Here is a 60,948-nt window from a genome sequence, read left to right on the forward strand (position 1 = left end):
TTGCATTTTATTTGTCGGGCATTTGTATGATTTGTTTTATTTTTTTGAATGCGCCTTGAGCATGCAGTCTTGAGTGGTATGTGCGCTATAAAAATCCTGTTATTATTATTATTATTATTATGTTTTATTATGTTGGGAGGTTCATTCTTGTTTGATAAACTTACACGATAGCAATGAATGATGCTATAACAGCATGAGCAAAACCTCTGTTAACTGTCACCAGCACAAACGTAATTAGCTGAAAGAAAATAAATTATGGATATTTCGTCATTTCTTTAATTCGGATAGTACCGTACTGTACATCCATATAACAAAACTGGATATACTGTAGTTTTAATTTCGGAATGCCTTTGTATAGACCTACCACGTGCTCGAAAATTGCGTGTAAAATTTAAAAAATCATATTTTTGATTATTTCATAATGCATGAAGAAAAGTAAGGAATTTGTTATGTTTTTACTTTAAAATATATAGATGCAATGGACGTTGAAGGAGAGTGCTTAATTGCTAGAGAATGTTGCGTGATCTGACTGATTACATCACACATGACGTCAGAATATAAAAAACAAATTACCACTGTATATCTAGTTTAACATACTGAAACCATTAAATATGGATGCTTGTTCCGTGGAATAGCCTCAATGATGCCTAGAACAGAGTAATTATCATTGAACGAACAGAAAGATCAAAATAATATTATAATAAATGCTCCATTACGAATGAGTATGTAATTCTGAAACACGCTGCTGACGTCAATCAGCATCACCTGATAGCATCACCCGATAGGCCTCATAATAAAGCAATAACAAGAACACACTATCGGAGTTTGTAAATTGATTTCATAGTAATATGTACTTAAAGCCGGTAGATATACACGCACAATTCTCAATAGCCAAGTTGAAACATTCAGCTCTTTTATAAAGCTGATTTTCTGATAAATATTTCAGATAAACAGTTCATTCCTCCTTCGTCGAGATCATCCATTTAGGCTAATTTATTTTGGCAAACGCCTTTCTGCGCGAACCTTTTTACTACTAAAAGCACGTTTGGACATTAGTATACATATATCCTTATAACAATTACTTGACTGTTTTTAAGGCTAATTAAACATTCAATAATTTAACTAAATACATACTCAGGCCAGCAACGAGGGTTTGTTATATATATAGGCCTACTCTGAGATCCTTGTTCCTCCTAAAATGTAATTATAATTCTGACATTTTCGTATCATGAGTTCCGTGACCAAGGTGTCCCTTATAATCTAATCCTCATATCCGAGGATCCATTTTCAACAATCTTTAATGTTCTTAATATGATAAGGTCTTACCTGTGCATTAAGTATTGGTATGAGAACTGTAATGGAGTATAACACACATGATGATGTCGTAATCATAAGAGCAATGATGGATCTGAACAAGGGCGATCCGGTTCCGCCATCTAGTACCACTCCAACGAGCGGCGAAACAAGCACAATCCCGAATGAAATGTAACCAAATAATGTCGTGTAATAATTCACTGAAATTAAAGAGATTTATTAATTTGACGACCGTAGCCTATACTAGTGTTGATCAACATTTGTTCACGTCACAACATGTAGATGAAAATATGAATACACATGCGCATTAGTCAACGCTTTCGATTTTGTGTAGAATCTTTCATTGAAAAAAAACTGTTCTTTATTTCCCCTATTAAAATTCCTATATAAAATATGCGTATTACAAAACCACATGCTGTGGTCAAAGACTGATTTTAGGTGGTTATCTCAATACTTACCTGTTTCTTCGTTTCTGTCAGTTAGAAATCCAAGAAAAGGGTTCAGAGTTCCTAGGAAATAGTATTCGCGGAAGACCACGACAGTGGCCCAGATAAGAGTGAACAAAAACATAAGCGATCTAAAATGTGTCCAAAAGCTTTCATCCTTTTGATTCAAATCAGATTGGGATAATTTCTTGTAGTCATCTAGACAATCAATAACAGCTGAAAATATGAAAAGATAATAATTATAAGTCCGCCTAGATACATTAAGAAATTGAATGAGATAGGTATTATTCAATCCACATTCTTGTCTGATTTTCAATAGCCGTAATAATTGTACATGTGCAAAGCTTATGACATTATACACACGTTGTTTTCACGTCTTGGAAGCATGCACTCAAATGCATTCCATTATAAATGCATTGTAAATTAATAAAATACAGTATAAGAGCCTGATTTCGCTTCTTGGAAGCACGCACTGTATTCACAGGCATTCGATTATAAATTTAAATTGTAAATTAATAATATCGATTACATCACATATTACCAATCTAAACACAGTAAAACTGTATTCCCTATTGCATTATCTGGATTGTTTATAAAACGTGCAGAAGTGATGTACTTCTGTGGTGTACTACAAACTACATTAGGATGAATTATGTTTGCGCAATAATGTATGTGACTACTGATACCTAATACGTGTACAAATATTATAGTATTTAATATTTACAGTTAAGAAATCCACACACACAAAACACGCAATCAGTAAGTATTAATGCTTGACGGATTCAAGACTCGTTGATTGAATATTCAAAACTATAGCATTAAATGAGGATAATAGTGGTATTTTTAAATTGATTTTGAAAACAATGTTTAGACCACCAATTAGTTTAGAGGAAAACGCAACCTGAAGACTTACATTCTCTGCTAAGGTAATGTTCGTGTAACCGATAACCAATTCGTGGACTAACGGCTGCCGCTGGGTAAAGGACACTCTTATGTTCTTCAGATGAATCATCCTCTTCTTCGATTTCGATTCTTTCCGATGGTACAATAAAGAAAGTGTTTCCCAGTGTAAGAACTGTATAAATACCGAGTAACGCGAACATCTGGTGTTGGAATAATATTCCTGCTTCGGCAAGTTTCTGAAAGAAAGGTTAAAGTGGGGTTTTTTTTCGGTTACATTCTGTCGGTAATTTCACAACATTATTCGTATGTAGCCTAAAGTCTTTTGCAACAGGGTTTCCAAACCGAGAAATGCAAATCGTAACATGAAAGTTGGTAAGCCTATGTTCTGTGTTACATGGAGCAACACCTCCTACAAGCTGGAACTGTTATTTGTTTATGATACAAACAGTATACAGTATGTACCTACAGAGCATAAAATGAGGACCAACTAGAAGTAAACTTGTCTCAGTTGGCCCTTTAACATGGTTACAAACAAATAATAAGTACAAGTGAGATATATGATGCATCAGTAATAAGGATATAATACAAATAGTTGATGTCTTCTATATCAATAGGAATTGGTTGTTCCATGATGGGTGGGGCCTTGTGATTATGATACTCATTGGGCCTTTATACCCAACATTATGCCATCATAATTTTTTCATCACCATATCATCAGCAACAATCCATAATAATGTTTGCTAAAGCTTGGTCCCCACTAGGACGCAACGCAAGGACGTAAACGCAACGCAAGTGTGTTGACCAATGACAAGCGACAGTTCGAATAATTCATCCCTTGTGATTGGTCCTTACGTCCTTACGTTGCGTCGCTAGTGGGAACCACGCTTTACGTTGCGTTACGTCCTTGTGTAGCGTCTCTAGTGGGAACAATCAAGCTTTATTCTAATGCGCAAAACTAATACCATTTCACCAAACAAACCTACGAGATATTGTGCCAGTTATAGCATCGTACCATAATTCTGAATTATGGAACGCCGATTGTTTCAATGAATAACGTGCAATTCTAAATAACACGAACATGTTTCGTTTTATTTAATTCCTTATTGTTTTTTTAATGTAGATTCAGCCGAAAGTTAGGGGAACTAAAGTACGTCAACAGGTAGTACTAATAACAATATCATTTCCGTTATTGATAAAGGACATCTGACAATAACAGGAAAGGTATTTTAAATCGATATACCAGAGCCAAACATATGAGCCAAATGTACGCATTTTGTGTGTAAGGTGTAGGCCTAAATATGTCGTCTCGAGAGAATGACAAGAAGCTTATTATCTGTTCCTGGTGATGCTCTCGACATTAACGCTTCGAAGTCTTTCTTTAATGCTGTACCGGTAACTCAATCAAATGCTATTGTTTGAAATTGAAACAATTTCAGAAAAGTACAACGGTCGTTGACTTTCAGCTTTAGGGATTTATCATAGCCATCAGTTTAGCAGTAATTACATTTTGATCTTGAACGAACAGGTTTTTTGGGTTACTTCCTCTAGTCTCAAAGGCTTAGCTTTTGTTTTGCATATTTGTTGACATGTTGGAAATGTGAGTGCAAACGGATACTACGTTAAAACAATGTAAAGCAACAAAATAACCAACGCCATAATTAATTGTATACGTGTTTTTTTTTCATCAAGAACTTTGAGGCATAATTCCTATAATAAGCGAATTAATAATTGTTTACAGTATTTCTCTTCCATTTGATTAACAGATTATGAAATCGTACCAATGCTCCAGAGTCGAATGTTATTCATTTTGCTTAAACAGAACAAGTTTAACCCTCGATTTTTTCTCGAAAATACACGGTTATCCCGCGTGTTCATAGAAAAAACAAGAAGACTATTAGTAGGCCTAGTTAATTGTATTCTCACCTGAACTATAAGATACACAACTGTAGACATCATACAGGCACCGTTCAATAAAGATATGATTGTATGACGTAAGTTAGGGAATAAATTAGCTACCTGTGAAAAAAGAAATCAACAGGGAATTAATAGCAGATACTAATTAACATAAATATTGTGTGCTGAATAATAACGCACAATTTGTACTACAGTGGGGTTCGCGTCATTTCACAATTCCCAAATTAATTGCTTTCTTTCTCTTTCAATAAACATGTCATTAGGCCTACTAAATATTGATATTCGTTTTCATTGAATAAACAATATGCCTACCTCAAATAAACTAACTAGAACAGGAGCTCCTATGAAACCTTGAATAGCGGTGGCGGGAAATATCCAAAACGGTGTCTCTGAAAAAAAAAAGAATAAATTAATATGAACCCCAAAGTTATAAGTAATTTAAATCTTGTTCATCTGTCTGGTATCTATATAAATATGTTTTTTAAATATCTAGTTGCATATCTTTAAATCTAAGTACATTGTGTATACTGGATGGAGTGTGGGTCTATTGCTCATAACCTATTGTTAATCTTGACAATGTGCTTTTTTTCGTTTTTCTTTGGTGAACCTGACATTTAAGAAAAGGGAAACAAGTTTGCCTTTTGATATTTTGTGATTTGCCTCCATTTGTTGAAAAGTAAGGTGTATCTCATTCTTAACACATTACATCAAGACAATTAGGCTAGAATTCAAGAATTTGATCCTACCTTTACTAGAAAAGCCATACATTAAAAACGTGGTCGCAAACAAAACACTGAAAAAGAAAAATACCATTTTAGGAAAAACCATCGAAGAGCAGTGCAAGCTCTGTGTGTTCAAACGTTAGATGTATGCACAGCATTTAACATTTCAAATTAAGGCCTTTAACAGCTTTATAATAAATAATTAGGATTTGCTAAGTTAAAATTGAAAAGGATTGCATCAACCTTCTGTAAAGTTACTGCTGATAATTTCACAGTAAGGACGTACGCGGAACGCAAGTGATTTGACCAATCACACGCGCGATGGATAATGCGAACTCACTTGTGATTGGTCAACTTCCTTACGTTGCCACTATATGTCGTGTACGTCTTTGCGCTGCGTTTCTATAGTTGTTGGAGAACCACGCTTATGACATTTTGTAGGAGGTACCATAATACGTCCGATGGCTTTTGTTAAACTTCAATTTTGTAAATCGCAATGCATTTTTGTCTTACCTCGTATCGTATAGTTCATCTTATCATTTTCTAAAACAATTCATGTCACGGCGACTGCAGTTAATTGTATTTAATTAACAGTATTTAGATAATTGCATATGCCAATTAAACACTCTACGAATTGTGACAATCTTAATTAAAAACATCCCTTTTAAGAGAAACAATAATAACACCGGTCATTCACCTTTTTAAATTGAGAGTGAAATGTCACTGTGAATGTCGAAAACCGTGTTAATTGGTGGTTGTTCGACAATGAATGACCATTACTGAACAGGCCTATAAATTTACAAGTTAGGCCTTTAATGATAATACAAACATTTGAATCTCACCACGAAATAAGCCTGATTTTTCTAGGTCCGAGCAAATCATACATGACCCCTGTTGGCAGACATCCTATAAGTAGCACACACGAAGCCAGTGTAAACACCAGATTGAGTCTTTGATCTTGTGCAGGACAAGATACGTAAGTCCTTTCAAAACTACCACTAACACCGCTACTTTTGGCAAGAATAGATGCATCACCAATAGGTACACCCACAGTTACGTTAGAATATGAATCGTCACATAATTCGTTGTAATAACCCTCTTTCTTTAGAACCGTCACCAACCATGGCCATCCGTAAACAAGAGTCGTAAAAAATCCTTCGAAAATTGCTGGTATAATAATCAGTGGACTTCGCTTTCTTCCCCCTCGAGACCTCATCTGTATTTTCGGTGGGGTTTTTTCTAACATCGGTGTTAATTTAAACCACCTAACAATCGATCAGTGCAGCTTTATTGAAATGCCTCAATCGTTGTTTTACAAATATTTTGAGTTGATTAGCTTCGCCATATTCCGTCTCTGTTACTTTTAGACATCTACAAAAAAATTACAACTTTAGGTTTAGGTTAAGCCAAGAAACGGTCGTGTACTAAATGTCTCAATACCCATTGACCCTACTTAAACCGTGTTTTCCTTTTGAAATCAATACAACCATTATGTCACTTATACACAATAGGAAGCAGTGACAATGGAACGTTTGACAACCACAAGGCCGTGGCAACAAAAGGTGGACAAACATACTGTGTAGGTCTATGAATAAACATAATATTGTAAAAGCTAGTTTATGAGGCCCATTATTCTATGACGGTGTTCTAAAATGTTAGGTACATCCACCCCCCCCCCCCCCCCACCCTACGTATAACTGAGTGCACCCCTATTGAATTACAACAGTAATACTATAAATATATAATACGTTGCATGCTCCGCCTAGACATTAACATTCTCCGATGCGATTGTTTGCTTTCTTAACGTTAACAAAATAATACTTCTTTCAGTAAATATACAAATAATTTAAAAAGTGAATGGACACAATTTGAAAGGGTGCCTCAAAGTACACCTTAGAGTTTAATATAAATTCAGGCCTAATCGATTTTAGGCCCTACTCAATGAAAAATGTAATTTAAAGATGTATTGTCTCCCAAAAACATGAAAAATGAAGATTAATTAAATCAGACTTTGAATAGGTTATTTTGTAGTTTTAATAAAGTTAATCACTTCCATAGAAAAAAAAATACGAACACAAAAAAATGTTTTCACTTATAAAATGACAAAATAAATGGTTAAATTTAACCAAAAATCCATTGGCTGGCAGCCAATTTGACTATTTTTTGCTTTAAATTACAGTTTTTTCAGGTAAATACATTTGTTTTCGATCTAATTTTTGGTCAAAGTGGATAACTATTATGTGACATTAAAATGGTATATTTTAAAAAAAAATTTTTAATAATTATTTTTCAGGGGGACAATACATCTTTAAAGCAAAAAAAAATTGGCTGCCAGCCAATGGATTTTTGGTTGAATTTAACCCTTTATTTTGTCATTTTACAAGTGAAAACATTTTTTTGTGTTCGTATTTTTTTTCTATGGAAGTGATTAACTTTATTAAAACTACAAAATAAAGTATTCAAAGTCTGATTTAATTAATCTTCATTTTTCATGTTTTTGGGGGACAATGCATCTTTAATCATTTTGTAACATCGACAAATCAATGCCAATTATAACCACAGTTCGAAAGTGATTATGGATTATAGCATACAGAAACCGTGTCGTACCAGCAGTAATTTATATTGACCAGCGATTAATGATAATAACAATACCTACTAAACAAGGTCTTGATGGCGAAGTTAATATTCAGAGAGCCAGTTACAGGACTCAATTAAACAGGACTCGGCTAAATGTCACAGCGTAGAGAGCCAGTTACAGGACTCAATTAAAAATGACTCGACGGCTAAATGTCACAGCTTAGGCCTTCAAAACAATTTCAAATAAACCTTTGGTGTACATTTTAAGCCTACCGACCATTCTCTGCTAATCACAATTTTTATGAAAAGATGTTGCAGTGTGTAGGCTAGTATTTTATTGCTTATTGATGAGGAATTGATAAACTTTTTTACTGTTTTACAATAGATTTCTGTCAATACACTTTACGAGGCTGCCCTAAAAATGTAATTTGTTGTTAGGCCGCTATGATTTTATTTTATGAGTTATTGTTTAGAGGTCAGATGGACTTATTCATATGAGTGGATTTAACTCTTTCATTCAAGTGTAACAGTTGATATACAAGTGTCCTAGTTAGGACCTGAGACAATAATATTAATAATAATAATATGAAAGTGAACTTGAAGATCCGTAACTTGCACCTACATCACAGTGGGCATGTGCGCATATTTGAAATTGATAGGTCTCATCAGTCACTGACTCTCTACCGTAGGTTACCTTTTGTAATCACATCATCATGGATCATATTTATTCGGAATGACAGACGGTCTTAATTAAAGCACGACCGTCATGCATGACAATTTTGGGGGGAAAATATCACTGAAAGTCATTAATTTAAACTATTTAGGTCTATTTGGACACGAAATAGCGGAATTAAATAATTAGCCAGCTGAATAATGTAGCAACTATTAATATTATTGCGTAGTTACCATCGATCGCGTTTTTTTCAGTCGAGTTAAATCGGTGCAATATGAATTCATGAAACCCATTATTATTGAACCCGGGTTAAAATACACGGACATCGTACCTACCTTATGTCAAATTCTTGGATTATTGGTATACGATTTCTTGCATGCTGAACCACTGTCCTCGGTCCTGTACAACACAGTATGTTATGATTAGATACAGTTATGATAATACCGTAAAATAGATGTTGATGACGTCACATCACGTCATACAGATATTGTCTGTTACGAGGGCGCAGTTTGACCAAGGCCTTGGTTTGACGTACAGTAGGCCTACAGTATTTGATTTTTACTACACGACCAATAGGCCTATTATAATTAGAGGTTATATTTTGCGTAACTTTATCGATTTATAAAGTGAAGGTCGCCTTACATTGTTTCCGGTGGGCTACTGATCGACACATTGGATTGCTTGGACATGGATTAATTTCCTAGTAGCCGCTACTGTCGAAATAGACGATAATAAAGTTGTTTTACAGAATATTTATACCTTTATTCTGCATAACGTAACGTAACGTTCAAAGACGTCGCTACTGGTACTTTCTACTCTACAGCCCTTTCTAGAATGTAGGCCTACATATCGAAACATTTTGGCTTTTCGGGCAACAATTATTAACAATAAAAAACACATTTTTCATGTCTTTTTTCTTTATTTTTTAACTTTTATTTTTAACTCGAAAGCTAAATCATTGTAAAAATGAATTACATAATAATTTCTATAATTAATTTTTTTAATTATTTTAATTGATTTTAAATTACAGTTCCTTGTTTAAAAAATACTACTTTATCAATTATCTCTAGACATAGTGAAATAGTGTAAAAAGAAACTTAGATATAACTAACCCCTCCCTGCCAGATCCCAAAATTATAAACTGGCCAGATGTACCACGTTGATAGCTTTCCTCTGGCCACAACCACCCTCTCTACAAGTTCAACATAACCAGCTAGCAGTTTAAAAGTTAAAATTAAGTTAAAATTTAAATAAAATTTGTTCAAATTAAAGTTTTCGAAATGAAATTCCATAAAATCATGGTCCCTGAGGTGCTTCTTTATTTAGAGACAAATCTGTATATAAATTATAAAAAGTTATTACATCACATACTAAACATTCCCCTATTACACACAATTATAATTTTATTACATTACTGGTGTACATTATTTTAATAAATAATATATATTATTCCAGACCTGTATACCTATCCATATTTTATTGCCCTCTTTACAGTACTTGAAGAACATCAGTTTAATAGTACTAATTACTTTAAGACCATATTATTATTATTATTTTTTTTTTTACCATATTTAATGAGGGTGAATCGATCCAACAATTGCTGATCATTAGGGACCCTCAGAGGTTCACAAGACAAACATATACACAAGATGCTCTACATAAACAAAGTCTGTAATTGTGATTGTGTTTTTTCATTTTGTAGAGAGTTTAAACTTACATAAACCTAATGAGATGCAATTATAATCTATGGCTTCAGCTTCTATGCAGAATGCAATGTAATGAGCGTAACTTCTGGTGTTGAAAACATTCGCATTGGTATGCCCCAATAAAACGTGCCGGAAGAAACATAAACGTAACTCGTTGCACTGTATTGATATAAACCGATAAAATATGGATTTAAAAAGTATACCCATACAATTGCTGGAAACAACTGACCACCATGTGTGTGTCCTAGAAAGGTACAATATAAAATAGATAGATAATATCAGCGTGATAAGAAACATTACATAATCAGGGGAAGAATTGTCAGCTAAAATGCATTATGTTGTATAAGTATAAACTACTTTTGATATCTATTTTTATATTTTATGTTAGGGCTTCCCCGTTAAAAAAAACTGGATCAAATATGGTAGTGGTATGCCCAAATATGGTAGTGATATGACATCATCATGTCCATTTGGGGACATCACATAAAGTTTGATAGAGTAGACAAGGCTTTAGAATATCAAGACAACATATTATCATCTTGTGAATTGACAAACCATAAAAGAACTCATGACTCAGATATCACATACCTGAAAGCACTAACTTGATGCCTTTGTCTGCAGAGAGTGCAGAGTATGCAGCACTTGGTCTGTGAGCCAGAAGAATGATGGCATGTTTTTGGTCTGTGCCTTCAAGAGCCTTATCCAACTTGAAACCATGATCACCGTACCTGCATCAACAAAATGCAAGTAGTAGTGATATTAATGTTATTATTGTGACTGTTGTAAAGAAACAACTTCAACTAGACTGGAAGACACATTTGAACAATTATATGGAATATTTTAAATCTTGAATTTAATTTATAAAAGGGCATAATCAGACATATTCTAATGTTTGATATTTTTTATTGTACCTTTATCTTTTTTATCACAATGTATATACAGTATAGGACTTTAACTGTATATTTTTATATTTGTATGTTCAGAATTACAGACTCTACCTTGGCCTTTTTCATGTTTGTTAATATGCAGGTCAAATTTGGGGGTGGGGGTGGTACAATGGTGCACATAAAATATATAATGGTTTATCCCATTGCAACAACTTATTACTTAAATGTTTCTCCTTGTACATCATCTGTGCCAACTAAATAGAAGAAATCTTTATCTTGAACTTGATGGCGAATTTTAATGTTTTCGTTATGCAGGCATTTCACACCAAGAGTTTTCAAGTAGACAATCCATGCATCTACATCTCCAGTGTAATATTCATGGTTGCCTACAAATACAATAAGATTAATCTCACAATTCTTGCACCTCATTTTCACTGGCATAGATCCTGGGTTAAGGTAATTCAAGATCCCGGGAGAGGAGATGTAGACCCTGTGAGAGAGAATAAAACACTGGGAGAGGGGATATAGACCCTGGGAGAGGGGATATAGACCGTGGGAGAAGGGATATATACCATATGGGAGAGGGGATATAGACCCTGGGAGAGGGGATATAGACCCTGGGAGAGGGGATATAGACCCTGGGAGAGGGGATATAGACCCTGGGAGAGGAAATATAGACCATGGGAGAGGGGATATAGACCGTGGGAGAAGGGATATATACCATATGGGAGAGGGGATAAAGACCCTTGGAGAGGGGATAAACACCCTTGGAGAGGGGATAAACACCCTGGGAGAGGGGATAGAGACCCAGGGGAGGGGATCCGATATAGACCGTGGGGAGGGGATATATTTTATATGTCCCATTTGCATTTTCTTGTTTGCTTCTAAATGCCCAGTGTCCTAAATACCCAGTGTCCTCCATCTCCACTACTTAAAATGAATCAGGACCTGGCTCACTTTGTTACTACGAAGACAACCTGTTTTTTTTAATCTTACCCGTGACAAAATAAGTGCCATATTGTGGATTAAGTTGATTCAAAGGCAATACAGCTTCAGATAAGTATGAAACAGGAGCGTCTACTAAATCCCCAGTGATGGACACAAGATCTGTATAAACAAAACAAATACAGTCAGATACTTTTGTTTTTAAACTGTTATCTTATGTTAAATTAGGAATTATTGTTGGTGATGATTTATAAATTGAAATACTGTATATATTATTATTTACCTGGATTTAAACTGTTTGTTAGTTCTACTGCCCTTTGAAGCTGTGATTTACCTACAGTTGGTCCAAGATGTATATCAGATATTTGCACGATTCTCATACTATCAAAAACTTTTGGGAGATTAGAGATCGGAATGTTTACTTTTTTAATAATTGGCCCATGGAATGCCCTAGAAACAGCAGTAAATGCAAATATCCCAGACACAAAAACTACCACACACACTTTAAATAAAGTCATCCATTCGCGATCAGAATTCTTTTTTGGACAGAATATTTTTCGACAAATTGCACTGATTAAAAACCATAGTGCGATGTTTGTGGAAAGTAAAAGATGGATTCCCATACAAATATAGGAAAACAAAACTATTTTATATGGTTCGGCAGAAATTAATGTAGCACCTAAAGGGTAACATAACTGAGCGCTTAGTAGGACTGTAAATAATACACATTTCCATATAACCTGGAAACGACCTTTATATAAGCTAGGCCGTCTGATTGGCAATATTCCTCTCCTCGCGGCAGATTGCTTCCCTGTCGCATCGTGATGGCCTGCCTGCTGGGCTGGGTATAATTGCGACAGATTACGCCAAATAAAAAGTGATCCTAACGATAGAAGGGATTCAATAAATATGACGATTTGGAATCGTAAAACCAAGGATCGAGTTTTTCGGTCAGAATTTCGAACAGCAAAAGAACTTAGCAAAAGAAAGAGCACTAAAGAACAGAACAACACCGACAACTTTTTAACGCCAGGCATGATAATGATGATAAAAATAACAACTGTTGGTAACTTAGTTAAGTTCAGATAGATTACAAAACGCGATCGTTCCCTACCGCAATAACCCCATGTTTTATCAGAATCAATAATGAAGCATATTGCCGACGTATTTTTTCTTTTTCCCGCGCGAAGTCTCAATGTATAATTTATCAAGTAATGCTAATATAACCATATCCTCCATGTGCTAACTTTATAAGAAAAGCAAAAAATCTCAGCCAGGTCTACTCATATGAGTTACGTAGGGTCCAAAACTTGAAACCATTTATTAATGTATTAATTACCTCTGTAGTGTATGTTCTAACTAATAAAAATATGAACAACTAGAATTTGCAGTTACATTTTTTTTTAATAACAATTTTTCAGAAACTTTCTATTATTAATATTACAGTTTCACAGATTTTTTTTTACAATTTTTGTTCAAAGGAATCAATATTTGTGAATGGGCATTATAACCAAAAACAAATTATTTTAAAACAAGAAATAACGCCGTAAAATAAGCTTACAATTTATTTTAAGTAAGATTTTGCTGTGTATTGACGATTTTTAATGATTTTGCAATATATTTTAATTTATTTTGTTATAGTATTATATGCATTTTTATATGTTTATACTGAGACAACAATCAAAGAGATTGGAAACGCTAGCGATTTCCCTTTGTGTGGCACTTGCCGCCAGGTTCAGTGTAGTATACCTCTTTGTTATGCAAATTAGCTAAGTCACCGGCCAATCAGCGAATTCGCGCAAGCGCAGATTAACTGTTTATCAAAATCAGTGATCCATGAAAAAAGTTTTTGGAGGGGTTTTTAAATCTCACGAGCAGGAGATAAACAACGAAATATACGGTAAGACTATAGGTGTTTATAAACATTATTTATGTTGTTTAAAAATGTTAAATTAGGTATTAATTTTTTTCTGTAAAAATGATTATTAACACCAGAGTACAACACTACAAGAATTAATTGGAAAAAAAAAAAGATTTCTTTGGGATAATTATCAAATATTAGCCTACATATAATAGGCCTACAGCAGTAGCCTAGTAGGCCTATTCATTTAGCCAGCCCAGCATATTTATTATTAATTATTTTATTAGGCCCCTATTATAGGCCTAGGCTAATTATTAATAAATACTAGGCCAAGGCCCTAGCCTATAGGTGTAGTAGTATAGTAGGCCTAGAGGTTAGGTTCAATAAGGCATTCATTCATTCTTAAGTGTATGCCTATAATTATTAGGCTATGTCACATAATGTTAATAATTTTAAATCAGGGTAAATTAAAGAGCAATATACGATATAAATAAATGAGAAAGCTCGTCAATTAGGTTTTTTTTTTTTCAGTTATGGCAACAAAATCAACAGCCTGTAGGCCTAGTCCTTTACCACTTACCACTGCCAAGGAAATTAATGAAGATTTGCCACACATGGTGACAGATGCACTGAACATATTAGTAACCGATGACATTCACCATGCATCATGGTCCAAGTGTGGTTCAGGTGTGATCTCAATTGCAAAATCAATATTAGAGAATCAATCTGAAATAAATATGTTTTTATCGGAAGAGATTATGGATAGTCTGCTGCAGCCCACAGCTGCAGATATCCTAAAAGCTGTTTTCCAGCTGAGGATAAACAGAAAGTTTATTCATGATTTTTTGAATAAGATAATTACTAATATTAATAATACAGAAACTGAAAAGGAGGCTTTTGTTCAAAGATTTTTGACCTGCATAACTACATCATTTTTTAAACGACAAAATGAAAAAATTGAAGTAAGATATAATATGGAAATAGAGTTAGTAACTACAGCAGACAAGCAAATCATCCATCATATTACAGGTTCTATTATAAGAAAATTGAAAAAAAGGTACATGAACAAGCCAGTTGAAAGAGAGATGCTTAGCAATCTGACCACTGATAATGGTGTAGACAGTAGATGTTCATGGACACAAAGTTTGGACAGAGGCGGTTTGATTTACCCCTCAACAAAATTTCTTAATTTAATTATTTTAATTGAGCGTTGGATTAGGGAGTTAATAAACAGTGAAAGTTTACAACATGATTCTTTAATTAACATAAAGTCTACAATACTAAAGTATAAACTGGTAACACATATATGGAGTAACCTTATAACCTCACCAAATACACAGAAATGGATAGTGTTGGACAATGTTGTTGAGTTATTTTTAAAAATTAGAGGGTTTGCTTTAACTGAACAACTTAAAAGCAAAATGCAAAAAAAACAAAAGCAACAAAAACTTGCTGCCGGAACTAAAAAAGCATTAAGAAAAGAACTAAAAGAATTAAACAAGTAAAATGAAAAATAAGCTATATGCTGTAATTTATTAACTGGAGTACTGTAAATGTTTTGTGCAAAATAAAAAAAAAGTCAAATTTACTATTATAAAATGCTATTAAGACTTTTTTACTCTGCGTTTAAGTGGAATGTTTAAATTTTCTTTGTCCAATTCAGACATAATTCGCTTAGTGTTGCCTCTTATGGGTGCAACTGCTGCTGACCCAACAACCCTAAGTGTATTTAATGTATGTCGAACATTATCAATTGTTGGATTGTCACCTGCTCCCTGTTTGTGTCTATAATGTCCAAAGTGCTGTTCGAGTACATCTTGATTAAACACACACGTATTTACAAATTTGGCTCCTTTTCCCAACAAATAACGAACACATGCTACAATAGAATTAATGGTGATATGAAAGCCATGTATGGTTTGCTGACTTAGTAACATACGCTTTCTTTCTGCATCAGCAAATTTTCCTACTCGTTCTTTTACATCATTTTCCCATTGCTCAAGGTATCCTAAAAACTCTGTCTCTAAATATGAAAGTCTTGGATCATGGATGTCTTTGTATGGATTTAAGTCTGTGTTTCTGGATAACTTACCAGCGTTATTGTTTCTTGTATTTAAGCAATCAAAAAAGCGATTCATGTGAGTTATGAAGGTGATTGTTTCTCTTGCACTGTCACCATATACTTCTTTCATGTGCTGTGCAACTCTGTTACTGAAAACTTGAGCAGCTAAATTGACTTTCATCACACTGAAAGGGGTGAGGTCAATATGTGCTCTTGTTAGTTTTGTTTTTTTATACAATTTTCCTTCTGTGTGTTCTTCAAACAGTTGAACTAAACTCATCCATGAAATGTTCTGTCCACCTTTCCACAGATTTCTTGATTTTTTGTGACTACCAGAATTTGAAAAACAATTTCTAGCTGTTTTTAGCAGATGAGGGACATCTGAAATAAAATATAGATTCCGATTTGGAGCAAAAGGATTTGTACAACTAAACTTGTTTTTAAGCCCATGAGAATCAAAAAATGATCTATTCTGGCTAGCACCATCACATGTAAGATACAAAACTTTCAGTCCAACATCTATTTCAAGTAGTTCAATGGCTCTCCATAAAATTGTGTGGAGATCTTCAGAACGTAGTCCATTTGTTGCAAAAACTGCCAATGGAAATTTTAAGTTACTTGTTGCCCCTCGTACCATAATAACTAATGCACTTTTTGCCATCTCATTGGTGATTTCATTTTTCTTATTTTCAATTTTGTGAATCTCATTGCTTATGTTATCTAAATTTGTAAATCCAATCAATTCATTAGTGGAGGCAGAATATACCAAGTCTTCTTTTATTTTAATTTCATCCTGTAAAATTCCAACATATGATCGCCATTCTTCAGTAAAGAGTCCTTTTCTTTTAGCCTCCTCGTGTAGCATTTCTAAAACTTCTTTCTGGTAACCTAATTTACTATCAATGACGTGGCTATAATCATATAATGTTCTTTCACTTGGTAAACTTATAAAACCAGTTTCTCTCAGTGCTTGATATGCAGTTGAAGATTTAGATTTCAAGTACAAAGCCCATTTCACAATAATAGGATGCCACCTCATCTGTCTTTTCTCTTTTAACTTGTTGAATTTTAATTGTTCTTCCCAAAATATTCTTTGAAATGAATCAGGATCTCGAAACAAATTGTTGAAAGCATTTTCTCCTTCTTGAATAATAGTTTCTAGGTCACCATTAGAATCATCTGTCAGTTCATTGTTCTTATATTTTTGATTAATTTCCTGATTAATTAATATTTGCTTTTTTTTTCTTTCAACACTTTGACATTGTTTTTTTAGCATCTTACTTTTAATTAATAAATCATTTTTAGTCAAACTGGTATTAGGCCTTTTAGATGACAATAATACTTCAAATGACTGATTGTGTTTCATAGATTTTCGCAATGATCGTCTGTATGTTGCACAATGGGGGCACCTGTTTGTTAAAGTAGTTAAAAGGAAGCAGCGATCAGTTCGGATTGTTTGTGTGTATTCTGCTCCACAGTCATGTTCCACATACTTGTTTTCCTGCAATGCAGTTAAGTCAGGATTTCCTATGCACACAGTATATTTATCAAACAAGAATTTTAAAAACATGAATAAATGATTAAACACATGCACCTTCCGTATACTTTCAAATATTGTATGATTATCAGGTAAGCGCTTGTTATGAACGATTACGGTTATATTCAAGTTTTTGTCAATAGTAACTGCCATCTTAACAGAAAAAAAACGTTTCTCATAGAACTGAATGAGTGTCAGATCACTAGTTGCCTTAATGACTTCAAAACCAATGTTATTCAGCTTTTCTTGTTTCCTTGTGCAATCAAATCGCAACTGCTGGTATGTCACATAATTGATGTTATCTTCTGTCTCAAGTTTTGTCAATGAAGATCCAAGTACTAAATAACTCTCAATTGGTTCCTTATGTTCCTGCAATACACACAGAAACACTCATTTATAACCACACTATAATGATTAAATACTTTATACAATCTTTTTACACAACCTATGTACTTACTTCAAGCAGTGGTTCATTGTGTACACTATGAACAACACAATCACAATTTGCAAAATTTCCAGTGAAGTCACAATGCTTAACTTGCTCAATTGGCTGACGAGTGAGTGGTTTTCGTTGAGATGGAAGACCATTAACACAATATTTGTATCGTCTACCAATTAATGCTTTTCTTTTTTTTCTTGTCATGATCTGTTATAAATAAAAGAAAACATTGATCATTGGTTTGCACTGGTTTCTGTACATGCATTTCAGGCACTTACTTCTAGGCAAGAAACACTAAAGCCCCACTAAGCAATATAATAATCCCCCTCACCCTCACCCCCCTCACCCTCACTTCCCCAACCAATTTTGTTTGACCCCACCCAACTACCATTCCATACTACTGCACACCAAATAGAGCAGTAAAAACAAGTTTGGAAATAGGATCAATTTGATTTGACAAGGTAAAAGCTAGCCTAGCCTAGACTTAATTTAGGCGAAATTACGCTAATGAATGCATATGAATCCCTGTGACTAGCCCTGGCTAAATAAGGCCATGCGATGACATTGGGCCTACTCTAAGGAAAATATATTGAATAAATACAAATTTCAAATGATTAAAAAATACACGCATACCAACATTTATATATTTAACTATCATTAAAAGGTAAGTAAGTGATACAATATCATAAATAAGATAAAGATTTTTTTGTTCCAAATGTGACACAATTACGATTGTGTATTTAGCGTATTTAGCGAAAACTTTAAAAAACCAGTAAAATCATCATACTTAATTACATATTAAACATTACTTTTTCCTAATAAATTGTACATCATACCACAGAAAAATAGTTATTCTATCATAATAAAACTCATTAATTACACAAGAGTGTCTTTTAGTAAAATTGCAATGCTCTCAAAAACTGGTGTTTTAAGTAGCCGTTCCGACAACGACACACTAACCCAGTCTAGATGGGGTAGTCCATCTACGGTTGTCTACGAGTCTAGAACTACCCTACTTTGCAGACCAAGTTCTACTAAAACAAGATTAATTTTTCTTTTAAAAAACAGTTAAATACCAAACATTATTTAAAACTCTTACCTTTTAATATCCTAAAAATATAATTTGAAGTTCAAATTAAGCGTAATTTGCTGAAGGAAATCTGGTAAACTGTTACTGTCTCGTATATTGCGAAGCGATCGCGTGCGATCTCCGTCGAGTGGATTTTTCTCGAGCGCACACTTAATTTACATAACAATGAAACTACTAAGACGAAATAAGTAGATCAAAGGGAACCGACAAGCGTTTCCAATCTCTTTGATTGTTGTCTCAGGTTTATACAAATTTTATTCTAAATGTTTTTTATACAATCAGTGACCTAGGCCTACTACCCTAGGCCTAGATAGTGATTAAGTTCGCTTTTTAGGAATCCTGTCTCTGCCTGGTTTTGTGTGATGTTTTCTTGTTATTTGTCCATGTTTTTTTTATTGTATAAATTTATGAGAGAAAATAAATGAAATGAAATGAAAAAAAGCCACAGTTAACACCGGTCTCCAACTTCACAGACATCACACCGCGCCGCTCCGCGCCGGTATAAAAAGCAGGTCGAGAGGGCGACAAACAACATTAACGTGTCATTTTTTTATGATGAGATGAGATGATCTGATCATCATTGGATCTCTCTGATCCTCTCTGATCACCACGCGTTCGTCGTGTGTCTCTCTTTCCATCCAACAGGCCTAGGGATACGGTACCACCACACCTTTCTCGGCATCGTAGGTTATTTCTTCTACCCATCATCCCCATCCATGCAAAATGTGAGTCGATTGGAAGGAAGGAGAAGAAAGGCTACTGTCTGTCGTTTATTGTTTTAATGTTGGTCACTGATTACTTTTAATTTGGATTTTTGTATCGTGTAGCAGCAGCACACAGTCACAGACAGTCAGTAGGCTACTACTACTACTAGCCTAGTAGTGCTAGCTGGCCTGCTGAGAGACTCGGACTGAGTTGAGGAGGGTAAGATTTTACTTTTCGTCAACGCATAGCTAGGCCTACCACCGACTCTAGTAGTAGGCCTAGGCTTAGTAGTAGTAGTAGGCTAGCTAGGACTAGTACTCTAGGCCTAGCTAGGCCTAGCCTAGTAGTAGTAGGCTAGGTCTGTATGTATGTATGTAAAACATCACAGAGGGATTTTGTTACCTCTCTCTAGCTAGGTAGGCCCATGATGGCCTAACTAAATAAACCTGAAGGAATTCATTCATCTGAATGAGTCCGTCACTTCAATCCATCAATAATCATAATGCCAATATGGTAGGCCTATATTGTACCTAGGCCCGCCTTTCTATTATAATAGCCTAATTATTGAGAGTGAGACGTATAATAATAAAAATAACTAAAATCATAATCATGACCGCCGGCGTTGATTAAAATCTAAATATATGGCAAAAATGTATCCGATGTCAAACGCAACTGAGGATATGATAAACCGATGTAGGCCGTAGTGGCGCCTTATTATTATACAATTAAAATATACTGGATGTTGATTTTATTGCGACCAATTTCAACTTTCACCGAATTACTGCATTGCACTCCAATGAACCACAGTGAACCCATTGCTTTATTTACCATCGTCTTTTCTCACTAATTTCCTAGAGCGACACATTTCCACTTTTAATAATTTACTGTAGTGTACAGGGAAAAATTTCATTTAAAAATTTTGTTTAGCAAAATTGCTAATCAAACTGATTGTTGAGTCGAGAAAGAGAAAGAGTTTTGTATTGCATTTTTTGCTACACAATTTGCGAAATGTGTAGCAATAAGGTTGTTTTGTATAGCTTTTTGCTATGCTACACTGGCGAAATTATTCCCTGGTGTATTAACTGTACAGTCCAACCCAATGAACCGAACTGCAATGAACCACACTTTGTAGTAGGCCTTTGATATTAAAATCTACAATTCTCTAGTGTGAAATAAATAATCATAATACTATAGATATACAATGTACATTTAATCACTTTTTTATACATTATGATTTGTTATAATAATTCTCAAAAGAAAATCTCAGAATTTATAATGTACAGTATTAATTTGAAAAATGAAAAAAATAATGTTTATTTGAATTTAAGTGTAAAAATCGTATTTTAATTGTTTGTATGCTCCAGGGAAGAACAACCATATATTTTGATCTGGGTCTCTGTGGTTAAATAAAGTTAAATTGAATTGGTTCTCAAAAAAATTTCTTTGTTTTTTACGAAATTTTATATTATAGTTTCAGTTTTCCATTGTTTTGTATAGTATATTTTAAGTTTTTTTTTACATTTTTGTAATTGTATGGACGCACCACCATTTATGCATTGTGTGTTACTGTTATTTGTGAAAAAAGTTGATCACCCATGATAATTTATATAGATTCAAATCCACCCTCAAATTTTTACAATTGAGATTGCACAACACACTTGTAAAAATACATAAATTGAGTAGTATCCTCAATAACCAACTGTACTTTTAATAGAATTTGTTCTAGAAATTCTTTTTAATATATTTATTCTAGAAAAATGTAATTGATATACTGTGTGCTTGATTTTTATAGTGTATGTTTGTTAATATTTTGATTGAATATAAAATGCTGAGTCATTTTCAGCAAACCAATCAATACACACTTCTGCTTAATCAGACTATGAATATTCATTATTACCAGCTTGCCAGCCAATGAATTAGTTCAATCTAGTTGATTATGAATTATTTAGAATTCTTTGTTTATCAACAGCCAATAAGGTGGCAGGGATTTAATCTGTCATGAATATTCATCATTGGTTTATGACATGTTTTTTGGTATCTGGACATATGAGGCTTAAGTGGGTAGTTAGACCTACAGTACCTAGTCCAGAGTGCTGAACATCACACTTCTTTTTGTCTGATCAATCAGTCATCTATTGGACCATACATTAATACCTTTATCATCGACAGGCCTAGAAGCTGTCGAGGAATGGCTAATAATGTAGCCAGTAGTGATTGTGAAATTCGTTGCTGCTGTGAGATTGACCACTGTTATACACAAGTTGTTGTTATAGGTAAGTTAATGATTGATCACGAATGTAAATATTATGTGTGTTTTTGCTTGTGTTTTTCTGCCAAGAAAACAATTATCATTATAAATATACTATGTATGAATGACTTAATAAATCGAATCTGACCTGACTTTAATGGTCTATATAATTTTGTGGCCTGTTGCCTGTTAGTATGTTAAAATACTGTAGATAAGTTTTTAGTTGAAGGAAGATCGTGTAAAGTATAGATGTACAATATTTTTCATTAGATAGCAGATACCCAAAACATACAAAACACATCCTGAGTAATTAATATCAATCATTTGACAGTTACTACTGTGATAATGATAATGTAATGATAATCAATTCATTATAAAGTCCATGTAAAAATGAAAAAACAAATGTGATAGGGAAGATAGTATAAAAATAGCCCACTTCCATATCTTACTAAGTCTGCTAAATTCTTAATTGTTTTGTCTCCCATCTTTAGATTTTCACCTCCGACACTCATTGCGAACGTTTTCAATTTGCTGCTAAATTTTTTAATTTTTTGTTTGTATGAAATTGTTTGATGGTTTTAATTAAAGGCCTTTTGTAAAAAAATCCTCAATCCAGCTTTTTGGCTGCTACAGATTTTTATTTGCCTTAGTGAATTATTTTTGATGTTCTTTTTTAAATGGAAATAAAGATACCGATATATATATATTGTTCCATAGTCATTAGCAGTAGTTTGTCAACCCATTGAGGCTGTAGGACTGTACAGTACCAACTGGCAACTAAATGAAAAATGGAATCAAATTTAATTTGTCTTTTGTTGTAAAAATTCACTGAAATTACTCAGCTGTTAAATTATGAAAATTTGTATTGAACTTTATTAAATTAAAGATGTATTGTCCCCCAAAACACGAAAAATGAAGATTAATTAAATCAGACTTTGAATATGTTATTTTGTAGTTTTAATATTTAAAGTTAATCACTTCCATAGAAAAAAAAAATTGTTTCACTTATAAATTGATAAAATAAATGGTTAAATTCAACCAAAAACCGACTTGCTGGCAGCCAATTTTTTTTGCTTTAAATTACAGATTTTTGTCAGGTAAATGCATTTTTTTTCTATCCAATTTTTGGTCAAAGTGGATAACTATTATTTTACATTAAAATGGCATATTCAACAAAAATTTTAATTTTTTTCAGGGGGACAATACATTATGATCTTTAAATATTAATTATAAAGTAGACGATTTATTTATTAAAATTAATAAGTTTATATATATAAATAAATAAATAAATAAAATTCAGTTTGTAATTAGCATGCAATGTTCAAGAAAATGACACAAAAAAATGTTTAAATTAAGCAAATTTTATCTTTGTTACATTTGGTTAATAAATTCTTGTAAATGAGGTGTTTTTTTCAGGGTTTTTAACCATTGTGTGAAATGCACATCAATGTAGGTAACACATTAGAAGTTTCATGCTTCACCTCCTATTATTTATTGTTTGTTCTGTTCATTTTCATATTTGTAGGAAACGGTCCATCAGGGATATGCCTATCATATTTTCTGTCTGGCAATTGGCCATATTACAACGGAAAGCCACATCAACTTGAGTTCTTGCAAGAAAGGCTCAATGAGAACCAAACACTATCAATTTTAAAACAGGTAATTTAGCACCTGCTGTGTGTACATCATTAACATTACAATAATATTAATTTAATATAGCACCTTTCTATGTAGAGTATTATTTGCGATGGCGCTCAGAAAAATATCGTTTTAAGGTCATTATAAATGTAACTATTAACTGGGTACTATTCTGATTGAATTACAATTGTGAACATTTTTACTTGGAATGTTGTATTAACAATAGCTAATAATAAATCTGAAGTAAATAGGATTTATGATTTAATGAATGTGTGGTAAATTATGTAGCATTATGTATTGGGATCATACCCAATATTTATCATGTACAGTAGGCACTGAATTGAATATGCCTGTCAGTCCCAACCTTTGTGACAGGTGAGCTGTCATTAAGCCAAATTGTGTTAATAAATGACTTGAGCATTGCAATTATAGATCAGTTTGACAATCAACCATCACTTTTTTTTTTAAATGCTTTTTATTTGACAGGATTTAGAGTACCTTAGTAACGGTCTAGAGGGTAGATCATCCAATCCTGTGTCTCTCTTATTTGACAATCTACATCATCCCAATGCTGACTTAGGACTTGAGGAGGAGTCCTGCTTACAATGGATTTATGATAAAAACAAACAAATACCTCATATTGTTCTTGGAAGTGGAATACCAGGAGGAGCTTGGCAGGTAAGATTTTGACTAAGTCTCTCTCTAATTACAAACTATTACACAAGGTACTGCACTGTACAGTAGCACTGCGACTGGCTCTCTCTAATTAAAGAAATGGCAACTGTATCACTGCCAAGCCATATTCAAGTATAAACAGTTCTATACTACTGTATATTGTATTAAATCTCATTTTGATACAAAAAAAATGATACACACACAATTGTGTGTCTCATACCTATAACAATAATACTAAATGTATTGCAGTAATATTATAATAGCAATAGCAGAGTACAGATACAGATACAGATTCATTTACGGTATTGTCCAAAAGATTAATGGAAATTACAGTGCTCATAAACCTTGGCTTGCCTTCCTAAAATAAATATAAATAAAAAGGGGGACTATCTAACAAATGTTTTGTTAAAATGCCTTATCCCAGCTGGGTAGAACGTGATGTATGCATCAAATTCACTGCCTGCCAATGTAAATTGCATTTTCGGTTTCATTTTAATTCAAGTGTGTTTACCTATCAATATTCAATAGTTACGAAATTTGATATTGTTGATTTGATTTTGTTAACATTGAACTAATCCGGAATGAGCTAGCTATTCTTCAGTCCATTTGGACTAAACTCAAAGTGGTGAATACAGCAACACAATATGCACTTTTGGACTAAACTCAAAGTGGTGAATACAGCAACACAATATGCACCATTGTATGCATGTGATTTTTAAAACAATTTCTCAACACTTTACCCAAAAAGAAGATTACAGGAGAGGTCAAATATGTATATAAACCAGGATATAATCTTTGTTATCGAGGTCACTGTTAGATAACATGCGTCTATGCCCATTCTCTTTACTGTATTCTTTAAAATAAAATCTTATGACTACTATTATTAGTAGTAAAAAAATGATAATTTTATTAATAATTGAATGTATACTGTACACTGTACTAGATTGTACTGTAGTAACACTTTCTAGTCTTACTACTGTAGTTGGTAGGACAAAAACAGTCCCATACAAGAAAACAGAAAATATACGCAATATTTATTTCAGAATGATAATTTTTTCTCGTTGGGTTACACTTTTATTTTGAAAAGGAAGCATATAATTCAACAAAATACACAGAGAGACTCAAATTTTTAGTAGTACTTCCCTTCTTTGAGGTTGAGTGAGTTGAATTCTAAAAAATAAATGCCTATAAAAACTGAAAAAGTTCAAGTACAACCATGCTGTGGCCACGTCCTTTAGGTTTAGTGGGTTATTACTTCTTATAATTTCCTTTGGGTTTTTTTTCATATAAATATATGGGTTAAATGTACCATTTAAAATAAATGAATGATACTTCTGTTCCAACTACAAACAAGCAACGTGATAATAAACTCACATGTACAGTATTGTATATTGTTTTTATTGGTATAGTATCCAGTACTGTATGGAAAGTTTCAGATTTTATTGTGGCATATTTATTCAATCTTTATTTATTTTATAAAATTTAAATATGCAGATCATGAATGGTTTTAAAAACTAAACTTTCAATCAATTGATTAGAATGAGGCTTGTGCCTTTAACCATTAGCATTAAACAGATGGGTAAATCTATCAAAACTATCACCAATACCGTACAATAATAATAGTATGATATTCTGTAGTTTACTGGTAATTGTACTGTAATTCACACCAGCATTGCAGTTAAAAATCAATACGGCATGGCATACAGTCTATACTCACAAATAATTCTACTGTGTAATATTCTGATGTTTTGTTTTGACATTCCATTATTTAATCATCATTTCAATTTTACCATTGAAGCATAAGACACTGCACACACAAGAGATTTACCATAAATGGTTGGCAATGTGAAAAGTTCAGGTTTTCACTTATTTACACTGTATACCACCACCATATATCCTCTGGTATAATCCCACCCCACTATACCCTGGTTCAGGAAAAACAACGATTGATAAGCATTTCTTGTAAAAACTCATCTGAACTGGCTAAAGAGAGGCCTACAGTACATCCAGACCAAAAGTCAATACTGGGGATACAGTATGCCTGAAATAAGACATAAAGTAGGAGGTGGGGTTTAAACCGAAGTGGGATTAGACCTGATGTGGGATTATAGTTACTGCGGATACTGTTTATATGGTGAACAAACATTTTCAATTTGGAAACATTTATTGTGTGTATTAAACTATGTTATTAAACTATTGTTAAACTTTTCTCATGATTGTATTCACATACACTTACATAATTTTGCACGTCCTTTTTTTACATACCTTCCTCTTCCAATTCTTTCCATATGGTATGTAACATTGATTATCTACTGGGGCTGTATTGCCACCAGCAGGTGTATACATTTTGCAATCAAATTTGCATTTGTGGGAAAAACTCTGTGATTAAGCTGGATGTAGAATTTTGTTTTCATACAATATTTCAAGTACACCGAATCAACTCTTCCAAACCAAATGGCTAAATTCTTTCTTACAATACACCTCCTTTGGGACACCTATTCAGTGGACACATTCCCATGAAACAAACAAGGAAAATATATTTGGGGGATACTTTATTGGGTTCCGACAGGGTTCCCTTTAATTCTGCATAGTATTGAAACTGTTTGACATTCTTGGCCTAGCTTAAGGTACAGTTTTAGAGAGTTTAAATAAGTATCTATTGTTTACTGAAAAGTGTTAAATAATGAACGTGCCTTTTTATGTAACCGCAGGCACTGAAGCTTTATTATGTACAGTACTTTGTTTACTTTGCAAAATGCTCAAAACAGCCACCCCTTAATGTCTTGTTTGCTATGGACTAAGAGCATATATCTACAGTACAACCACACAAATACAAATTTGTCATGTTATCATAGTTGTGTTTGATCTGTCATTACTGATCAAGTGTTTGTTGTCACGAGCCTCTTCTACTCTGGACGGCTTATCTACGTGATGAGCTATTAATATCTTCTCTAAAAACTGCAAATCATAACCTACTGCACTCAACATGCAGTACATTATCACAGAGTGATATCACTATCACAGTGATCACTTTTATCATAGTGATATGACTATCACAGTGTTGTCAATGACGTTTTAATAATATTTTGCAATACTGAACTTTGAAACATATTTTTATGTAATTTCTCTTAATTTGTTATGTTTTATGTTTGTAATATTCATGTAATCTTTGTAAGTGCTGTATTTGCTTTTTTTACTGATAACTACAGTTAGTAATAATGATTGCAATATTGTCTGCCAATTGTAGTGTGATGTTGCAGGTACCATATACATACATATACTGTACAGTGAACTTTTACTACCCTGGACTCTATTATTAAAGCTACATTGTTTTTGGTTTTATAAGTTTTATAATAAGAGTAAGGGTGATATTGCATATATTTTTTTTATAGAAAATGGACGATACCTTACTAACGTTGAGTCTAAGTAATTGGATGGAACTTCCGGGTATGGAATTTAAGAAATGGCTGCAAGAAACACGGTTAGTAATAGTACTGTACTACACTAATATACTACAGTATTAAGATGTCTTGATTCCTATTAATAATGCACAAATCAAAGCTTAAAAAACAGTTCATAGGCTTAAAGTTCACCTAAATTATGCTACAGTACATTCACCCAGAGGGCAATTTCTTAAATTATTTTTTAGAATTTAGTTCAATTAACTCCCATGCTTAAATTCCATTACCTATACACATGAACCATGTTTCTAATGCATTATGGGAGTATGTTTTCATACGTGTTTGACTTGAATGGGGTAATAATGTTCAGCGCTGAGAGGTTTCACAACATTAGGCGCTATAAATCCAGGATCTTATTATTATAGTATTTTGCATCTTTAATCTTGTCTATCAACAGATTAGGACAGGGAGATAATTCAGGCCAAACTGATAATGGAAACCGTGCAAAGGTGACAGAGGTCGCCCAGTACTATAAAGATTATGTGCAACATATGGGTCTTGGTGAGAACTTTTACTCAAACGTGACAGTGACATCAGTAAAAAAGCTGACAGGAATGCGTGTAATTAACTCGGAGAATGGAGAACCTGAAATCGCATGCCAACGCTGTCGTCGACTTGAAGGAGAAAACATGTTTGAGGTGAAAGGACTTGCGCGACATAATGACATGGGTACTGAAGAACCTTTTTGTATTTTTACACCAAATGTTGTGATTGCTACCGGAACTAGTGATTACCCAAACAGACTCAATGTACCAGGAGAGAATTTAAATTATGTTTCTCATAATTTAAAGAAATTGGAAGAAACTATAATGAGCGAAGAAATATGTGCAAGTTCGGATCCGGTGTTAATAGTCGGAGCCGGACTTAGTGCAGCTGACGCAATAATATTTGCACAGAATAACAATATTCCAGTTACGCATGCATTCAGGCGCAAGTCGAATAACAAAGGTCAACCATTACGAAATCTACCAAAACTTTTGTATCCGGAGTACAATAAAATCTACACTATGATGAATAGTGGGCCAGAATCTAATACTAATTATCTGAATCTACCACAACATACTATAGTGGAATTCAGACCAGATCGAACTGTAGTATTACAAGATTCAAATGGGAATCAAACTTCTGTAAAAGTATCTCATGCATGTGTTCTTATTGGTTCAAAACCAAAGTTAGACTTTTTACCAAATTATGGCAAGTCGTATAGTTTACATAAGAATATGCTAGTTAGTTGTAAGAATAATCCGTTGGACGTTGATCCGTACACAATGGAAAGCAATGTGGAACCAAGTCTTTATGCAATTGGTCCATTAGTTGGAGACAACTTCGTTCGATTTCTTCAAGGAGGTGCGCTGGCTGTAGCATCAAATTTAATCCAGAAGAAAATTCCAACACCACCGCCTTCTCCATTCAGAGGGCAATAAGGCAATGACAATTTCTGTGAATGAAGTTATATGGAAGGTTGTATAATTACAACAACAAAAACAGTAAGCATACAGTCTCTGGTCACTCAGGACTTTTGCAGCTCTGCATTTTTCATAATATAGCCTATAATTTGGCCTTGGGGGTGGGCATATAGCAAATAACCAAAGTGTGTGGTTACAGTAACTCAAAACCATTGGGATGGGATCTCAAATGAAGCTTTATACCCAAATGAAATATTTTATTAAGTTGTAATTGTAAAAGATTTCTACTTAATTTTTATTGGTTTCTGTTGATAATTTAAACAAAATTTTGTTTTAAATCTAAATTTTTATTAGCATCTTTTCAAGAGCCATTAGTGCCTTATTCTGTTATAGTATACTGTATAATAATAAAATAATAATTATTATTTGATAGCCATTGAAAAATAACTGAAACCTTGGAAACAGAACAACTCTATAAATAACAACCAGATATTACTTTACAAAAACAGCATAAAAGACTCCGCATACAATATGCCAGGAGTGCTGTAAAGACTATTGATTCTCTTAAAAAAAAAAATTATTGTTCAATTTTAAAGCTCTCTACAAAAGAGTAGGGAAAATCATTTTGGAAATTTAATTTCAGATCTTCATTTAAACATGTATTATGTTCACAAAATATTTGTTCGTGTTTGGTGTCACTGATATACATCTTTTTTCTTGTATGTAATATTCATGCTATGTGCAAATAAAGAAATATAAATATATTTTTATCTGGCTCTAAATTGAATGTGTAACTATTGGATAATGAAATTATATATTAAACCATGTAATGGGAACTATTTTATTTAATTGTTGTAAATGTGATATTCATATGAAAAATCTGGAATTCTTAAAATAAATGACATTGTGGCTTCTTGGGAGTATTAGTAAATGTTGAACTACTGAGGGTAAAAATCAATGATCCTAAACAACTCATTCATTCAAGTTTAGGCCTAGATAAAGTAGAGCCACTACTGAAATCTAAAATCAAGCTATATTTTAATAACTAAAGTTTTAAATTTGTGTAATATTATAATTTGTTTACATTTGTTATGTTTAAAACAGTAATATTTACTAAACTTTGTGTTAAATCTACAGTATGTATCTAAAATAGTTAAATATGAAAAAAACGAGCCTTGTGCGTACGCTAACCTGACTTAGGGTCAAAGTTCACTAGCACCGATATCTATTCCTATTTTAAGTATTATATTACTTTGTTTATTAATACTTTGTTTTACATAGATTTGATTGTATAATTATTTCATATTTTCAATTACTTGATTTTATATATTGTCAATAGAAGGAATTTAATTTATATGTTATGTGTGTGAAATAATTGCGACTGCTTTTCAATATTTAAAGTAATCATGAGATGTTGGTTCCATACAATATAATTAAAATTGCATTTATAATAAGCGTACTCCATGCTAGTATCTTTATGAATTATTTAAAGATTATATGTATAAAACTTCTTTATCTATTATGAATATAGTAGTAGGCCAATAATTAGATCATTTATGGAACTGAATACTGAAATGCCCCGTCGATTCTAAAACGTATGTGCTCAAAAGTACTTTTTGACATAGAATAGAAATGTTAATTAACGTTCACCAAATCCAGAAACTCTATGGAGACCTAACAAATACACCAAATATTAATTCACATGCAAATTAAACATGTTCGCAAGTATGTGAATTTAAAGGCTAAGCAATGAGTTTATAATGTTGTAGTAAGATGCCTATTTTTTTAATAGTACATCAGCCCAAAACTTTCTATTGCGAGATTGTACTTTTTTTTCCAAACTGTGGACTAGGCAAGTATTATGGTTTAGGAGGACTGAATCTTTTAATATAATAATTACCTCACAAATGTCAGAATGTTTTTTACTTGTTGCAGGCAAAATAACAATATTTGTATTTTCATGTTTCATAACCGTAAAAATAAATATGTGAATTAAATTTTATATTTTGTGTAATACATTAAAGTACCAACAAAATGTTATTCTTCATATTTCCAGACAGCATCTTGTGAGTCGACTCTTCCATACTAAACTCTGAAAACCGGAAACTTTCCCAATACCAAACTCTACTTTGTATAAATTAGTTTTATTTATAGGTCCATGGTATGACAAACATAAGCAAGTATAGCATATTTTTGTGTACATGAATACACAAGTGTCGCTTCCTATCCAGAATGAAATATTATTATTCAATGTTTGGCATGGATGAAGTCCATGGTATCGGTAGCGTAACAGCTGTGAGCGCTCCCTGGCTAAACCCAGAAGTTTAAGGGGCCCAGAGCATGAGGAGCTCATTGGACGGACCCTTAGAAGTGTCCACTGCATAGTATAATTATAGAATAGGTCCACGATCTGAAAAGCAGTTGTCAACATTATTGGTATTGGTTCAAACAGAACAAACATACCCAGCCCTGCAATGAATAGTTCAGCAGGTTAATAGGGCACAGGGTTACCAGATGAATAATTTAGGCAAAACAAACAGTAAAGATTGAAATTGTAACTGCTCAGAAATATTATTTTTACCCATATTCCCACCACATATGTATATTTATAATCGGCCAATTACAGTAAATTTCAGTCTTAAAAGTACTGTATCTATTTGTGCAAAGTTGCATATACTGTACCATGGATATCCTCTGGATGGCCTCAAACTTGTCCATGAATAAATGACAAAGGCAAACGCAAACAAAACAGCTGGTTTATATTTATAGAAGCAGCAATTCGCTTTAATAATAATTTCAAGTGAAAATGCAGATTCATGGGAAATGTGTAAGAATTATATAACATCATCCTGTAATTTAATGAACATCCTATTCATGTTTTATGTCTAGCCTACTGCTCTATTTTTCCAAAATTATTTGCATTTCATAGGCAAATTCTGCCATAGGAAATGTATAAATAAGAATCATATAACATCATTTAATGAGCAATTCCTATTCTATTTTATGCCTTTATTAATAGGCTATGTACTAGACCTACTGTGTATAAATATACCTACAGTACATCATATAAACTAACTCTTTGGAATGTTTTGGCCAAGGTAATCAAGGCCTGGACTGAAGGCCTAACACTGTAATAACACAGAAATAGACCCATGTCTACTACCCCAGGAATTAGGCCAAGGCCCATGATCTGCCTTGAAAATGTTAACTTACTGGTTTTACTATAGCATACATTACTTTTTATAATCTCTATTATACAATTTTGGCTATTGCAATGCAGTTTCTGATGGTTTTCAACAGGACGGCGATAACATCAAGAAAACTGTTGTGTGATTAGCAAGCAGTTACGATTTCCTACCGTAAAAAAATGCAAAGTGTTTGTGACAAATCAAAGACTATTACTACTTTTTCTATTGGTACAAGACAAAATAGTTTTAACATAAAAAATGTTGATGGAAATGACCGTGTACCTTGCAGTCATCTTTAACACAAAACACAACATCTTACATTAAACTTTTCTTGTACTGTATTATACAAACAATATACAGTATCTTAAACTAACAAGGAAGTCAAGTTGGCCGAGTTCTCTCTACAACTTCAGTAACCACTCCTCTTCTTACACCGTCATATTTTTTCAACAATAGTGTTGTCACTGAATTGCATTCCACATTCAATCAAAACCAAAAGAACTTCTATGTGAGTTATAAATGTGGAAGAAAACTGAATTGTAAATCTGGATAACATTTTGTTTTTAAACAGCAACTCTGGAAATTCTACAGTCTGCTATGCACACATGGTCATTGGATTGCAACTAGATGGTAGATGATTTTGCAGCATCTTGGAAAGTTGGTAAATAAAAACAGCACCGATCATTAATTGAAATCTGAAAAGACAAATGTATTGTATTTGTTTAGGACACCATAATACATTAATTGAAATAATAGTATACAAGAACAAAAGCATGCCAGGTGGTTTTGTTTTAGAGAAAAGGTCGCAATGAAGATCAATCAATAGAAATAGTTTAACAGGTTTCAAACATCTATTACTGTAGTTTTCATCCCAATAAATGTACAAGGAGATAGATTATATATATAGAATATATAGAATGGAATATAGACTATAGAATACTGTTCCCCCTCCCGTCTTAACCATCTCCCCGATGACACATTAATGGGGATCATGTTAGCTGCATTATTTGTATGATAGCTTCAGAATATAAATTGTAATCATGTCTAGGCATTCGGTATGTTCAGTGGTGCCACTCAATGAGCTTTAATGTAGATCTGTTGCCCTCGATGCAGATTCTTGCATTAATACTTCAAATGCAAATGTTAATGCAAAAAGGGCTCTTTTTTGTTGTAAGCTTTAAAAAAAAAACCAGACAAGATTGGTGGAATAATTTATCGCATAAACTTGCCTGTTGAAAGTTTGCCCAAGAAGATCGACCACATTATTGAACATACGAATAACCTAGTCAAACCTTTTACGTACTCATCATAAGCCATTTAAATGGAGATTTTTAAGCTTTAATTCCACTGTTCTTCCACTAAAGAATAAATCATAATCCTAGTCTTTTATGTTATGCGAATTGATATTAGCAAACAGTATGGGACAGGCAATGGGCTGGTAAAATGACAGGTTTACCATGAAACTAAGCATTGATAACAGTTTCATGCAATTGCCACTAGATTACATAGTGTACTATACTATCTGACTGTTTAGGTTCAAACATAGTTTTAAAAACCTTCTCAGTACAATTCTGGTAATTTTGATATCGCATGCATGCAATACAGTGAGTATAGAAAAATATTGTATAGAATAACCCTACTCTGTCTATCATAGTAGTATACAGTAGATGGCGTGTTTGCCAATAATGAAGTGCTTACATAAAGTACATGTGACTCAGCATATAAATACCACTCATTGTTAAGCAAACAATACCTGACAGTCGGCATCAAATTTTCTATACCTACTCAAATAATGGTTCTTCCCACAATAAAGACTGACCTGCAAATTTAATACTGAATACACTAAATTTATACTTGGAGGAAGAATTCAACAAAAACTATATTTACATTTAAATTTCCAATTAGAATGCATCAGTAGCCATTTAAAATTAGGTAAAATATAGCCTCAAGTTTAATATTGTACATTTGTTTGCAAAAAACCACAATAAAAAAAATTCCTTAAGCACACATTCATACACATTCTTGTACCAATTCATTGCAAATTTAATTTGTACTTTTTTCTTATACACAAAAATATTTTTATTTCATTTGAGTCTTAATTTAGTTAAAGAAACTTAAATCTGAATGTTCTTGCATACAAAATCTTTTTTTTTTATAAAAATGTGTGCAAATTTAAATCGATCAATCAATAAATAAAACCGACACATGTTCAGAAACTTTGATTGTCAAACATCTTTGTTACGGTCTATTGGTTTCATTTGGAAGCTTTCCCTAGCACTTTAGCAGCTTTATCAGAATAATCGAAAATGTATAGATTGTGTGTATTGTTATTAGACATTCAAAATCAATAACCAACCGTGTACAAATTTATAGGCCAAGGTAAACAATTTTATTCCACATGGGTTGAATAAAATCATATTTTTCAGTGCTGCTATTTTAAACAAAACTGGAATTTTTTTTACCTTTTTTATCTATCAAAATTTTTTTCTTTTTGTCTTCACTGGAACGTTCTTGAATAATTCATCAGCTATTTGACTAAATTCACATTTGTCTTCATCAGCCTTCAATGTGTAAAAGAGAAATAATTACCAACACTTAAAAACACTATTTTATATAGAAAAAGTTTAAACAAATAAAACTATGGTACTTGGTAATGAATACCAATGAGTAGGCCTATTAACATAGCCTTTTTTGCCATTGTAATCTCAATGGGCCCTCACTAAATGAATACCTACCTGACCTCGAAACATTTCCTTCACATCTTCCGGCACCTCGTTGTAATGAGTGACAAGATCATCGCCACCAATGATGCGTGGCATACTCTGTTGCCCAGGATATGACCCCTAGTTAAAATGAACAAATTTCAGTCAATAATGTGGAGGAATTGGAAAATGCTTCTTTAACTCGGTTTTGCCAGATTCTAGGTTTTGGCAACAACCAATAACGCAATACTGTGGTGTACTGCTGAGGTTTGAGGTCACTGATGTAGGGACACTAAGTGGCCCTCTAACGCTGTCATATTCTAATGCATTTTTCCCTCCGGACCTTGCTCAGCCAGAGAGCGCTCATACCTGCTATGCCTCTGAATAAAGTACCCCTACTGTAGGCCATCATAATTAAAAGTTCCATGGTTGATGGCCAGAGTGGGTTTGATGTCTTGAAATAATAACATAACTAAAGCATAAACTACAATATTTAACATAATTATTTTGTAAATCTACCTTTTTAAAACGCTTGAAGTTTTTGACATTTAACAGCATAACGTCTTGATTTTGAATCCTGTGGTTATTTGGTCGACGGTAAACCAGTACAGTTTCACTTGTCTTCACTAAGTTAGTGGGGAGATCGTCTAATTCTGGTTTTATAGCATCATCAGGGCTAATCTTGAAGCATTCCTGGTTAAAAATACAAAAATTTGTAAATTCAATATTTAATTTAAAAAACAATACTGGTTTGTTTAGGCACATGTTCACATCAAGCATACATATTTATTATAAAATATTGATTGTTATAAAAACAGTGTTAAATGAATGTTGTGAGTTCAAACATCATTAAAACATATTAGAAAACATTAGTTTTTAATCTTCAACAATTTTCAACATAAAAAACATAGAGAGAAGAGTATGTCTGTTTCAACAAAAAACACACACAAAAGCACAATTTGTTTACACAATAAAATGTTCAAAATAAACAAGAGAAAAGAGAGAGAGGAGGGTATGTGCCATAAACTATTAAACAAACAATAACATGTGAGTGTGCTGTTAAATAGTTTATGAATTGCTTTAATTATGCTATATTATTTTTAACACCAAATTGTTAGAAATTGTAGTAAATTTTTAAAGAATTTAAATACTCTCACCAATTTGTTGCCTTGTTCTCTGTATGGTACTGTACTAATGTTTTGAGTTTAGGAAAACTATTTAAAACATAGATGGTCATTCCCACTCTCTACAGTAAAGCCTCCATCTATTCCAATGGGAGACTCATGAATGAAAGCCTAATTAATAGAGGAGACTAAATTGGGAGAGCACACATGTTTTCTGTGTATTTACTACTGTATATACAAAACTATATATTGAGTATATATATATTATTATTTCTGCAATGCCCTCTTCTCTCTCACTTCCCAGTATTAAGTAAACTATTTTATTATTAACATCTTTAAATGTGTTTAAACTTAATGTGACCAAAAAAAGTGATGTGCCGATTTTTGGACACAATGACATCATATCAAGTATTTGGGCACATTTTTTTTGGTCAAACGAGTTTGAAAAAAAAAATAGATAAATAAATTTAAAATTTAAATGAACATTAAGTTGAGAATGTAGTAAATATTTCTCACTTAGTCTCTATCAAAATTATCAGACTAAAATATATAAGTTTTATTTAATTCGACAATTACAGTAAATTAAACTCCTAGAAACTTTTATCTGTGACAAGGGTAAAACAAGTCTGGAAAAACTAAATTGAAACAATATTTCATGTAATAGATATTTTATTAATTGAAGAATTGAAAAAAAAAATGCAAAACTAATTGACTGAAAAAAACATATTTCTATATGGAAAAAACAGCTTCATTCTTTATAAAAACAAACTCATTTTAATCATCTTGTAAAACTTCCTCTGTACTCAAAAGGTCGCGATCCTCTAGTTATTGGGAGCATTCGATTTATGCTATGTACAAGAAATGATGTGCCTCGCTTATTCAAGTGGAGACCATGCCAAGTAAATTTTGTAGAATCAATGCCATTTTCATTAGTAAAAACACTGGTATGGTCGATGAACAACTCTCCATATTCATTCTTCAACATATCGTTAGCCTTCGAAACGCATTCATTGTAATTAAGGTTGTCTGAGCGAGGGCATATGCCTGATATAAACACATGGCCAGATATTTCCTGCTTAAGATGAGATGTAAACTCCTGGAAATCCTTGCACAGGTTATCCACTGTAAAACCATAATTACTGCAATCATTCGTACCAGCATGGATAACTACATTCACCACTTTTGTCAAATCAATTTTCTTGACAGCTGCGAAGATTTGACGAACAACGGCCCCTCGCATACATTTGATAGAAGTATCAGCTAACCCATAGACGTTGATATGTTTTATCATTGAGTCACCAATAATAAAATTCTTCGTAGTAATAACCTCATCAAATGACCTTTGTCTCGAAATATTCTTGTTAGAGCTATGTGTTAATTCAATGTTCACTAAAATAGTTGACTTTTCTTCCGCCGAAAATACCTCTCCTCCTTCACTTTCAGATGAAGTATCAAATGAACGCCTCTGTCGGTAAGTGGATAAAGGATTGACTGGTTTATTAAATAAATTCTTCTTTATTACCTGAGCTTGGACACTGATGAATCCACCAGACAAGGTCCTTGGGCGTCCTGCTTGGTGTTTGTTTTTTTCCGTCTCTGAATCTTCCTGAAAATACAAATTATTTTATTTTTTATTTCATGTCTTTAGGCAATGTGGCCAAGGATTACCAATAGTGAATTAATCACTGTCCTATCAGATAGGTGGTAATAATCCCCCTGATACAGGGGCTATTTTGTGAACCAGTTCACCGGGGTAACCCCCTACTCTTTTCGAATAATGAACTGGGTTCTTTAAAGTGCACACAGGTTATAACTGTGTACACTGGACCTACGGTTTATAGTCCTTATCCGAGAAGACTTGTTCCACCACCAGAACTAGGAGCGAGTCGGCCTCGAACCCTTGCCGACGTTGTTGGCTTTTTAGGTACAGTAAACGGCGCCCCTGCCTTAACCGCTCGGCCATTTGACTCGCTTATAAAGGTGTGTTTTGAAAGAAAAATATTTCCATACATAGTTGCTTCATCATGTTTTTAGTTTACTAACTTGAGATGGTTACCAACCTACATGCAAAAAAAACCTTAACCAAAGCTCTGTCTATACTATCAAACTTTACGCGACAATGTGATGTGCCCATATACTGTATACCCATGATGTCATATCAATACCATATTTGGGCACATCACACTTTTTGTAAACTAGTTTGATAGTGTAGACTAATAAAGCATATTAAATGATGCTACCACTTGCTACCTGTTTTATTAATTATTGTTCACATGCAATAAAATATTTACTGCAAAAGACGAACAGGACCGAGAAATTAACAACTGAATACTGAAAAAAAACATACCTCAAATTCAATTTTAATTTTCTTTTTCCACAATCCAGTGCTGTCATCAGTATTACCACATTCCTTTCTCTTTGGTGTCCGCTTACTCTTACTTGTTGATGGTTCTTCAAGTGTCACATCTGGTTCCTTTGCCTCTCTGCTAGCTTGTCTTGAATCTTTACAAGTTTTTAACAAGTCAGACTTTCTTTTCCCTTTCTTTTCTTCTGTAGAATCTTTGTGCACAACTTCTTTTTCTGGAAACATATTTTCATCTGCATCATCTGAAGAAGGAATCTCTTTTTTATTTATTTCCATGTCAACCTCGCTTGCTGCTTCAGACAATGTGTCAGCATCAGTTGATGTTTCTATCAAGGTTGTTGAAGGTTGAAGGAAGGAGTTCAGGTTACTCTGTTTGCTATTTTTCTTCGTAACATTACTTTTAGGCAAGAGTTCTTTGGTTTTTGCTGCTTTAAGATTACTAGACATGGATTCATTTCTTTCTGTTTTCTGGGATTCAAAACGAGCCATTTTATTTGGAGATTGGAAATCATGGTCCTGATCCTGTCTATTTCTAAAGAAGTATAAATTAGAAAAGAGAAATAAATTGAATATATATGAATCAAAATATTGCGATGCTTTAATGTGTAAAAAGAATATAAATATAAAATATCATGCAAACAAAATAGCAAATAAACCTCTTTTTGTTATCAGACTTTTCAAGGCGTGTTTCATCGATGATGCTCACTTCCCCAACAGCCTTTGTTCTTGCAATTCTTTTACTACTTTGTTGGGGTGTTTGTGTCTCAGGGGCTAGAACGACTTGGGTGTCAAGAGTCTGAGAAGCTCGTGCATACATAAGATTAAGCCCACCTAAGATGATCGAGAAAAAAAAAATATAGTTAATACAATAATATCCTATGAAAAGACACTCATTAAACACTGGCCTAGTACTCCAACACAAACTGTTTTCTTTTGCCTTCCCTTAGGAAACATTAAATTGGCTACTGCCACCCACTTACTTTGAGACACTGCTGGGTTGCAATGAAGCTCTGTAGAACAGTAGAGGACTGCTAATCCAATCTCCTGGTTTTGAATAGGTCGCAAGTCACTCCTAAAATAACAAAGTAAATTCAAAGAATGAAGAGAATGAGGAATAATGGAACAAAATGAATGCATCATTCATTCTTTAAGCAAACAAAGAAAATAGGAAAGTGTCAATAAAGGGAGTAGGCTAACAGATGACAGATACCTCTAAAACAGCTTCACCCCAATTTTCACACATATTTATTTTTTGAATACTTTTAAATAAAACAAAGTAGGTAATAAAGTACTAATCAAAGTCTACATCTAGTACACCTGTGACACGAAAGACATATTTGAATAGATAACGTGATGATGATGCAATTCTTATATTGCCTGGCAAGGCATTCCACATAAACACACCATTTCAGCTATGAAAATGAAAATGTCTTAATTTACTTACTGTTCTAAGATTGCATAAACTTTTCCAGCCCATTGCTGATGACTAGGCAACCCTGCCTGTGTGTCTTCATCAGGGCTTGAGCAAACTACACATGTACCAGACTGGGTCAAAACTTTAACATCTTTTGTGGGTTCATCCATTAACATGCATTGCCCACCGCCAAATGAAACAGCAGTCTTCATTGTAGTGTACTACAATGATAATACATCAGATTTAAAATTTAAATACAAATTAATGCTTTTATTGTAGAACTTTTTATTGAAACTTATAAACAATATTTTGGAATTTAAAACTAAATAAGTTTGAAAAAAAAAAGTATATATATATATATACTATACAGTTGGAGTGGGGAGGCATTCATAGGTATAATAATAAAATAAATTGAATAAATTATGGGTAAAGTTTATTATAGATTTATTTTATTTTAATCAAAACCAACCGCGATAATTACGCCACTAACAGGTTTTATACAAACAAAGCCAGGAATGTTTAAAGCACCTTGATTAATCCTAACATTGATCCAGGGCTTCTCTCATCCAGTGCCCACATTGACCAGAGGTCTGAGGCAGATACTAGATGCAGGGACTGCAAGTCAGCAATAAAAATAGTGGGGGTGAGGATACTGCAAGTAACTAGGCAGGCATACTGTATTGTAAAATCTAACCTCTTTTTCGGTTAAAAAAACAAACTTTTTGTCTTTGAAGACCTTTTTCCTGAGTGGATTAGCCTGGAAAGATACTTCATCTTTGCGTATGTTAGCCTCAACAACGTCCGGAAGGAATCTTCAAGAAAATTAATTAGCAAAAATAAACATCAAGAATTGAACAATATGGAAAATTACTAACCATATATACATGACCATCCAGTACATGTCATGTACTGTTTATATATAAAGTATCATCATTATGTCACGTAAAAAGTATACTGGAGAGTAAAATCTCTTGCACATTTAATAACACCTCTCTTTCAGGGAGTAGTAGCAATAGTAAGACTGTATTTTTATTAAATTTAAATAAATTTATTAAATTAAATGTACATACTGGCTGATATTTGGTAAACTAGTTTGACTTTCTGCTGCTTTGATCAGTTTGTTCAGGTATTCCAAGGTAACTATAGGACAACAGGATACCAGAGCACAAATCACCTAGCATGGAGAAACAAATGATATTGTTAATTCTGAGCATTTGTTCAGTGGGGTTATGTCCATCTCAGCTGCCGGTTACAGAACACGATATTGTATTGAGCACCAGAAGTGCCCGTTATGGTAATAATAATAATAATACCACATTTATATAGCGCCCTTTTCATGAGTAATCATGCTCAAAGGCGCTTTACAAGCATTATTACCCCAGTATTTTTTTTGGGATCAAACACGTATGGAAACATACTCCCATAATGCAGCCGGTAACCAGCGCAAAGTTGTGTGTAGATCTAACTGGGTACCCATTTATACACCTGGGTGGAGAGAGGCAACGTAAGTAAAGTATCTTGCCTACGGATACAAGCAATGCGGCGAGAGTTGGATTCGAACCTAATAATAATAAATGATAATAAATGAAAACTTATATAGCGCCGGTATCCTCCACCCATGTGGCGCTCATGGCGCTTTGTGCATTAACAACGTGCGAGAACATCAGCGAATAGCGACGTCTTTAGGTTGGTCTTGAAACTGTTTAGACTAGTTGAGCATTTAACTGTTGCTGGTAAGCTGTTCCATACACTTGCGGCCGCAACGTAAAAAGATCTCTGACCCCACTGATTTTTCGCTCTACGCTCTTGAAGAAGGTTTTGTGACAATGATCGTAGGCCTCTGCGGGATGATTCGTAACGATCCACAAGGTCAGATAAATAAGCAGGAGCACTGTCATTTAGGATCTTGAATACAAACAACGCAAGTTTGTACTTAACACGTTGTTGAACAGGCAACCAATGCAAATCCATCAGGACAGGAGTTATGTGAGCGTTTGATTTTGTATAAGTTACAATTCTAGCTGCCATATTTTGCAAGCGCTGCAAACGTTGTATTTGAGATTTTGGTATGCCAAACAACAAGGCATTACCAATGTCAATTTTAGAAGTGACAAATGAGTGTACAATCAATTCAGCTGTTTTCTTGTTAAGATTACCGCGAATACGACCAAGGTTCCTAATCGATATGCATGCTGCTTTGGATACAGTTGTTATTTGTGCTTCCATAGTGAGATTACTATCCAGCATGATTCCCAGGTCTGACGATCGGTAGTCCAACGTCCAACACACTGCGCCACACGCCCTTATGGTAGTGTAGCAGTGATGTATAGTGTACAATTCGGTTTTTTAATTCGGCAGCCGAGATGGATCTAACCCATTCAGTATACCAATAAGGCCAATTTTGCTTAACGGTGGCTTTACTATGGAATACTAACCTTCACTGTGACACTGATTTCAGACATCACAAGGTGTGTGCATTCTTTACTCCAGTTAGTAACATAGTGACCACCCAATTTCAACAAATTAGCTTTCAAAACAGTTTTATTTGCACCAGACAATGAAGAACCAGCACAAACCAGTGGCTGATATTCAACTCTAACAAATAAAATTAATACAGTACTGTAAACATCCAAATGTAAAGATATCAGGTGGTTTCTCATGGCCAAACACAGTGTAACAATACACTTGGTCACATACCACCTCACGGAGTGGAGTTGTGGCTTGGTGGTTATGATGCTTGGCTACCAATTCAAGGATCCTGTATATATGTAAGGATTTTTTCTAATGACAAATTACAACTCGACTCCCAAAGACTTGTAATAAGACTTTGTTTATGTAGAGCATCTTGTGTATGTTTGTCTTGTGAACAGGATTGCCACTTTTAAGAAGGATAGTGAATGAATTCGCTTATGGTTATCCTTGGCAATTTGCCTAAACATATAATAAAATTAAAATACTTAGTTTGTTGATCTACATGTCATAAAGTAAACACACACAATTGAAAGACTTTCTACCAAGCTTATACATAGGAAAACTCTCTAATTTAATACAACCTTTAAGTACTTTCTACCAACAGTAATTTTGTCTGCACCCTTACCTCCAGGAGTTCGTACTAAGTGACCCAAACTCAATTTCGTCTCCATGTTTAAGGTCTGTTGAGCTATTGGTATTCACTTTTATCTTGTTGACAATTGTGCCATACTTGGAAGAGTCTTTCAGTGTGATAGCGGGTAGTCTTTCAGGATGTTTCTAGAATACGAATATTGTAGAAGGTGAACTGTATCACATCCAACAAACTGGTGTGTGCAATTCAGATTCTTTAATCAAATTTTATTCATTCATTCTTTAATTCGTAAACAAGTAAATATATAAACAAAATAAATGAATACAACACTTTTAGTCGCGTCCAACCACGACTCTACAGCTCACTATGTCGGTCGGTTAACACTAACTCAAATTTGAGCATGCGACTGCAGCCATGGCCTTGTTAAAAAGAGTGGCCTAATATATAGATTGCGGTTTCTTCCAGTCAAATGCTTTAAGCCAAGTGGAAGAATTAGGTGCATATGCTATGTGGACACATTAATATCATGTTTATAAACTCCTTAACCTACTAGATTGTCCTTTGAATGAGACACTGCAAAAGTAGCATGCTTCCTACTGATGGACTGGTCATTGGTGATGAGTATTGGGCAACCTGATGATGAATAATACATTTGTTAAAGGGCTCTATTCTTAAACAAGAAGTTATGGCATTAAATATATCACACAATTGTTTGGTATATTTTGATTTAACAATCATATTTCAGTTTAAACATGATACAGTACTATTTTAACCAAAGAATCTTACCTTTCCTCCCCACAATGCATTCAAGACCTACCAAAAAACTGTAAGATTGATCTAAAAAAAAAAAAATTAAATACAGTAATTACTACTGTATTCATTGCAGCATTACATTATCAATATTTACATTATATAATAAGCATTTAAACCATACAAAATTAACAATTTTGTTCGACTAACACCCAGTACTGGTCACACCATTGACTTACAAATACATAAACTTCATTACTATACTAAACAGTACAAGACTAGTACTACTGTACTAGCTATCTAAGTCTAGGGATTAGAGGGCACCTTCTAGCCAGACTTTATTATTATTGGATTTATTTAGCTAGGCTGACAACCGCTCTACTCATAGATAGTTTAGACTAGAGGGACTATCTACCTAACCTAGGCTAAGCTACTAGGTAAGATAGGACCTACTATTCCTCGCCATGCACTGGACTGTCACTTGCTTGACAGTCAGTGACTGGTGCGCAACAGGCGATCGGGTCCATTTCTTATGGGCCCAAACGTCTTATACGTTGAGCCCAATCGTCTTAGAGGTAGGTGTTGGTCCCGATAGTCTTAATCGTTGAGTTGAGCTCGACAGTTCCAACATTAGTGAAATATTGTGTTATTACAGTAATTTTGATCGTATGTGTGTGGGACCCACTGACTGTGCCTCCTCCAGCTTCCGGAGACTTGATTGGTGTGCTTTTATTTCATTCTATTTTGCTACCAAAAATATACCATCTAGCAGAAACAGGCCTTATGAATGGTTTAGTAATACTAATACTTATTATTATTATGCGCACAACACCATGTGCCAAATGTTAGAAAATGTGCACAGAAAAATTTAATATTAATAAAACTAGGCTTATTCTTAAAAAATATTTTATAATTCTTTTACATACATATAGGCCTAGTAGTAGGCCCCACCCTAGCCTAGCTAGTTACTATGGTTTACTAGGCTAGGGCCTAGCAGTAGTACTAGGCCTACCTAGGCCGGATTTAGTAGTAGTCTACGCCTACTAGCTAGATAGAGGTAGGGGCCTAGAGAGGCTAGGCCTAGATTATGAATTATAATTACATTTGTATCATCACAATACATTCACTAACGAACTTCTTGAAAGAACACCTTATTTATTCAATTATTAATTCAATTCATTTTCGTGAGCCCAATCGTCTTTTAAACTTTATTTTAGAATGGGCCCGCAGGGAACATTTTCGCCAGTGTAGCGTAGCAAAAAGCTATACAAAACAACCTTATTGCTACACATTTTGAAAATTGTGTAGCAAAAAATACAATACAAAACTATGTTTCTCGACTTAAAAATCAGTTTGATTAGCAATATTGCTAAACAAAATTTTTAAATGAAAATTTTCCCTGGCCCGATCTTCTAATTATGTTGGGCCTGAACGTTCACACGAGTTCAATCGTCTTGGAATGGGCCCGCCGATCGTCTGGGTTGGGTGAGCCCGATCGTCTGACAATAATCGCAAAGCCAGCTAGAGGGCCTAGCCACTAGGATATAAGAAGAGGTCTGCCTATCGGTAAACAGGCAACTTATTTGCAGTGCAGATTTTAAAATGTCATACCACTCCTTAAACTCCGCAAAATCCACATCTTCCCATTTCATTTTCCTTTCAATCTAGGCTATAAATCTCTCTCGTGTGCTCCCAAACCTCTCGCGCGCTCAAGTTTCTGAAAAAAACCAACCATGTGCGGGTTTTTTTCTGACGTATGACGTGACATCAGACGGCTAGAGTGTAGCTAGCTAGCTAGCTGCTACACAATTTCAAAATTAGAGGGCGATGTTTTATTTTTTTGTGTGTGGCCGCCGTCCGTATTGTTGAGCCGTACTGCACGGAAAGAAACATTTGGAAGAACATTTAATTGAAAATGTCTGAAAATACAATAAATCAAAATAATTATGGTTTGGTAGACAACGAAACCAGTCATAGAAACATTGAAGTTGCGTTTTCAAAGGATATGTCACCAATAAGTAAGTCCACTGTCAGACAAACGAAGGAAAGTGATGTAAAACCAGGCCTAGATTTCCAAATTCTTGAAACACTAGCTTCAGTGGCCACGACAAGCGACCCGACAAGCCTGCTAATTCAACAGCAACAACAACAGCATCAACCGACATACCCGGTCGGCTTGCCCCATTCAGATAAACATGAACTAGTTGATGCCTTAAACAGGGGTGATCTGACTCTTATGGAAATTCCACCTAAAAATCCACCAACAATCCTCGATTCTAGGCCTAGTCATTGTGGATTTAATCTGGAATCATCAGAAGCCAACAAAATGGTGAAGAAACGAAAAAGAAAAAACATGCTGCAGAAATTAAAAACAGAAAAGTGTGGTCCTGAAAACCGTAGTAAAATAGGAAAAAAGAAAACTGGATCGAAGAAGAAGAAAATGAAGTTAGTGGGAATCTCACCAGAAATGAGCACTTCACGGATGCCTTCAGCAAGTGCCATTCTTGATACACCCCCAAGAGAAGGCATGGACAAAGAGATTGAATTAATCCGAAATTTCAAATGCGAGTGTAAATATGGCGGAGAGGGAGAATCGTGCATTAGACAATTTAATAATTCTGCTGTCTTGCAGCTTAGGTACTCTATGTCAGATGTAACCTCATATGAGAAAGACTTGCTACTTCTTGGAAAGTTAAGTTGTACAATAAATGTTTCTAGATTAACAAATTGTACCCGAAGACGAGAGCAGAAAGAAAGGCAACAACAGAGAATATTGTATTATGTTGAGAATCATAGAGTTTGCAGAGCGACATTTAAATTTATGCACAAGTAAGCAAACATTTTATAAATAACCCTATTGGGCTATTTTTTCATTGTGGTAATCCAAAACAAAGCCTAGAGAAAATGAATATTGTGTCTTATAGTCAAACGGTACTGTATCTAAAAAACTTTCATGATAGATACGTGTAGGTTAATTCTGAAAGTGGTTCTTACAAGCTAAAATAGACCTAGTTGATATTTATAAACAAAGTTTTATAATTATAGACTTTATGCATATTGACTTCGATAATACTTTAATACATATTTCACTTTTTTTCTTGTAGAATTAGTCAAAATAAATTAACAGCTCTCATCAAGTGGTACAAAGATCATGGGTTAACCCCGAGAAAGAAGCGTATCGGAGGAAAAAAAATTTCCAAAGATGTCACAGATCGTAAATTGCCAAAAAAGAAACCCAGCCCTCCTGAATCACCGATTGCTATGCCCAAAACTGATGTTACAGCGCAACAACAGCAGACACAACAGAAACAGCAGCAACAAAAACGTCAAAAGCAGGTACCACCACAGCAACATCTTCAACAACCACCACAACTGCAAGCTCCACCTGTAATTCAGCAGGTTTCGCAACCTCAACGTGTGGCGATCAGTCAAACCCAGCAACCGACATCACAACCACACCAGCATCAACAACAACATGTCCAACAAGTCCAACAAGTTCAACATGTCCAACATGCATTCCTTCAGCAGAGTTTGATGCGCCAGACAGGACCACAGCAGATGGCAGCGATGCAAGTGCACCAACAGCACCCATCTCAGCAGTACATCCCTCCGCAATTCCATCATCACGGTCAGCCAATGCAGTACCACCATCTACTAACACCACAACAACAGGCTTATTCAATGCCACAGCCAAACTACATGCAGTAGTAGCAAGTTCGCTGTGTTATTATAGCTCTGTCTACACTATCAAACTGGTTTGACAAAAAAAGTGTGATGTGCTCAAATATGGTAGCGATATGACATCATCATGTCCATGATGGGCACATCGCATTTTTTGTCACATAAAGTTTGATAGTGTAGACAAAGCTTTATATTACTAATTATCAGTATTGATCATTGATCATATGAATGATATTTACAAAGATAATAGTGATAACTTTTAGTATTACTTATTAATTGTTTAATACTACTAGGCCTACTATTCAACTACATGCCAGATGAGTACAATCTGCAAAAGGATAAAAAGTGACTCTTTTGATTTGCCAATAAGTAGCTTTTCACATGGCATGTATCCAATGTATGAGTCAGATAAGTAAATCAACATTGTGTGACCTTTTACGTCAACAGTTGCTTGTTAAATTGTGCAATGAGTGAGACACAAAATGGTGGATTTAAATCAACTTGGTAGCTTAAATTAAATATTTCTTTAATTAATTAAGAATTGGAACAGTAATTAGGTTGCTAAACGTAATTTTCTGACAATAATTATTACTGTTTATAGGTACAATATTGTGGATTGTAAGTTATTTATTATAATTAATATTCTTTAGGTATATTTTTTAATTGATTTAATTCATTATTTAAATTAATATTCATTATTATAGAATGGTTCTATGTCAATTTGAATTCATACTTTTTGTTTGCTGCCCTCAGTAAATTATTAGCAATATTTGAGAAATTTATATAATTAACTAAAAATAAAACCTGCACTGTAAATCTAAAATCCCAAAAGAAACATATTAAATGTTTTTTTTTTTTTTATTAGAAAGCTTCATGAGTTCCCTAAAATCAGCTATTTCTACACTATCAAACTATATGTGACAAAAATGTGATGTGTCCATATATGGACACGGTGCTATCACTACCCTATTTGAGCACATGACACTTGTCCAACTAGTTTGATAGTGTAGACTGAGCTTTATGGTTTCTTCGCAATAGTGAGCATTTTATATTTTGGAGTAAAAGCAAAGAACTTATAAGTTCTTTGGTAAAAGATGTTAAATAGAAATTGTTGTTTGCTGTATGTTTTAGTATAAATGCAAAACTATATGCTTTCATAATAATAGGCCTACAGTAATAATACTAGTGTTTTAACATTTTGACTTCCAAGATCAGTGCAGAAGTATGGTGCAATTAGGTATCAGTATAAGTACCACATTGTGTAGAAAGAAAGTATGCAGTGAAACAAAGTTTCTGGAAACTGAATACTTATATTTACTTTCTTTGATTCAAGCAACATTGCTCAATTCTTTTATATCATAGGCCTAATACATGATTTTTTTTTATGTTTAAAACATGTATACATTAGAAGATGTTTTTGCAAATTCTGATGAATATTGTACAGAATACTAATTGGTGAAAACATTGCTCAACATACATGAATAGTTTTAAAATAACTTAACTAGAATTTTATACCAAAGAATCATTTTTGTTTACTATTTTATTGTTCTACTAAACCAAGTAAAGTTCTACACATTTAGATAGATTTAGATACCACACACATTCAATCTACAAAATAAATCAAATTATTATTCCTAGCTCAAGGTACATAGAGGCTTCTTTGCCTGGGGTACATAAATATTTGCCTTTAAAAAAAGTCATGAAATTAATGTAATCATCTTGAATTTCAATCAATTAAAAAGTTTTAATGCATGAATTGAATTCCTGTTTTTCTTTATCAGGGTTTCATTTTTTCCCAAATGTGTGAAAGGCAAAAAAGGTAGGCTACCACATGCCGAAACCATGCCTGCATATGTAAAGACTTTTTGGCCCGTTTTTTCATTCAAAATCCAGGATGTCTTATCCTCCTAGGCCTGATCCATGGCCCAGTGCTGTATAGAGAATTGAAGAAGATAACGAGGTGCGTGTGTGTAAAAAATGAATGTTTCTGGTTGGTCAGTAATTCTTTCTCGTGTAACGACGACGGCGCGGCAAAAATATAGGCTGATCGTCAATGAAGATGTAGATATTGAATTTTAAAGATCTATTGTCCCCAGAGAGAGACACACCTTACCGGTGACAGCGTTTTGTTTAATGCTTTTGTCTCTCCTCGGCTTCGTGTCTTGTATTTCATATATATATATATATATATTTTTATGTTTTTTGTAATTATTATTTTATGTTTATTGCCGAAATGAATAAAATAAAATAAAAATAAAAATGAAAACATTTTTTTTTTATTATGCCACTTTGAATGTTCCACAAAAACCTGTAATTTAAAGGGGGAACATTTGGCTGCCAGCCAATGGGTTTTGGTTGAACTTATTTATGTTGTTTTTTGTCTGCGGAAGTGATTAACTACAAAATGGCCTATTCAAAATATGTTTGTAGGCCTATGATCTCATGTTTTTGGAGGACAATATAACTTTAATCATCCAGAATGTCGAAATATTAATGTCATGCTACTGACCAATAAACTTCGCCTACCAATACCTTATAGCGCCATCTACATAAGAAGCCAGACAACATCAGAGGAACATACTTCATATCCTTTGTAATTTCTTTGCAACTTGCAAACGGATGTACTGTATTATGAGGAACATTGACCACAAGAATTAAATTGAAAATCGGCAAATTACATATTTTTGTGCAAAATTACAGAAGGTAGTGTGACTTTCGTTGAAGCGCATGTGATAGGTGAACTGAATTCCACTTTACAGATAGCAACAAAACACCGAACATGCTTCAACAGAATGTCAAGAATTATGGCTTTTACATTTTTCTTTGGAATATTTGTTTACAACAAGTTCATGCACAAGGTAGGTTTGTTATGAACAATATCGTGGGTGTGGAAAAGATAGAAGTATATGCCTACTGTATACACTGTTTGCTTCTTGTCGTGTGTCACTTGTATTTAAAGGATCGAGGCAGTGACATTAACACATAACAGTCTTCACATAATATGTCATCCTTTGTTGTTCAAACATGTTTAACTTCATTCTTCAATCTGTATTCATTATAATTTTGACATGACCAGACGCAAACAAAAGTAAAAAGAAGTTAACAAATGTTGGAAAAGAGTTTATTCGTGATGAACGTACGTGTCGCCTGAAAGAACCTTCGTTTTATGATATACCACTTTTTGCCTCTGGATTCCACTGATACTCTAAATTTAAAAACAAAACCACACACACACATTTTGAGGCATAGGCCCTATATAATGTTTTTTTTTGTTTCATTTTACAGTAGGCCTATCGTACTGATAGTAGTAGGCATTTTGAAACAATAGCTAACACTTTTATACATGCTCCATCCATCCATTAGTCATGGATGTTTAGTCAGATCCAGATGAATTTCAATCATTTTAATTAATCCGCGTATTGACATAACATCAAATAAACACTTTCAAAAACATCAGGGAGAAGTGGAACTCACTATATTGACAAGCATGACTAAAACGTCAATATTCAAGTCTAACGAGTTAGTCCTTTCCATCATTTTAAAATTAATCACCGAATTTAATTCTCCTAAATGCATTGAAAAGGTAATGTATCTTGGACCTAAACTAAATGTTAGCTTGTATTGAAATATTAATAAAGATGCCTTAATAAGCAATTTGCTCAACGGGTTCGGTATCTTTATTTTATCACAAAAGAAAATACAACACAGCATAAATCGCTGAATTGCATTATTTGTACAAAAATGATTAGAATAGTAAACATGCAAAGAAAGACAGCAGGGGCCCACGACGAAACACACAATAGCCGCGGTCTCTTGATATGAATTTAAAATCATCATGCATACAAAAAGGAAAATATTAACTTCGTTTTGTTTATTTTAAGATTTTGATCGTCCCGACTTTCCTTACATGATACTGATCGTTGGAGTACTCTTGCCTGCACTGGTTATAGTTGCATTGGTTATTGGAACTGCTGTTTACTTCTACTGTAATACATGTGACAAGGGTACACACAGGGGCGTAGTAAAAAGAAACATTAACATGCCAGTTAAGGGATTGTATCCGATACAGTCCAGATATCCAGCAAGTAAGTGCCATGGTTTATATATTTTAAATTATATAACACCTAAATAAATTACTGTCATTTGATTGAACGATTGTGGGTCACATGGCGTGCAATAGTACGCACTATTCATTATGCGTATACTATATTAACTTCTAACAAAACTACGGAGAACACCTATTCAGGCGACATCCACGATAGGGGCACTGGTTGGATCCTGGGTGTCTCCCTTAAGCTCTGTCTACATCAAATTTTATGTGATAAAAAATGTGATGTGCCCATGGACAAGATGATACCATAAGAATTGGGGATATCACACTTTTTTTGTGAAACTAGTTTGTTTATACAGAGGTTTAGGGGTTATATTATGGTGAATGCATTTAATTTCAACAACATTATTAAGCAAATGGACCGATGTTCAATTCATCAATACAAACAAAGATGGCATATTAAAATGAGGTTTGTAGCGGTTAAGTTAACAGTAGTTGATGTAACTTTTTTTTCTGTGAAGTTAATATAAATTTGTTTTATAGGTGTCGATGAAGCATTGCAAGAAAAAGAAGCAGCTAATTCACCAGAGAAGAAATCACGTTTCAAAATGCCAAATATCCGACGAAACAAGAAAGACAAAAATAAAGGAGAGTCTCAGAAGACAGAAGATGGTATGATAATACCATAAATTGACAAAGCCTGTGAGATGAATGAATATAGATTATTAATAATGTTCGTTGTGAAAAATGTTTAATTAAAAGCAATACAATCCTTAATAATTAAGGACAATGATGTACCAACACAATGGAACTTAATGAGACATTAACATTGCTTTATGTCGGTCGTTGACGTTTGAATTTTCTTTTTTTTGATTGAGTCACTTCTTTCGCCATTTGGTGTACTGGAAATTACTGGGGATATTACTGTATGTAAATGTAGGTTTCTCGTTTTGCTAAAGTACACATGAATGTATTTCCTTGTAAAATGGCTGTAGTTTGGTTGATTCATCTATCTATACGTTTTTCTTTGTTTTGGTTGGAATAAAAATATAAATATGTTTAAATCTAATACATTAATCATAGTTTTATTCATGGCATTTAGTAGAAGGGAAATAGAGAAGTTCGATAAGTATTTCTTCTTTTTTTCACAGTGACAAGTAAAATAACAATATAAATAAGGCCTATATATCATGTTATCTACAATGCGGAAATTATGTTTTAATTAAGATTTGATTTGGAGGTACAGATTTCACCACACAGAAACCCTTCATTAAGGTAATATGGTTGCTTTATCATGGAAATGGTTAATACACCAAATTGATGACTAATTGTGACCGACCTGTATCCGCTCAAAATAGAAAGAACAGCTGATATTAATTGTTCCCTCCTCTAATGTAAAAGAATATAAGTCATATGATTTCAAACAATGTAAATATCACAATAACCATTGACAGATGCAGGCATCTTGTTGAAAAAAAGGGAAAAAATAAATTTTAAAAAGAATGTGTCGTTGTGTGAAAAAAATGGGTGTAAAAACTTATTATTGTTATACAGATTCCAATGTTTAATCAAATAGAATGATATGATATTGTTGTTATTAATTTTTAATAGTTATTTAATAATGTCCCGTGCCAGAATAATTCTGAACCTAGGGAGAATACTCTAGGCTTTGGAAAAAACCCTCGACATACTGGGCATTTAACCGGCGCCTCAGAAGTTTAGGTTCAAAAGTTTGTTATTAGTAAGCTGATAGAGATACCCGAATCAGTCTTTTTTAGAGGATGAGGTGATTATAACATTTCCGTTAACAGGTTCGCCATGACGTCATGAATGCCAAACTGGTTTGTAAAAACCGTTTTAATGATGTGGAGATTTTAGAAAGTTTTTGGTTATTTTTATGTTAATGTGTAAAAAATAACACCCTTTTCGTATAGGCCTACGTATTAATCGATACTGTGTTGTTAATATTTATTATTAGTTAATGTTATCATTGTATGATTATATAATACATTCGTTTATTGATTTCACATTAAAACTACAAAATAATAACATATAACTTGTTTTTCTTTAAATTGAGGTTCCGTGGAAACCTGGGAAGAGTGAGATAACATTTCATTATAGGCCCTATAGTATTTAATAAACAAAGTATTAGTATGGTGGTGTTTTTTCTTGAGTATATCTGTCCTATCATCGTCACTAATACAAAATATATAATATTTATAACTTCTATATTTATAATTTCTAGCAACTACACTGTCTTCATACCATGCTATTAAAGAATTATATATAGTTACTTTTTTATGCGCTTTTAAAAAAGTTCTGTAACTTTATTATTGTGCGAGGTAAATAACAATACTGTACTTAACAAAAGAATATTACAGAATATTTAGAATACAAATGTGAATGAACCGAATACATTTAGCGTACCATGCTTCAGAGTGTATCTATTAAAACAGGAAAACGTTTATACGATGAATCAACTCAAAACTGAATTAATCATATCAGTTTTTAGGAGTGTTTTATTTTAATAACGGTATGTTAGTCAGCCGCCGTAGAGAAAAGTTTAAGAAATTGTGTTTCTAAAGCTCTGTTTCACGTACTATCAAAATGTATGTGACAACACAATGTGATGTGACATTATGAACACGATGTCGTCCCACTATCATATTTGAGAACATTTTTTTGTGTCCAAACTTAACAACTTATTCTGCCATCCATTTTCGAGCTACCCTTTTAAAATTCAATACTGACGGGGCTGAAGATAACCATACGAGTCCTCGTGTATCCCCTTCGATGGATATTATTGCACATTTCTGACTGTTCAATTCAATATTTTCCAATCAAATATTGTTTTGTTTTGTTGATGTTGTTTGGAATTATTTGACATCGGTTTCAATTCTTAAGATCCCAAACCCCATTGCATCGCTATAGAGTTGCCAAGAACACTTGGTAGATAACGCAGAGAAGACAATAGTTTCTACGAGAATTCTACCACTAAACACTAAACTAAATTGATGCTTCACGACACAACGACAAGCTGTTAAAATGAACGACGTACTTTTACTATAGAGGCTCTGTACTCAAGTTTTAATTAAACATTGTATCTAAACGGGAAGGAGATACCCATTTTGTAATTTCCACAATTTCCCAATAACTAGGCCGAAAGTTTAAAATGGAAAGTCGTTAGTTGCATTATCGTGCGTTAGTAGTATAATATATCGGAGATGGTAAATAAAAAAAATGGTTCTATAGAACATTTTTTGTTAAATATATAGACTACTACTTATTGGGCATTGGAGCTGAGCAACGTAAACATCATGTTCAACATGTGCGAGGAGTGGATTTGTGGCTTGGTGGCTATGATGCTTGCTAACCCCACTTCCAAAGACTTATAAGACTTGTGTACGTAGAGCATCGTGTGTATGTTGGTCTTGTGAACAGGATTGCCACCTTTAAGGATAGTGAATGAATTCGCTTATGGTTATTCCTTGGCAATTTTCCTAAATATATAAAAACATTGGGGTATGAATTTCTAGTTTGTGTGTGACGGGGGGGGGGGGGGGGACCGTTAGTTAGTACAGAAAAAAATAGGATGGGATTACAGTTAGTAAAAGTTGCCAATATTTATCATTCCATGTGTCAATGAATGCATACAATATATAGAGCACAAAGTACAAAGCAAAAGTAGCGATTCATAACATTGTGTAGAAAAATGGAAAATAACTGCTCCCACCTGTTTCCGGCACGGTCTTGGCGCCGGCAAATCAAACGTCAATGTTTCATTTTTCGCGTAGATCGATTGGCGCGGCGTGGACCCTCAAATCACGCATTCAGTGACGTATCCAATTAACAAAAACTAATTTCAATATATTTAACACCAAACGCTCACTTTATTGCATGTCAATCACTAACTCTGTACACATCAATATTCTATGACTGAGAGAATTCAGTGTTAACAAATTGTTGTGTAGATTGTAGAAAAACACGTTAGTAACAGAAGATACTTAGATATGAATATCAGGCAACTAATTTTTTCTATTTCTAACCAACCAAGTATGTGTTAACTTAATCGAAATATCGAATATTAATATTGTTAGAATTATTGTTACCTTTAATAACTTTTTTTAGACTTTAGACGTCATAGTAAACAATTAATTATCATAGTCATCTATTGAGAATGTTCACAGCTTTTGAGGTAATTAATGGTAACATTTACTGAAATTGTTTATGTTTCATACTAAATTTTTAGCCGAATTGGTAAAATTATAGCACAATAAAATAACTCCATTTTCATTAGATACAGTATTTAAATATGTTATACATTAAAAGGAAACTCCAGTTTTAAAATTAATAATTTTTTAAAAGATTGTTTTATTTCATTGTGTTTTTAAACATTTTTGTCTTGAATGACTCCTACTGTTTTAACAGAAGATGTAACGATTGTCTACAAATTGAGAATAATAAACTATACTGTACAATTAATATGGATATTAGAATAATGAATGCACGTTGAGAATGACATGTTTAACAAACTGTATTTAGAATTTTAAAAATTATTAGATGTTCTGCCATTCCATATTAATAATTGCTTTGAAGCTCATTTACAATTTACAACAGGTAAATAGTACATGTTTTTGTTAAATCTATTTTTAAAAGTGATCTGTATGACAGTTAAGTAATATAGAAATTTGTTTAATGTGTAAGTAGCATTGAAATTATAATTTTTGTGTAAAATTTGGAATAGATTTAACAATTTCATGTTCAGTTACCGTGTATATTGAAATTCCGCATCAAACAAAGTCTATTTCTATTCATAATTAACATTATGCCGGTGGCTTGTATGCAATTTTTCTTGTTTTCAGTACGGACCATCTCGACTTTTTCATGTAAAATGCACCTCCTATAAGTACGCTCATTATCATCAACATCTAAAATAATAATAATAATATTAAATACTACCATATTTGGGCACATCACATTTTTTTTTGTCAAATTGATCTTTTTAATTTTTTTTTCAATCTATGTTTTACACAAATTTCACTTCTCCCTTTTTCTATAAACAAACAGGATAAACCCAAGTATTGTTAAGTCTAGCCAGGATTTTTACAGGAAGTTTCTTTTTCCAAAAATAGGGAAAAAATGTCATGAGCTAGGCTGGGGATAGAAGCAATTAATCTACTACTATGCCTTGTATTAATTTGTATTCTCTTAATTTCATCTATAGTAACTTTAGTAATTTGATTTTTACCTTAATTCCCATCAATTTGCGTGTGTCATGTTCTGGTTCAGCGGCCCACCGTAGGAATGTGCAAACATCCTTGGCAAGTTGACTTAAGGTAGCTGGAGTACCTGAAATGAAATAGATAAAACATACCAATGTCAATAAAGGGGAAGGAGGAAAATTGCAAAAGGCTTCCTACTTTCTAGGAGTTTTATATGGTTAAGTTATCTGCTGAAAATTCTTTAAAGTCATTAATCAATCTTTAATTTTTAATATGGGACTGTTAAGTGTTAGGTAGGCCTACTAGGAATAGCAACCTTTTAGTGGTCTTAATAGACCATTAATAAAGATAGTTGACATTGGTTTAACAAATCTCAAATCCCTATCTAAACATGATAGATTAATGACTAGTGTTGATTTTGCTAATTTTCATTGTAAAGTTTAAGTCTGTTATTTTGGGTTGCGTGTGATTCAAGGAAACATGCTGTAGCGACATTAACACACAAATTGAATGTAATACAGGATGAGGTATTTGGAGAATGTCCTCAGGAAGTTCTCAAATGGACACAGCGGGCAACTAGTTGCAGGAAAAAACTATTTGAACAGACTTGGAGAAACGAAACCTAAACAACAGTATTTTATACAGTATATTTTTGGCAGCAGAAAGAAAGCCTGTGAGCGGTTGCAATCTTGAATGTAATTAATACACTCTTACACCATATACACGATTAAATATAAACGCACATACCATCTTCATATTCAATAATTTCATTATATAGTGCTGGAGCCATAGCTATAGCTTGTCCAGGGAAGTATGGGTGATAGTAAAGGCCTTCACGGACCTCAACACCTGCTGGGGGATCGCAGTATCCCGTCAGTATAGCATATAAGTAATCCTCACTGCCATGACGGGCAAGAGCTATGTAACTTAAATCCGGGGGTAAAGCACCTATGAAACAAAAGAGAATGGAAATTTATAGCTTTTTAAAATATTTGTTTACTTACAGTGAAAAATGTTAGAAACTGCCTTTATGGGAAGGTGTTGATGATGACTTATTCCATTCAACTAAATTCAGTTTAATTTTTTTTTAGTGTTTTTAGAATACTATCGAACCTTAAATAGGGGTATCCTTATTCAGAGGACACCTCTATTAGGGGGACACAATGTCTAGCATAATTACAAAAAAATCCAAAACTTTATAAAAGGTTTTGAATAACTGAACTTTTTAGAAACCTAAAGATATTCATAGTCATGTACACACCACTGTTTGCTGCTCTAGCTTCTTCTTCATTCTTGTACGGATTTGGAAAGTAGTCGGAGAGCTTGCCAGGTCGTTCAAACATCTCCCCTGTATCATCTGGACCATCTTTGATCATATACTATAATAAAACATAGTTTAGAGCCCAGGATTTATCAGCCAACGTTTATTTGAATTTAAATTTGAAGCTATTTTTCAAAAGAGCATACATACCTCTTCAGCAATTGTCTTAGCTTCTGCCTCTGTGTGTGATACTCCGATTAAATTACGGAAAGCTAAGAAATTCATGCTATGGCAGGCTGAACAAACGTCTTTGTATACCTGATAGCCTCGTCGTACACTGAGAAAAAAAGAAAACCATTGAAACACATTCTATTTAAGTAGAATACAGTAAAACCTCGAAAAGCAGCCTTCCTCTTTGGTCTGCAAACGTAAGAAAAGAAGCTCTAAATCAAGCTCATTGGGCTTCATTTCAAGAGAATATTGGTTTCTTTTCAAGAGAGTATGGGCTTCTTTTCAAGAGTATGGGCTTCTTTTCAAGAGAGTATGGGTTTCTTTTCAAAGAGTATGGGTTTCTTTTCAAGAGAGTATGGGCTTCTTTTCAAGAGAGTATGGGCTTCTTTTCAAGAAAATATGGGCTTTTTTTCAAGAGAATATGGGCTTCTTTTCAAGAGAGTATGGGCTTCTTTTCAAGAGAGTATGGGCTTCTTTTCAAGAGAATATGGGCTTCTTTTCAAGAGAGTATGGGCTTCTTTTCAAGAGAATATGGGCTTCTTTTCAAGAGAGTATGGGCTTCTTTTCAAGAGAGTATGGGCTTCTTTTCAAGAGAATATGGGCTTCTTTTAAAGAAAATATGGGCTTCTTTTCAAGAGAATATGGGCTTCTTTTCAAGAGAGTATGGGCTTCTTTTCAAGAGAGCATGGGCTTCTTTTGAAGAAAATATGGGCTTCTTTTCAAGAGAATATGGGCTTCTTTTCAAGAGAGTATGGGTTTCTTTTCAAGAGAGTATGGGGTTTTTTGTAGAGAGTATGGGCTTCTTTTCAAGAGAGTATGGGCTTCTTTTCAAGAGTATGGGCTTCTTTTCAAGAGTATGGGCTTCTTTTCAAAAGAGTATGGGCTTCTTTTCAAGAGTATGGGCTTCTTTTCAAGAGTATGGCCTCTTTTCAAGAGAATATGGGCTTCTTTTTTAGACTATTTGAATATCAAAGGAACACAAGTGATTTAATGCCAGATAACTTGTGATGCAGATTTAATTTATTTGACAGTTTAAAATGATATTTGGATCAGAAAATAAATAAAATTGGTAGGTATATGTCTATGAAATCCTATTATTGTAGTAACAATTCACAAAATACAGCATTCTTTAGTTTGCGAAAGTAATCTTGAAAGTAGCCTGTATCCCTGAAAAGAAGCCCATCTTGTAAAGAAGCCCACCCAAGAGTACAAAAAATGGGCTTCTTTTCAAGGTTTTACGGTGATCTAAGGATTTGTGAGATGCACGCAGTCATAGCGTCATAAACTGATCAAACTTGACTTTACCTTGAGTGGTCCAATGATTGAAACATGCCCCTATGGGACCATGGGAACTTTGGAGGATGAAGAATGGCATCATCAGCTGAAACTGCAATAGTAAGAGCAGTTGCAAGGCCAGCAGCTCCTGCAGTTGCAGCACCTAAAGCTCCAAGTGCCTGTGAAAATAAATATCCAAAAAGAGGTATTATAAACTCCTACCCTTTCAATTTGAATATAATTTCCTCTCCTATGACAGGTTGATTAAGTTTCATTCATTTGCCGCCTATAGGCGTATCGTTTAAATTAGTAAACGGAGAATATTAATATTATTATTAAATCAAATGAAAGAAGACTCATTTTGATTGAACTTTTCCACGATATGGAAGAATGCTTCCCTGCACAGCATTGTTCGTCATCGATCAATATTTTTTTTCATATTGTGAAAAGGGTAATAATAATTTAATTAACTTACCAATTTCTTACTTCTTGATAATCGAGCAGTTGATAAATTTGACTGATAAAAACAATTAACAGTTATTATTATAAATACTAAATAGGCCTAGGCTAGGCCTACTACTAGGCTAGGCTAGTTTAGTCTACTAGTACTAGCTAGGAGTCCAGACATAATAAATAGTATAAATACTAGTATGACATAACAAGTCCCATTACAAAATGTTCTGCTACTAGTACCAGGCAGTGTTTCAGTATTGACCTAGGCTAGGCCTACTAAATATACTCATTACCCCTAGGCGGCGGCCTATCAACTGACCGACCGTGGCCGCCCGGCATGCGTACTGTCGGCGAGGTGTGCAGACAAAACGCCGGTGGGGTAAATAATACACGAATACATAACTTTCTTTTAAATATAACTGACCAACTATATAAATTAAAATAATATATGATTTGTTTACCTTTGGACTTAAAACTGCAGTACTTATACGTAGAAATTTTGTGGGATTTCTTAAGGCCGCCATTTTGATTAACTTCTGTTACAACAGCGCCATCAATAGCTTATGTAACTTTGCAAAATAATATTGTTTTGTGATCCGGCCATCCACACAAGGAAGGATCTAAATCTCCCTACTCCAATCCATGAGATCTTCTACGCATGTGTACATATTTACTACGTCATCATATATGTATCGTATTTTACTTGCGGTCCGGCCATGCAGTATTTACTCACACGTCGCTTATTTTATACCGTATTACAGTACTGTACTTAAATATATGTATATCGCTTTCCAAGACATCCCACAGCTATATAGGTTAATATACATGGAATTAAAGTGTAGGCCTACCAAACATTTTTGAAAAAGACGGGTTATGTTTATGCTGTAGGAAAAAGGAGAATCAACGTAAACGAATACTAATCTATGCCTACTATGATTCCGGCAAATCCACTGTACAT

The 60,948-nt window shown here is 33.7% G+C and overlaps 7 protein-coding genes across 13 annotated transcripts in view; 3 read left to right on the plus strand and 4 right to left on the minus strand.

The window, feature by feature from the left end:
• Positions 1-8,958, minus strand: part of LOC140057504 (equilibrative nucleobase transporter 1-like) — an 11,792-nt gene extending 2,834 nt beyond the window's left edge. The window contains exons 1-9 of one of the 2 annotated variants that reach the window (XM_072103197.1): positions 8,885-8,958; positions 6,142-6,670; positions 5,324-5,370; positions 4,890-4,966; positions 4,587-4,679; positions 2,674-2,899; positions 1,773-1,976; positions 1,327-1,514; positions 165-238 (exon numbers count right to left, since the gene is read on the minus strand). In XM_072103197.1, coding sequence (XP_071959298.1) covers positions 165-238; positions 1,327-1,514; positions 1,773-1,976; positions 2,674-2,899; positions 4,587-4,679; positions 4,890-4,966; positions 5,324-5,370; positions 6,142-6,545 — 1,313 coding nt within the window. In that variant the 5' untranslated portion in view covers positions 6,546-6,670; positions 8,885-8,958. Of the gene's footprint in view, positions 1-164; positions 239-1,326; positions 1,515-1,772; positions 1,977-2,673; positions 2,900-4,586; positions 4,680-4,889; positions 4,967-5,323; positions 5,371-6,141; positions 6,671-8,880 lie in introns of both variants that reach the window. The other variant, XM_072103198.1, reaches the window with a different exon arrangement.
• A 507-nt stretch (positions 8,959-9,465) lies between these two features.
• Positions 9,466-13,297, minus strand: LOC140056310 (transmembrane protein with metallophosphoesterase domain-like). 3 transcript variants are annotated; one of them, XM_072101638.1, is made up of 6 exons: positions 12,828-13,040; positions 12,371-12,468; positions 12,139-12,249; positions 11,363-11,528; positions 10,844-10,983; positions 9,466-10,499 (listed from the first exon to the last, which is right to left on the minus strand). In XM_072101638.1, exons 1-6 carry the CDS (start codon positions 12,905-12,907, stop codon positions 10,309-10,311), a joined length of 786 nt encoding a protein of 261 aa, XP_071957739.1. In that variant the 5' UTR covers positions 12,908-13,040; the 3' UTR covers positions 9,466-10,308. The 3 variants fall into 3 exon arrangements, with proteins under 3 accessions (XP_071957739.1, XP_071957740.1, XP_071957738.1); XM_072101639.1 differs by having other exon boundaries at positions 12,371-12,478; positions 12,828-12,938; XM_072101637.1 differs by having other exon boundaries at positions 12,371-13,297.
• Positions 13,298-19,700: 6,403 nt separating this feature from the next.
• Positions 19,701-31,238, plus strand: LOC140056845 (oxidative stress-induced growth inhibitor 1-like). Of its 2 annotated transcripts, XM_072102345.1 has the most exons (6): positions 19,701-20,000; positions 21,951-22,054; positions 23,555-23,688; positions 24,154-24,345; positions 27,735-27,823; positions 28,201-31,238. In XM_072102345.1, exons 2-6 carry the CDS (start codon positions 21,970-21,972, stop codon positions 29,225-29,227), a joined length of 1,527 nt encoding a protein of 508 aa, XP_071958446.1. In that variant the 5' UTR covers positions 19,701-20,000; positions 21,951-21,969; the 3' UTR covers positions 29,228-31,238. The 2 variants fall into 2 exon arrangements, with proteins under 2 accessions (XP_071958446.1, XP_071958445.1); XM_072102344.1 differs by lacking the exon at positions 19,701-20,000 and having other exon boundaries at positions 21,810-22,054.
• Positions 31,239-31,949: 711 nt separating this feature from the next.
• LOC140056732 (nibrin-like) lies at positions 31,950-45,536 on the minus strand. Of its 2 annotated transcripts, XM_072102206.1 has the most exons (16): positions 45,428-45,536; positions 43,853-43,903; positions 43,617-43,699; positions 43,100-43,251; positions 42,438-42,597; positions 41,073-41,176; positions 40,697-40,814; positions 40,033-40,223; positions 39,569-39,660; positions 39,245-39,419; positions 38,571-39,120; positions 37,746-37,829; positions 35,619-35,792; positions 35,133-35,240; positions 34,860-34,958; positions 31,950-33,092 (listed from the first exon to the last, which is right to left on the minus strand). In XM_072102206.1, the coding sequence occupies exons 1-15, from the start codon at positions 45,453-45,455 to the stop codon at positions 34,872-34,874; spliced, it is 2,157 nt and encodes a 718-aa protein (XP_071958307.1). In that variant the 5' UTR covers positions 45,456-45,536; the 3' UTR covers positions 31,950-33,092; positions 34,860-34,871. The 2 variants fall into 2 exon arrangements, with proteins under 2 accessions (XP_071958307.1, XP_071958306.1); XM_072102205.1 differs by lacking the exons at positions 31,950-33,092; positions 34,860-34,958; positions 35,133-35,240; positions 35,619-35,792 and having other exon boundaries at positions 36,883-37,829.
• Positions 45,537-45,700: 164 nt separating this feature from the next.
• On the plus strand, positions 45,701-49,274 carry LOC140056456 (uncharacterized). Its single transcript, XM_072101824.1, has 2 exons — positions 45,701-46,645; positions 46,921-49,274. Exons 1-2 carry the CDS (start codon positions 45,732-45,734, stop codon positions 47,522-47,524), a joined length of 1,518 nt encoding a protein of 505 aa, XP_071957925.1. The 5' UTR covers positions 45,701-45,731; the 3' UTR covers positions 47,525-49,274.
• An 845-nt stretch (positions 49,275-50,119) lies between these two features.
• LOC140056763 (uncharacterized) lies at positions 50,120-53,525 on the plus strand. Its single transcript, XM_072102238.1, has 3 exons — positions 50,120-50,355; positions 51,379-51,582; positions 52,092-53,525. The coding sequence occupies exons 1-3, from the start codon at positions 50,277-50,279 to the stop codon at positions 52,235-52,237; spliced, it is 429 nt and encodes a 142-aa protein (XP_071958339.1). The 5' UTR covers positions 50,120-50,276; the 3' UTR covers positions 52,238-53,525.
• A 1,889-nt stretch (positions 53,526-55,414) lies between these two features.
• LOC140056247 (cytochrome c1, heme protein, mitochondrial-like) lies at positions 55,415-60,582 on the minus strand. Of its 2 annotated transcripts, XM_072101550.1 has the most exons (8): positions 60,452-60,582; positions 60,013-60,054; positions 59,568-59,716; positions 58,242-58,368; positions 58,032-58,149; positions 57,518-57,718; positions 56,797-56,897; positions 55,415-56,476 (listed from the first exon to the last, which is right to left on the minus strand). In XM_072101550.1, exons 1-8 carry the CDS (start codon positions 60,512-60,514, stop codon positions 56,372-56,374), a joined length of 906 nt encoding a protein of 301 aa, XP_071957651.1. In that variant the 5' UTR covers positions 60,515-60,582; the 3' UTR covers positions 55,415-56,371. The 2 variants fall into 2 exon arrangements, with proteins under 2 accessions (XP_071957651.1, XP_071957652.1); XM_072101551.1 differs by lacking the exon at positions 60,013-60,054 and having other exon boundaries at positions 60,452-60,538.
• Between the last annotated feature and the right edge of the window lie 366 nt (positions 60,583-60,948).

This window comes from Antedon mediterranea, chromosome 8 (genome assembly GCF_964355755.1).
Source record: "Antedon mediterranea chromosome 8, ecAntMedi1.1, whole genome shotgun sequence".
Taxonomy (NCBI): domain Eukaryota; kingdom Metazoa; phylum Echinodermata; class Crinoidea; order Comatulida; family Antedonidae; genus Antedon; species Antedon mediterranea.

Bases quoted from the DNA above. Each gene is read 5' to 3' on its own strand.
- LOC140056310 (XM_072101637.1), bottom strand. From the start codon at position 13,124: ATGCCTGGCGTTAAAAAGTTGTCGGTGTTGTTCTGTTCTTTAGTGCTC. The intron at 12,250-12,370 runs GTAAATAATAAT...TTGTTTATACAG, and splicing joins AACAAACAGTTTAAATCCAG to ATCTTGTGTCCATCACTGGG. The intron at 10,984-11,362 runs GTAATAAGTTGT...TTGTTGATGCAG, and splicing joins GTACAAGGAGAAACATTTAA to GTACGGTGATCATGGTTTCA.
- LOC140056845 (XM_072102345.1), top strand. From the start codon at position 21,970: ATGGCTAATAATGTAGCCAGTAGTGATTGTGAAATTCGTTGCTGCTGT. The intron at 24,346-27,734 runs GTAAGATTTTGA...TTTTTTTTATAG, and splicing joins TACCAGGAGGAGCTTGGCAG to AAAATGGACGATACCTTACT. The intron at 27,824-28,200 runs GTTAGTAATAGT...GTCTATCAACAG, and splicing joins AAATGGCTGCAAGAAACACG to ATTAGGACAGGGAGATAATT.
- LOC140056732 (XM_072102205.1), bottom strand. From the start codon at position 45,455: ATGTGGATTTTGCGGAGTTTAAGGAGTG. The intron at 43,904-45,427 runs GTATGACATTTT...TTTTTTTTTTAG, and splicing joins TTTGCGGAGTTTAAGGAGTG to ATCAATCTTACAGTTTTTTG. The intron at 39,121-39,244 runs GTTTATTTGCTA...ATACTTCTTTAG, and splicing joins AAGTCTGATAACAAAAAGAG to AAATAGACAGGATCAGGACC.
- LOC140056456 (XM_072101824.1), top strand. From the start codon at position 45,732: ATGTCTGAAAATACAATAAATCAAAATAATTATGGTTTGGTAGACAAC. The intron at 46,646-46,920 runs GTAAGCAAACAT...TTTTTCTTGTAG, and splicing joins ACATTTAAATTTATGCACAA to AATTAGTCAAAATAAATTAA.
- LOC140056763 (XM_072102238.1), top strand. From the start codon at position 50,277: ATGCTTCAACAGAATGTCAAGAATTATGGCTTTTACATTTTTCTTTGG. The intron at 50,356-51,378 runs GTAGGTTTGTTA...GTTTATTTTAAG, and splicing joins ACAACAAGTTCATGCACAAG to ATTTTGATCGTCCCGACTTT. The intron at 51,583-52,091 runs GTAAGTGCCATG...TTTGTTTTATAG, and splicing joins ACAGTCCAGATATCCAGCAA to GTGTCGATGAAGCATTGCAA.
- LOC140056247 (XM_072101550.1), bottom strand. From the start codon at position 60,514: ATGGCGGCCTTAAGAAATCCCACAAAATTTCTACGTATAAGTACTGCA. The intron at 57,719-58,031 runs GTGTGTACATGA...TTTGTTTCATAG, and splicing joins AGCTAGAGCAGCAAACAGTG to GTGCTTTACCCCCGGATTTA. The intron at 56,477-56,796 runs GTAAAAATCAAA...TTATTATTTTAG, and splicing joins GCAAATTGATGGGAATTAAG to ATGTTGATGATAATGAGCGT.